At 37.2% G+C, this 72,089-nt stretch overlaps 2 pseudogenes; both read left to right on the top strand.

The window, feature by feature from the left end:
• The first annotated feature begins 21,537 nt into the window (after window positions 1-21,537).
• On the top strand, window positions 21,538-22,016 carry LOC129395552 (testis-specific XK-related protein, Y-linked-like; annotated as a pseudogene).
• Window positions 22,017-33,131: 11,115 nt separating this feature from the next.
• On the top strand, window positions 33,132-34,381 carry LOC129395551 (actin, cytoplasmic 1-like; annotated as a pseudogene).
• The last annotated feature ends 37,708 nt before the right edge of the window (window positions 34,382-72,089 follow it).

The raw sequence follows: 72,089 nt of genomic DNA, 5'->3' as shown, positions 1-72,089 counted from the left end.
TGATACCAAAGCCTGGCAGAGACACAACCAAAAAAGAGAATTTTAGACCAATATCCTTGATGAACATTGATGCAAAAATCCTCAATAAAATACTGGCAAACCGAATCCAGCAGCACATCAAAAAGCTTATCCACCATGATCAAGTGGGCTTCATCCCTGGGATGCAAGGCTGGCTCAACATACGCAAATCAGTAAATGTAATCCAGCATATAAACAAAGCCAAAGACAAAAACCACATGATTATCTCAATAGATGCAGAAAAAGCCTTTGACAAAATTCAACAACCCTTCATGCTAAAAACTCTCAATAAATTAGGTATTGATGGGACATATTTCAAAATAATAAGAGCTATCTATGACAAACCCACAGCCAATATCATACTGAATGGGCAAAAACTGGAAGCATTCCCTTTGAAAACTGGCACAAGACAGGGATGCCCTCTCTCACCACTCCTATTCAACATAGTGTTGGAAGTTCTGGCCAGGGCAATCAGGCAGGAGAAGGAAATAAAGGGTATTCAATTAGGAAAAGAGGAAGTCAAATTGTCCCTGTTTGCAGATGACATGATTGTTTATCTAGAAAACCCCATTGTCTCAGCCCAAAATCTCCTTAAGCGGATAAGCAACTTCAGCAAAGTCTCAGGATACAAAATCAATGTACAAAAATCACAAGCATTCTTATACACCAACAACAGACAAACAGAGAGCCAAATCATGAGTGAACTCCCATTCACAATTGCTTCAAAGAGAATAAAATACCTAGGAATCCAACTTACAAGGGATGTGAAGGACCTCTTCAAGGAGAACTACAAACCACTGCTCAAGGAAATAAAAGAGGATACAAACAAATGGAAGAACATTCCTTGCTCATGGGTAGGAAGAATCAATATCGTGAAAATGGCCATACTGCCCAAGGTAATTTACAGATTCAATGCCATCCCCATCAAGCTACCAATGACTTCCTTCACAGAATTGGAAAAAAACTACTTTAAAGTTCATATGGAACCAAAAGAGAGCCCACATCGCCAAGTCAATCCTAAGCCAAAAGAACAAAGCTGGAGGCATCACACTACCTGACTTCAAACTATACTACAAGGCTACAGTAACCAAAACAGCATGGTACTGGTACCAAAACAAAAATATAGATCAATGGAACAGAACATAGCCCTCAGAAATAACGCCGCTTACCTACAACTATCTGATCTTTGACAAACCTGAGAAAAACAAGCAATGGGGAAAGGATTCCCTATTTAATAAATGGTGCTGGGAAAACTGGCTAGCCATATGTAGAAAGCTGAAACTGGATCCCTTCCTTACACCTTATACAAAAATCAATTCAAGATGGATTAAAGATTTAAACGTTAGACCTAAAACCATAAAAACCCTAGAAGAAAACCTAGGCATTACCATTCAGGACATAGGCGTTGGCAAGGACTTCATGTCCAAAACACCAAAAGCAATGGCAACAAAAGCCAAACTTGACAAATGGGATCTAATTAAACTAAAGAGCTTCTGCACAGCAAAAGAAACTACCATCAGAGTGAATAGGCAACCTACAACATGGGAGAAAATTTTCGCAACCTACTCATCTGACAAAGGGCTAATATCCAGAATCTACAGTGAACTCAAACAAATTTACAAGAAAAAAACAAACAACCCCATCAAAAAGTGGGCGAAGGACATGAACAGGCACTTCTCAAAAGAAGACATTTACGCAGCCAAAAAACACATGAAAAAATGCTCATCATCACTGGCCATCAGAGAAATGCAAATCAAAACCACTATGAGATATCATCTCACACCAGTTAGAATGGCAATCATTCAAAAGTCAGGAAACAACAGGTGCTGGAGAGGATGTGGAGAAATAGGAACACTTTTACACTGTTGGTGGGACTGTAAACTAGTTCAACCATTGTGGAAGTCAGTGTGGCGATTCCTCAGGGATCTAGAACTAGAAATACCATTTGACCCAGCCATCCCATTACTGGGTATATACCCAAAGGACTATAAATCATGCTGCTATAAAGACACATGCACACGTATGTTTATTGCGGCATTATTCGCAATAGCAAAGACTTGGAACCAACCCAAATGTCCAACAATGATAGACTGGATTAAGAAAATGTGGCACATATACACCATGGAATACTATGCAGCCATAAAAAATGATGAGTTCATATCCTTTTTAGGGACATGGATGAAATTGGAAACCATCATTCTCAGTAAACTATCGCAAGAACAAAAAACCAAACACCGCATATTCTCACTCATAGGTGGGAATTGAACAATGAGATCACATGGACACAGGAAGGGGAATACCATACTCTAGGGACTGTGGTGGGGTGGGGGGAGAGGGGAGGGATAGCATTGGGAGATATACCTAATGCTAGATGACGAGTTAGTGGGTGCAGCGCACCAGCATGGCACATGTATACATATGTAAGTAACCTGCACAATGTGCACATGTACCCTAAAACTTAAAATATAAAAAAAAAGAAAAGAAATCAATGTTAGTCTATGGATGACCAACATAGACATCATGTCACACAAATGTCAGGCACCAAAGAGGACATACTATATGATTCCATTTATATGAAGTTAAACCATAGGCAAAACCAATCTATCTGTAGGGATAGAATTCACAATAATGGTTATCTCTCAGGGAAAGGGATTGACTGTCAATATAAGCAAGTCTTCTAGGGTACTGAAAATGATCTATGTCGATGTCTAATATCTTGATTTGGGTCATGGTTACACTTATGTATACACATGTAAAAATTCATATAAATATACAAATATTTAAAAATATGTGTACAGATTTACACATTTGAATGTATATAGGTATAGCTCAATAAAAATTTTAAAAGATTTAAAAAAAAGTTTATTCTTATGAAGAAAATAAAATATAAGATATAAAGTTACTTTTATAATCAAATTTTCAATCTTTTTAAATATTTAGAATTTGGAGCCAGTTGACCACGATGCTTTAGATGGGCATAAGACCTCTCCAACAGAAGATACTCCATTATATCCTCATTCAACAGGCTGTATGTATCAACAGGTTAAATAATAATAATAATAATTTTTCAAAACTCATTTTGATGATTTACTTATATGGTCTTCAATTATTATTTTATCACATATTTTGTAACGTATCAGCTGTGACTGCAAACTAAAAAAAAATTTCTAGGACAGCTTTGGCAAGATGATCAGAAGAAGAATAGTTTAAGTGGGGTCATCTTTTATTTTACGCTTGTGATATTTTCTTTGTAATTAGGTACTACCTCGTCTTAGTTCATAAAAATGTGCAATATTTCAATAGAAGCATAAAGTAATTTATTTAGTCTTTCTCAAAATCCAGTGGCAGTAAAACTTAACAATTTTACCAGCTTTAATACAAAATTTACTACAAAAAGTACTGAACAAAAATGTAAATAAAATCAATGTATGAGCAATTCTAAGTTAAAACAAATATTTGTGTTACAATATTTTGGGAAGATTAGCCACAATGTGAGTAATGCAATTTTCTCTTTTCTTCCCTCTTTTCTCTTTTCTTCCCTTCCCTTTCCATTTCTTTTCCCTCCTTCCTTCCTTCCTTCCTTCCTTCCTTCCTTTCTTCCTTTCTTTCCTTTCTTTGTCTCTTTCTTCTTTTCTTTCATTTGTTCTTTTAATGGAGTTTCACTCCTGTTGCCTGGGCTGGAGTGCAATGGTTGTGATCTTGGCTCACTACAACTTCCACCCCCTGAGTTCAAGCGATTCTCCTGCCTCATCCTCCAAAGTAGCTGGGATTACAGGCATGCATCTGGCTAATTTTGTATTTCTGGTAGAGACAGTGCTTCTCTGTGTTAGTCAGATAGTTCTAGATCTCCTGAACTCACAATCCACCCACCTTGGTCTCTCAAAGTGCTGAGATTACAGGTGGTGAGTCATTGCACTCAGCCAGGTTAATCATTGAAAGCTTGTCTTGTGCTGTAACATTTAGCATGACTTCTCACCAAGTTCATGTAGCCAAGGGATGGAATTACCTAAATCACAGTAGTTGCCCAGAATAGCAGCTGTATTGCTCAGAAACCTTATTTTTTATCACCAGAAAAAATAGAAAACGGGAAAATGTAAAAAACAAGCATATTTTAATTCTAAACGTTCTTCACATTTAATGTTTGATAGTTTAATTTCTTGTTGAGATAAAGAATCTGGACATATTTTTAATAGAAATTATAAAATATTAAAATCAATATGCACAATTTTCATATGTCACAATGTGTGGAGTATAGTAGATTATATTTTTGTGTTGGGGCACTTTTGTGGTAGAATGTATTAAGTGATGCTTCTAAAATTTGGTTTCATCTAACCCCAGTGAAGTGCATATTATCAGAATCCACAGTACCTTGAAGTACCATTGCGCCAAGATTTCTGACAGCTTTGCTAGCCAGTGACAATTTTCCTTGAAAGCAGTAAGTCTTCTAGTTTATTTCTATATTATTTTAAAGCTTTTGTTGTTAGATGTAGGGTTTACTGAAGATATAAGTGCCTTCTGATTTTAAATAATACATGTAATTTTTTATTTGATGTAACATCTCAATGCCCATTGTTGGAAACAATAGGATATGAAGTGTGTTGCATAGCTTGAGGAACAGCAATTTGTTTGTTCAAATTGGTTAAAATATACTGTTTTTATCTTTTTATAGTACATAAGCAGTAGCATCGACCACTATGAATGCAAAATGCAGTCTACGTTAGTCAAGACCTATAAATATACCATCAGGGCTACTGATATTGGTACATTGTAATCCAACTATGTTATGGCCCTTCCTATTTGGCCTATTGTTATTTGCAGTCTACATTTCTCTTCTGGCCTAGACTTAGATTTCGGAATTTCTATTCTTTAGAGAGTGTAAGAGAAATATGTAGATTAATCCTATCTCTGCATTACTGCTGCATCTCTGCAAGTTTGCCACCTCAAGTGAATGCATCATGTTGTCCTGGTTCTAATCACCTCCCAATCATCCTGGAGAGGATTCTTCAAATGGAAATCAACATGTCCTTCTTTAATGGACCCCTTAAATTATTACTATTAAGCAGATGTCAGGATGTGACTCAGCCCACGGAAAGTCCATATGTCACATACTGGTATCTGCTTGAAAGTCCAGTTTTCTATTGATCACATGACCAGAAAATTAACTACTATTTACTACCCATGAATTCAAATATTTGCCTTTATAAAATAATGATTTAATGTTTTTATTCCTTCATTTAAAAAAACAGCATGCAGTTTAATCATTGAGCTAATTTACTCATTCCATCTTAGGTTTGTCCTTTCATTTCTGGTGTCTATGAAAGTCTGCCAAGAAGACATTGTTCATCCACCTTGAAACTGCCATTCATCAACCAGGCATGTTGTTGTTAATCAGGAGTTCTTCAAAGGGCATTGCTCATGTAAGAGTGAGATCCAGTAATTCCTGAGGTGTTTCCAAACTTGACGCTAGAAAATACCAGACTACTTGCTGTTGAACAGGATGAGCATCTCCTTGTACTTCCCTGGTAACATTTTACTCTATAAAGCCATCTTTTATGATATTTTGGAAGCCTTCTGAGCACTTCCTCATTAGATTATTTCCTTAATTTCCCCAACACATTATAGGTGTTGCAAGTTTTGTAATTATTTTATGGTCTTCAGTCAAAGAAGCAGTCTCAACACCAAGGCAAACAAGCTAGTAATTATCTTTCCGATGGCAGCTATTGTTTCATGGCATCCAGGAGTGCCCTGGATCACAATTTCCAGCTAATGCTGAAGGGGGGCATGAGTGGGCTTTCTGCCATGGCCTCAGTCTGCCCGAGAACATGTTGAAAGTACTTCTAAATCAGAATTTGGATCACAAAAGCCCAATGTGTAGACAGAAGGAGCATTTTACCATTCAGAAATGGCCAGATTTAGTGAAATTTCTTATTTAAATAGACCACAATTTATTGTTTTTCAAATTGATGAATTATAATTTTACATATTTACAAAGTAGAACTATTATTTTTATACATGCACACAATGAGTAATGACCAAATTTTTAAATGCCCTATTGGTAATTTCTGTATTAGTAATTTCAGACATGTATGACATAATTGTTTAAACAGCTTTCCACATCTAAACTTCTAGTTATTTTGAAATCCATAATAAATTATTCATACCTATATTCTCCCTCCTATACAATCAAACTTTAGGACCCATTCCTTCTAACTGTATTTTTTACCCATTAACTAACTTACTTATTTGTTCGCTCAATATCTTTCACAGCCTATAATAATCCGTCATTCTATTCTCTACGTCCATGAGATCAACTTTGTTAATTCTCACGTATGAATAAAAACATGCAATCCTTGTCCTTTGTATTTCCTGGCTCATTTCACTTAACATAATGTCCCTTATATGAAGCCCTTTTCTGAGTAATGTTTAGTTAATGTATTGAGGTTTTTATAAAACTGAAATAATCACTTGCTTAAAATTTACCTTAACTGTTACCAAAATTCCTTCAGTACATAGGACTGTAGTTTGGAAACAGCTAAATGAACAAAGATGTCTTGAAGCTGTCTTAGGACATGAATATTGTACTCTTTTCTATCTCCTGTGTTATTTAACTTTGGTTTGTCTTCAAATTAATAAAAATATTCTAGTAAATTATGTTGGGTACCAACATTAAAGACCAAAAGAAATCAGCAATGCACAAATTTAACTTTATAAATACAAAGAAAGAAGTTACAACAAATACCAAAAGTTATTTAATAAAAGGATATACTGTTTATACTCATAATTTTCAAAGTAGTTAATTTCTTTTTAATTTTTGTGATTATTGCTTATTTCAAACATGGGGTATTATAACTGAGTTCACAGAAAAGTTATTATAAAAGAGTAATAAAATAATAATATACACTGGATGTAATACGGTAAAGTTTGGTCAAGTAGGCAGGAGTAAAGACAAGTGAGTCCTCTGCCATGAGTAACTTTAGGGAAATAAGTACATTTTGGGGAATAAGTTACTTAGTCTTTCTAGGATTCAGTATCTTCTTTTGAGAATAATGCATTTTCTGAATTACATAAGATTATTTACGTGATTAAATCAGAATTATTAACACTCAATAAATATACCTATTAACCATAGTTGTGGAAGAAAGAGGAGCATAGACAGAAGCTCCAAAAGTCAAAACATGGTTGTAGCCATAAAGCAAAATACAGTTTGTTTACAAGTATCTAAGACATTTTTGTATGCTTTTAATCGTGTCTTAGGGTTGCGACAAAGAAAGAAAGAATACCCACTTCCTGCCCTGGAGAAGCTGATTGCACAGAAAAAGAAACAAGGCAGATATACATGCCTCAGTACATTGCCGAGACAACATAAAGCACAAGCAACCAAGTACAAACATAAGATACCTAATTTGCAATTTTATATTCTGTCTGTTTCATTTGCTTCTTACTGGTGTGATTAACCATCTCTGTATGTGTTAAATTCAACACCCTAGGGGTCATATGGGCTATAGTGCCAGAACTTACATTACAATATTTCTTCCAATAGTGGCTGTTAACCAAGAATTGGTGAACATCCCATATGAAGACTCTACTAAAAGTCAAGCTACCGTGACCGTGATGTTTGGATGATATAATTTACTGGATCTAGGAAAGAGAAAGAAAGTGTGTGTTTTGTAATCCTATAAATGATAAGTGCTGAGAAACTAGTAGCTGAAAGACAAACTATTTCTGCCCACTGAAAGGAAAAAAATGAAGAAATTCTAGGAGAATCATTTACTACAGTCAAAATATTCTAATTTTTAAATTTAGTTTCTATCAATATCTATACAGAAAAGTAAAAAAAAATAATAACAATAATAAAGAGCTTGAATATAAACATTACCAAAATTTAAGCATCCCATATTCTCTTATTTGGAGGTTTATCCTAAATAGGTGACCTACAAATATGATATAACTTTTTTACCACTTTATTTTCAAATGAATACTTTCCATAGGCAGTTTGATGATAATTCTTAACTAATTTTTTTTACAAGTTCACATAACGTAATTTGAAAAAGAAATTTGTTTCTTTAGCAGAAAAAGCTCTCATTTGAGAAAAATACATAGAGAATTTTAAAAAAAGCACAGCTTATGAAACAGATAACATAAATATGTCAGTCACAGTAACTCAGAGATTTTAGCCATATTATGAAGAAGAACTTCCTAAATAATTCTTTTAAAGTACACTAATTTCTGAGAGAAAAACAGTAGCTGCTATCAGAATCTTCAAAGTAATAATAATTAATAATTAGAATTTACCTAACTGTTCTGCTTCTCATCTTTGAAAAATCATAGTCTATATTTTTACCTATGCATTCAATTGCAGGAATACTGTTTCTGGTGGAAACTATACATATATAAACATTATATATATTATATATATAAACTATACAAATTATATATAATTTATATATATTATATAAAATTATTCTTATATATAATATATTATATAATTTATATATAAATTATAAATATTATATATTTATAAATTATAAATGTATATATTTATAATTTTAATTATATTATATTAAATTTTAAATTTATAATTAAATATTAAAATTAAATTTATATTAAATATTAAATTTTAATTAAATTTTAATTTTTAATTAAAATTAAAAATTTATATTAAATATTAAATATATATATTTATAATTATAATTATATTATAATTATAAATATATAATATTTATATATAATATAATATATAATATTCTTATATTATATATATTATGTTATATATATTCTTACATTATATATTATATATAATATATAATGTATTATATAAATATTTATATTATATAAATATATATTATTTATAATTAAAATAAATATTAAATATAATGTAATACATAATATATAATATAATATAAAATAAATATATAATATATTATTAAAATAATTATTTTAATATATTATTAAAATAATAATAAATAATAAATAATATTAAAATATATAATTTATATAATATAATATATATTATATGTTTTATATTTTATATATTATATAATATATAATAACAATTATATATAATATATTATATAATATATATATGTGGCTGTTGGATCACAGAATTCATGTGACAAGTAGTACCAGTATTTTTGAGTACCACAAGTTTTTCTGGTGGGTGAGAGCTAACAGGTAGCAGATATTCCCACTCAAAAAGTGCTCACAACCTGAGATAAGAAGAAAAAATAATGCTTGTAGTATGAAAATAATTCTGTCCACTTGTCTTTCCATCAAGTGACAAATTAATATTAACAACAACTCATTTATCAATGCAGCCATTTTTGAAGGAGTATTTTAAATTTTGATATTAACAACAAATTGAGTGACTATACAGATTTTTAACTACAGACCCCTTAGGTCCATATTTTAATGACATTATATCTGTTTGTTTTTTTTTAAGTGTGTTTGTTTAAAAAAATCTTTTGATTATATACATTTACTGTGTCAATGCAACTGTAAATAAATTAACAAAAAAGATGTTTTTATAAAGGAAACTCTTCTTTCTACATAGATCCCACAAGACAAATAAAGATCTGACCTTTTAAGTGGTGAGTTTAACTAGAAACTTCTGCAATGCACTAGAAAATACACTCATACAGATAAAAACATAAACAAATATAATTTCACACTTTCCAATTAAAGATCTGTAGAGAATGTGTTGCTAATTGTATTCTTAGCCCTCAGTTTTCTCTTGAAATGAACTAAATTTTGCTATAATTTGTTAATTTACTTACATGACTTCCCACCCTGAGTTTCAGTTCTGTGTAAGATTTGAACATTACTACTTACTTTGTTGGACAGAGGTGGACATTTAGAAGTCATAAAATGCACTCAAAATTTCTCTTCTCACATTATGATTTTTAAAGCCATACCTCTCTTAGAATTTAAATAGAATAACATTAAGCAACTTCAAGGCTTGGTTTATTAAAATATTTCTCATGAATACATTTTAAATATAAACATTTTGTACCATTAAATTTGGCTTCTTTTTACACTAAGGAAACATATGATTCAATAAAACTCAGTTTAGTTACCAACACCAAATATAGGGGAACACTTAAGAAATACATATATTAGGCCGGGCGCGGTGGCTCAAGCCTGTAATCCCAGCACTTTGGGAGGTCGAGGCGGGAAGATCACAAGGTCAGGAGATCAAGACCATCCTGGCTAACACGGTGAAACCCCATCTCTACTAAAAATACAAAAAATTAGCCAGGCGTGGTGGTGGGCGCCTGTAGTCCCAGCTGCTCGGGAGGCTGAGGCAGGAGAATGGCATGAACTGGGAGGCGGAGCTTGCAGTGAGCCGAGATCGCGCCACTGCACTCTAGCCTGGGTGACAGAGCAAGACTCTGTCTCAAAAAAAAAAAAAAAAAAAAAGAAAGAAAGAAAGAAAGAAATGCATATACTTTTAATTTAATATTGTCTGACATAAATGATTTTACATATGTACCTGATAGCTACAAAATTTTAAACTAGTTGATCAAAAACAGACAAAAAAAAAAACATGAGTTAGTTTTTTCTAAATGAAAATAGACTTTCAAAGTAAACTATTATTAATGAACAAAAACAGCTTTATAATTTAAAAACTCACTAGTATTGCCTTGTCTATGTAATATATTGCATTCAAATTCAGGAGTTTGAGACCAGCCGAGCCAACATGGCAAAACTCAGTCTGTACTAAAAATGTAAACAACAACAACAAAAAACTTCCGTTTGGGCTGGCAGGTGCCTGAGGTCCCAGCTACTCGGGAGACTGACTCAGGAGAATTGCTTGAACCTGAGAGGCAGAAGTTGCAGCGAACTGAGATCCTGCCACTCCAGGTTGAGCAACAGAGCAAGATTTAATCACACCCCACTCACGTGCCAAAAAAGAATAAATAAATAAGAAAAGATCAAATTAACTGTGAATACATCAGGTATTGTTTATGCCAGTTCACCTGACCAAAGACAAAAATCCAGGTACTGATGGAACTTACATTTTCACTTTAGTGGAAAGTAGTGACAACGTCTATTGATTTTATTTTTATGTAAGAAGGATAAGGATTTGGGGTTCATTTATAAGCATGTGAATAGTATAAGCTCAAAGGAGATTTGAGCAGAGAAAGAGGATGGTAGAAGAAGTCATGCAAAAGAGAATAAGAAGAAAATAATATATGGTTGGTTGTTACATTGTAAAGACCATGGTTTTAGCTTAGGAAAAGGGGAAGCTGGTATTGAATGCTCATAGGTAGAGTTACTTTTTAAGGTAAGGGCAACGTTCTATATTTAAATAATAGTGATGGTTGCATAATATTGGGAATATCCTGAAAATCACTGAATGTGTACTTTAAAATGGTTAATTTTATAGTATCTGAGATATAATTCACCTAGTTGTAATAGTGGTAATAGTGTAATACTTGTAATAGTGGAAGGTAGGAGATCAGTAAAGAGGCTGAGCTAATCAGATGAGAAATGTGGATAACCTGTATCTGGATGACAGCAGGAAAAATAGGGAAAAGTGGTTAGATTCTGGACCTGTTTTAAAAGGAAAACATGAAGAATTGGAGGATTAATAGAAATGAGGAGATGAAAAGAAAAGCATCAAGGATGACCTTTCAGTTTTAGGCCTTTGCAACAGGATGTAATTACTATCAGGTGAAATGGGAAACACTTGGGGGAAGTTGTTTGGAAGGAACATCAGAATTCAGTGTACAGCCTTGAGATCAAATTGCCTGTTAAACATGAATATGTGCAATAGAGTCATATATGATTTGGGTTTGGTAAGAGACTGGCTGGAGACAACCACGTGGGACTCATAGTACCATTCAGAAATCCATCATACAGGCAGAGATAACTGGGAGATTGGGAGAAAATTCATCAGGAATTGTTCAAGGAAGAGGGTGTCTAAGAAGTGACTTATATTTGGCCGGGCCTGGTGGCTTGCACCTCCAATGCTAGCACTTTGGGAGCCTGAGGCAGGCAGATGGATTGATCCTAGAAACTCAAGTCCAGCCTAGGATACATGGGAGAGACCCTGTTTCTACCAAAATTAGCTAGTCTTGGTGGCCTGTAGTCACAGTCGCCCAGGAGGCTGATGTGCAAAGATCACTTGAGCATGGGAGTTTGAAGCTGCAGTGAGTTCTTGATTGCACCACTGCACTCCAGCTTGGACAACAGAGGCAGACCCTGTCTCAGTAAACAAACAAACAAAAAAAACAAAGACAAGAAATTAAAAACAAAATATATATATATATATATATATATATATATATATATATATATATATAATATTTGGCCAAAAAAAGGTGATTATTTTAAGTATAGTGTATTTGGTAGACTGTTGGGGATGAGCGCCTGACTGGTAAGGTAAGTGGAATTTTCAAATGAGAGCATATTACCAATGGAAAAAATACTCACCTGAAATTCAATGTAACATTTTAAATTTAGCAATTAGGGTGTCACCGATGGCCTTTGAGAAAGGACTGTGACTTCCTTGTTGTGGGATAAAACCTGAGACAGTATATGAACTCATGGAAAGAAAATCACTAATAGAAATTCTCTGTTGATATTAAAAGCAGAGAAAAATGTCAGTACCAAAAGAGACAGTTTCTGTTGTGGATCATAAAACATGGAGTTTTTATATATGTGTGATAAGGAAATCAGGGCAGTGAAGAAGAGAACAAAAGAAATTACAAGAAAGAGGAAAAGATCAATCGCATTGATGGGTTGCGTCCAGGAGGATGTATTTTAAAACGTGATAAAGGTTTTGTCTTTGAATAAATACGTGCATGTAGATAAAGGTGTGATTTAGATCAGAATAACAAACAACAGAAGTTGAGGAATTTAATACTGTACAGTATAAAACTTAACAAATTGGAGGAAAGGATGTTTATGATAAGTTATGAGAATAAAAGCAATGCAAAGGAAGTTCAGGAAATGAACATATTATCAAATAAAAACAAAATAGGTAACTTCTTGATTCTTCCCTCCCACTTTTTTAAACTGCTACTTCTATTTTTCCCATTGATATATTTTAACAAATGACCAATATCTTCTTGGGAAATATTATGTTCTCTCGCTGATAATTCGCATTATATTCTTACACATTTCATGTCTTTTTATTATGTTAACAGAATTTTTATTCAGAAAAGCTGTCTAAATTCCTTTCCAATATTTACTGGATTTAAAAGTACTGTTGCCTTTTATCTTCCTTTTTAGCCATTTTTGTTGAATATTGATTGCTTCCCACCCATAATGACTAATTGACCTTCACAATATATCATTAATTTATCTGATAGTTTGTCTAGAAAGAACCTAATATGAGCTATTTCATACCCCCCAACAAAATAGAATTTACACCTTCTATAAACATGCAAAGTCTGGATTTCCATTCTATTTATATTGAAACTTTACTTGATTAATAACTTCATAGCATCAAGCCAAGAAACAGTATTTTAAATGCAAAATGACCAACATCTAACAATAAGTGGAACTTAAAGGGCTCACTGTTTTGTATTCCTTTCCAAATCAGAAATATCTGCTAGATAGTTTTCTTAGTGTCATCATGGTTGGACTTGGCTTAGACCTTGTGCCATTTTGTTTTAGTCAATGTCAGCAGCAGACATTGACTGCAGAGCACAAAAAGAAAACTTATGAGAAATATATCCCTTTCTTCTTACTACTTGAAGACAGGAGTATCATCTTGGTGTTAAGAGGTAGTTAAGGCATCATAGAAGTTTGATTGTCTATTTCCTTGAAACATTGTTTGCTGAAGAAATAATATGTCAAGTTATTTGACATATTGACTAAATTATGTCAAATGCTTTAATTGACTGCTTATGTCAAGTGGTGGTTCAACATTTCCTAAACCAGATATATACGTTTTATTGTGATTAGTGATCCATACTTACCTTTTTACATTTTCCATGAATAGTGAATTGTACAGAATCTTGTTTTCTTCTGTTTGGATTTGATACAGAACTATACTGGATTCACTGACAAGAAGAGTTTGAATTAGCAGCATGGTGAGAATGGACACAGTGTTTGAAGAGACTGATAAAGAAATTACAGGAGGAGTTTTATCTTTGGAAGAAAAAATGGTCCTTGGGCACAGACCCCATGTGAGCTTTACTTTCAGAATTCTCTGCTCAACTGTTCTCTGTTGTGGTGAGGCCACCTATGCTTTGTATATGTTTGAAATTAATTGAAAAGCTATTGACAGATTCTGATGTCATTTGCCATGAACTTTATTACTGTGTAAGTACTTTTGGATCAAATTACCCTAATGTTTTTCAACAAAGACTTTAGAAGAAATAACGCTACATTACTTTTTTTGGCACGTTCTTCCTTTAGGATCTATGGTGAGGTAAGTGACACAAATATCTCTCATTCTGTTTCCAACAAGTAAATAGAATACAAATAGTTCACTAACAAGATTAAGGATGGGATAATCATTGTTCCTCTAACTGAAATGCATCCCTGTTTAGTTTTATTTAGTTTTCACAATTCTGAAGATTTTCCTATTCAATTTTTATCAGTCATAAGATAATGATAGTTTTTAAAAAATGAAAATGGGATTTAGTTAGTGGTTTTTTCTGATCCTTTTAATATTATTCTCATTCAGCCTAATGGGCATTCTAAATAGCAATGAGGGATATGAATATAACCTTAAATTAAGGAATGAGGGTAGAGTGAGACAGAAGAAAGTATGGCTCAAAAATAATCTCATAAGTTTTATTTGTCAACTCATGTGATTTAACATGTTAGTGGTAGATTTTCTACTCATCCTTAAATTTGGAGCTGTGACTTGGAATATCAAAATGTAGCTAAACAATTCATTTCCATATGACTTGTCTGTTACTATACTGATTTTCGTGAGTACTATAAATTTTGTAAGAACTACTTTCATTCAGATCTGCATTTAGACTTCCAAGATAGTAAAATGTATAAAAAATATACATTTTATAGAATTAGGAGTCACTGGGGATAAGTGTTACCTTTCTTTAAAAGTTAAGTGCAGAAGTTTATAAACACATGCAAAAATGTGCAATCTCACGATTTAATCTTCTATGCAAATAAAAATTAGTAATAGCGAGGGCAATTAGTGACACTAGCAGGGCAATAAATACTCCTGCAAAGCCAAAGAATTAATACCAGTTATAATGCATGAAGTGATTTTGGGCCATACTCTGGAGATAATTTAAGTTTAATTGACTGAATCTCCTGAAAGAAAAGCACTTAGGCAGAAACAACAAAAAATGAACAATACATTAGCCAGAAAACTCAACAAATAAATAAAACACCTGAAAATATTAGAACCAATAAATCTCCGTGTAGTAGAAACACATCTAGTTTTGTTGCTGTAGTTGTTGTTCTTTAGAGACAGTGTCTGTCACCCAGGCTGGAAAGCAGTGGTGTGATCTCACCTCCCTGCAACCTCCAACTCCCAGGTTCAAGGGATTCTCCTGCCTAAGCCTCCCGAATAGCAGGGACTACAGGCACACACCACCAAGTCCAGATAATTTTTGTGTTTTTAGTATAGATGAGGATTCACTATATTGGCCTGGCTGGTCTCAAGCTCCTGACCTCGTGATCCACCCACCTTGGCCTCCCAAAATTTTGGGATTACAGGCATGTGCCATCGTGCATGGCAAAATTTGTCTTTGTTACAAGATTAATTTAAGAAATTTTATACATTTCTTAAATTTCTTACAATAGGCTGAGGATGGTGGCTCACACCTCTAATCCCAGCACTTTTAAAGGCCAAGGCATACAGATCACCTGAAGATGGCAGTTCGAGGCAAGCTTAGAGGACATGGTGAAACCACCCCTACTACAAATACAAAAGTAGCTGGGTGTGCTGGCACACGCCTGTAATCCCAGCTACTTAGGAGGTTGAGGCAGTAGAATCACTTGAACCTGGAAGGTAGAGGTTGCAATTCTGTGATGATGAGAAATGTTGAGATATTTATGTATAGTGTGTGTGTGTGTATATATACACAACCACACACACACACATACACACACACCTGTTAGCTGTGTATATACATTCTTTGGGAAACAGAAGATACTTATTTTTAATTGGGTTATTATTTTCTTGTTCTTTTGAATCTGTTTTTAGTTCCTTGTACATTTTCATTAACCCTTTGTCTGATATACAGTTTGCAAATATTTGCTCTCATTATATTAGTCTGGTGATTTATTTTATTTTATTTTTATTTTTTGCTGTAAGGAATTTTTCTAGTATGATGTAACCTTATTTTTCTGCTTGTGCATTTTTTTGCTTGTGTTTTTGAAGTCTTATCCAAAAAATATTCTTGCCCAGACCAAGGTCATTAAATGCTTTTGTGATTTATTCTACTAGTTTGACAGATTGCTGTTGTCATTACATCTTTCATTTTAAATGTTTTTAAGTATGTATTCTTATAGGTGAGGTCTCACTATATTACCTAGTGTAGAGTGCAGTGGCATAAGTGTTTCACGCTATAGCTTTGAACAGCTAGGCTCAGGTGATCCTCCCTTCTGGGACCCCCGAGTAGCTAAAATTATAGGGGCACATCACTGTACCAGGCTTTTTAATCCATTTGAGTTAATTTTTGTATTCAGTGAGAGATAGGGTTGTAATTATGTCCTTCTGCATGTAGCTCTCTTGTTTTCCCAGCACCACTTATTGAAGAGACTGACATTTCTTCATTTGGTTTTCTTGCCACCTCTGCAGAATATCAGTTGGCTATACAGGTGTAGATTTATTTTTGCTCACTGTGTTCTGTTGTATTGGTTTATAGCATTGTGACATGCCCAGTTCTGTGGATTCAATCCCTAACCCCATTGACATCTTCAGGATAGCTTTGACTATTCATGGTTTTATTTTTGTGGTTTCATATTTATTTAGGATTTTTTTTCAATTTCTGTGAAAAATGCCATTGGTGTTTTGATAGAGACTGCACTCAACTTGTGCACTTCTTTGGATCATATAAACATTTTAACCATATTACTTTTTCCAATCAATGAACATAAATATCTTTCCATTCATTTATGTCATTTTAACATTTTATTAGTGTTTCATAGATTTCAGAATGCAGTTTTTTTAAATCTCCTTGATTAAATTTATTCCCTTTTATCCCCCATACCTATTGTGAATGAGATTGTGTTCTTAATTTTTGTCGTCGTTTTTTTTTTTTTTTGGTATTTTGCTGTTAGTGTATGGAAATGCTATCCAATTTTATATGTTGATTTTGTAAACTGAAACTTTACTGACCTTCTGTATTAGTTCTAACTACTTTTTAGTTGTGTGTTTAAGGATTTCCATAGTATGTCATTAGCATGTATGGACAATTTTATTTCTTCCTCTCTAATTTGGGTAGCTTTTCTTACTTTCTCTTGTCTAATTTTTCTGGCTAAGGACTTTTATTATTACATTAATAGAAGTAGTTAAAATGAACATCTTGGTCTTCCTTCAGATCTTCACAGAAAAGCTTTCAACTTTTAATTCCCTTTGAGTGTGATATTATCTAAGGGCTTGTATATATGGTGTTATCTGGTTATTCGGGTCTGTGTCTTTTGTTGTGTTGAGTTACGGTGGTTCCACGCGTAATTTGTTAAGAGATTTTATTGTGAAACTGTTTAATTTTGTCAAAACTTTTTTCACTTATTGAAATGACTGCATAGATTTTGTTCTTTATTTTGTTGATATAATGTATGACATTTAATGATTCTAGTGTATTAAACCATTCCTGCATCCCTATAATCTCACTTGATCACGGTGAATGATTTTCTAAATGGGCATTATAAGTCATTTTCCCAGTATTTTATTGAGGATTTTTACATTATGTTTATCAGATATTTTGGCCCATAGTTTTCTCTTTTTTCTTGTATCCTTGTCTGGTTTTGTAATCAGAATAATGCCATCCAAATGGACTGAGTTGGAACAGTTCCCATATCTTCCTTTTTGTTTTATGTTTTGACTAGGTTAAAAAAAATTGGCAGCAGTTTATTTTTTGTGGTAGGTAGAAGGCAACAGTGAATACATCAGTTCCTGGGCTTTTCTTTAATAGGTGATCTTTTATTGCTGATTTGATTTCTTACCATTAATTTGTTTCTGGGTATCAGTTATGGTATCTCTTTTATGGCTCTGATTTCCTTTATCAGGGGCTTTGTTTTCTTTGGTTGTTTTTTGTTTTTACTTTTGAGTTTAGATTTATGTTTTTCTAATTCCTTCATTGAAACATCAAGTTGTATATTTGATAGGTTCTCATAGTTGAAGGCATTTATTGTCATAACTTCCCTCTTAAAACTGCTTTGGTTGAATCTCATAGGTTTTGGTGTGTTGTGTTTCTATTTTTGTCTCAAGAAATATGGTGTTTTCTCTTTAATGTCCTCACTGACTCATTGGTTATTCAGGAGCATGTTGTTTAATTTTGATGTACTTATGAATTAGTGATTTCAGAAGAGATACTTTATGTGAGTTTGATCTTTCCAAATTCATTAAGATGTGATTTTTTACCTAATGTATGACATATCCTGAAAGATATCTCATGTATGCAGTGGAGAAGAATATTTATTCTATAGCTCTTGGATGGATAGTTCAGTAACTGTTTTTAGCATTTTCACTACATGGCATTTTCATCCAATGTTTACTTATTAAATTCTGTCTGTATTATCTATTCATTGCTGAAAGTAAGATGCTGAATTTTTCTAATATTATCTTGCATTTTTTTCTTCCTTTGGATCTATTAACACTTGTATTATATATATGCATATATTACTTGTATGGATATATTCCCATTATAATATGTTATTTTTTTTCTGCTGCTTAATTCTGTATCCTCTCTTTGTTTTCGATGTTTGCTGGTTTGATTATATTAAGTCACAGGGATATGTTTATTGAATTCGAATGTGATTGTAAGCCTTCAAGATTCCTATAGCAGAATATTTATATTTTATTTAAGTTTGAAAAGGCTTCTGTTATTATTTCTCCAAATAAGCTTTCTACTCTTTTCTTACACTCTTTTTTTTGAGATGGAGGTTTGCTCTTGTCTCGCAGGTTGGAGTGCAGTGGTGTGATTGTGGCTCACTGCAACATCCACTTCCTGGGTTCCAGTGATTCTCCTGAGTTCCAGTGATTCTCCTGACTCAGGTTTCTGAGTAGCTGGGATCGCAGATGTCCACCAATACACCCGGCTAATTTTTGTATTATAATAGATAAACCATTTCACCATATTGTCCAGGCTACTTTCAAGCTCCTGACAACATATGATCCGCCCGCCTTGGCCCCGCAAAGTGCTGAAGATACAGGCATGGGCCATCACACCCGGCTCTACCACACTCTTGAATGCCAGTGTCTGACACATTTTCTCTTTGGATGTTATCCCATTAATCTCATGAATCTTATTTATGTTTTCTCCTCTAACTGTATATTTTGAATTGACCTCGCTTTGAGTTTTGCTGCTTGACCACTTCTATTGTCACTGCTGTCAATTGCATTTTTTATTTTGTTGTGTTTTATTCTTCAAGATTTCTGTTTGTTTTTTCCTCCCGTATTTTAATCTCTTCTGTAAGCTTCTCTGATAAATTTCAGAATTCTTTGTGTTTTGCTGAAGTCCACTGCATTGTCTTGAAACAAGTATTTTGAATTCCTTGTCAGGCCTTGTGTCCATGCCCATCTCTTTTGGGTCAGTCACCACCAGCACTTTATTTTGACCACTTGATGCCATCATGTTTCTCTTGTTGATCCTAATGCTTGTGACTATGCATCAGTGTCTGTGCAGTGATGTAGGTGCCTAATGCAGTGTTTGTAGTTTGCCTTTGTTTGGAAGCTTTCTTCCACAGTAAGGCTGTCCAGAGATTCAGGGCAAGGAGAAGGAAATTAAGGTATTTTAGCCTATGATAGCTTCAGCCCTGGTAGCACGAGGGGAAACATTAATGAGCAGACTTTCATGGCTGGAGTAATTTGACTGACAAAGTCGACTCAGTGCCAGGTTGCACCTGTATCACACAGTTGAGCACTGGGTGCACTCAAGGCCTGTAGCTTCCATGGTCTGCCCTCTGATCTTTATTCAGTGTCTGAGGTTACTGTAGTCAATCAGTGGGAATATTGACTGGAACTCAGCTCCATTCTGCGGAGATCATAGTTTCTAATCTGTTGCCGGGGTTGGTCTACATGATCACCCCTGGGTATCAACCTCCCAAAGTGCTGGGGTAAGGGGACAGGCAAATAAATGTCCCAAAGCAAAATGTACTATGCCTACTTCCTTTGCCCAAGTGAGCCTCCCACCTCCACCTCCTGAATAGTTGAGACTACAGGAATGTGCCACCATGCCTGGCTAACATTTTTGGTGTTTTCTTGTTGTTATTGTTGGGCTCAAGTGATCTACTCACCTCAGCCTGCTAAAGTGCTAGGGTTACAGGTATGAGTCACTACACCCAGCTAAAATTTACTTTCTAAAATTTAACTTTTAGATCATTTCTTTTTATTCAGTCTTATTTCTCATAAATGCAGTTAAGAATGTTATTGCTTTAGAGTTTCTCTTTGGGTATCCCTGAAGGAATAAATGGACTCTTGATATTCATTTTCTAAATGGTGTTAGAAAATGAATAGTTACTTTAGATGAGTAAAGACTATTTGGCCTCTTTTTGTTTTCTGGCTTCATTTCATTGTGTATGAAGACTGTATTATTTTAACCCTTCTGTATATGTGAAATGAATTTTTACTCTTTCAACTGAATGTAGTAGAAGATTGTTTAAACTGATTATACAACTACTACATAATTTTGTTTTTCTTCCTTGTGCATATTAGTCTAATTATTGGGATAACAATGTCAAAATTAAATTAATTTTCATATAAAAAGCTTTCTGATAAAATTACCTAAGTACACACAAACAAAAACATGCCCACACAAATCACTTAATTTCTAAAACTTTTCATTTTTCTGCTTCTCTAGTACCTTGTATTCCATCACACAGCAAAATCTGGCAGCTCCACTTCCAGAATTTACTTGAACTCCACAGCTTATTTCCGATTTCCTGTTATCACCATAGTCTAAAACACAGTTTATATTGCATTCACCTCCTATTTTACACTGTAATTTCCTACTTTACACTCTAACTTTGTATAAAAAAGAAACTACCTTTTCAAGATCTAATTCACCCAATTTTATTTGTTCTTCATTGAGACTTCTTTCTAGGTGCTGTCACACCTTATAACGTCAGATACGAATGTCTCTATCCAATTTCATGAGTTCCAGTTATTTTATTCTAAGGGAATGTGTATATACATTTATAAATTTGGGTATGTGTGTATTCACTTATTCTTTGTTTTATATGTTTTGCATGCATATATTCACTAAATCCCTGATAATGGAAAGATAACAAATCTTTTTTTTCTTTCTTTTTTGTATGTAAATTATTTTCCGAAGGAGGTGGGTTGGGAGAAATATATCTTAACTTGGCAAGTTTAAAAGAGAAAGTGGCCATTACTAATGAAAATTATTCTCTAACATTTTCATGTTTATCTTTAATAGCATTGCTGATGACATATTCCCTCTTATCAGTTGTGTAGCTGCCATTCACTGCAATATACTGGCCATCCACACTGGCAACGACTTTGCGCCATTAAGCTACAGGTGATAAAATTGATCTATGTCATGATATGGCATTCGTTGGTGATTATCTCACCTGTAGTGACTCTGGCATTCTTCCCTGCATCTCTGAAACAGGGGAGTTTACACTTTCTATTAATCATATATTTTGTATTATTGTTGACACCATGGCTGGAGTTTTGGAAAAGTGGAACTCATCTTCCTAGCAACACAGAAAATAATTCCAGCATGGTGGGTAAGTATGGATGCTTATCTTAATCATGCTAGTATATGCTGCCATCAATTCTCCTGCTGGTCAGCAGTGAAACTGCAGCTGTCAAATGAGGAATTGATAAGAGACAGAGGTGGGACATACAATCCTACACTACGGATTTCAGTTTTTAGAAAATGTGATAATAATATTGATATTTAGGTTCTTTGGAGGGAACGTTTTACCAAAGTCTTGTGACTCAATAATTGCCATGTAGTTCATCAAAACCTACATATTAGCCTTTGGCTTTAAGCTCCTCTTCTGTCAGTATTTGCAACCAAGGTGGTCAGGCAAAGTATTGCCAGGAGATACTGAAAATCATCCAGAAGCACTGTGATATTGTGTAAGCATCTGGAGAAAATTCAGTTAAAAGAATAAAAGTAAGCAGCTGAGGAATTACTATCACTCATGGAGAAGGGTAGGATATTTTCAATAAATGAGTATGCAATATCCATATATACTTTCACAGAACAAAGAGTAAAGAGGCTGAGTGTGACTTTATAAAGATACTCATAAAAAATATAAACAACAAAATCTTGGAAGTAGTTTCTAATAAAATTGATTTTTCTAATGTGACTATGCATTAATAATTTTTGTTTTCTTAAATATAATTGTACAGCTTATTAAACAAAACAAAATGAAAAATCCATCTGGCTACAAAAACTAAGCAGAAAAAATCACCATAATACATTTTTCACCTAGTACATTTTGGAACCTATACCTTTAATTTAATAAGTGCTTGTAATATAGCATATACACTATCAGTGAACATTTGCTTTTCACCCTTTTCCCTCTGTGGTACAGAAATATTTTAGTTTGATGTAATGCGATCCAATTGTTTTTTGTTGTGCTTTTGTAGTCTGTGCTTTTGGGGTCATAGAATTGAGTGTTCAAAAATACAGTTAAATTAAAAATAAGAATTACCACATAATCCAGCTACTCTACTTCCAAATATGTACTCAAAGGATATAAAATTAGCATGGCAATGAGATATCTGCACTTCTATATTCATCTCAGCATTATTCATAACAGCCAAGATACAGTAACAACCTAAGTGCACATCAAGAGATAAAGTGTGGCACATATACACAATGAGATATACTATACAGCCTTAAAAAAGGAGGAAGATCTTTTATTTGTGACAAAATGAATGGAATTGGAAGATATTATGCTCAGCGTAATAAGAGAGGCACAGAAAGACAAGTATAGAATGATCACAATTATATGTAAAATCTAAAAAAGTTGAACTCATTCAAACTGTGAATATGCCAGGTGTGGTGGCTCAATACTGTCACTCCAGCACTAAGGGAGGATGAGGTGGTTGGATCACTTGAGGTCAGAAGTTTGAAGCCACCGTGAGCCATAGTTGTGTCACTACTCCAGCCTGGGCAATGCAGCAAGGCCCTGACTCTTTCTAGAAACACACAAAAAGTAGTCAGAGATTGGAGTGTGGGGTGGTGATGGGAGTGGATAGAGAAAGGGGAGGTGTTCATCAAAGGGTAACAAATTTCAATGAGACAGGAAGAAGTTCTGGTGATCCTTTGCACAGAATGGTGATCACAGTTAATAAACGTCAACTTAAAAATTGTTTAATAAAAAAAAGGACAGGCATGGTGACTCATGTCTGAAATCCCTGCACTTTGGGTGGCCATGGAGGGAGGATCAGTAGAGGTCAGGAGTTCAAGACCAGCCTGGCCAACATGATGAAACACTGTCTCTACTGAAAATATAAGAATTAGCCAGGTTTGGTGGCATGCACATCTCACCCCAGCTACTCGAGTGGCTGAGGCAAGAGAAAAACTTGAACTCGGGAGGTGGCAGTTGAAATGAGCTGAGTTTGCACCAGTGCACTCAAGTCTGGGCAAGAGGAGCAAAACTCTATCTCAAAAATAAGGATTGTTTAAAATGTAGAATTTATATATTCTTACCACAAAGAAAGAAATGGTATGTGTGTGAGGTAATGGATATGGTAACTAGCCCAATATAATTCTTTTGCAATATATACATGAATTATAAAATCACTTTGTGTCCCATAAATATTTATATTTGTTAATTTAAAATACAAATTTTAAAATAATGAATTGCAGTTAAAACAAACTTGACTTAATATATGTAGACAGTAATATATGCTAATGTTTCCTTCTATTTTGAATATTTGGCTTCTGTTATTTCTTGAGGAAACAAACACCATGGGAAGAGATGAAGAACACTAGAGCTTAACATTGTGTAATTTACATTATTTTGTTGGTGGTGATTTTTCTCCCTTTTTTTCTACCAAGGCAATGGTGACAACTTTCTTATTCACACTTTCTTTTGTGTTTCTTTCTCCTGAGAAATCACCACCAAAAATAAAACTTGTGTAGATTTTTGTATATTTTTTACTGCTCCTTGTTATGACCCTCTTCGCCTTTGCTTTGGATTTCCCAGTTTCTTAAAACACTGATTTGCTTATTATTTGCTGTCTCCTTGTACCATTACGTCTTCACTCTACCTGCAGGATCATTTCTTTTTATTTTAGTTTAGTTTAATTTTTTTGAGAGAGAGTCTCTGGCACAATCTTGGCTCAATGCAACCTTGGCCTCTTGGATTCAGGTGATTCTCCTGCCTCAGTCTCCTGAGTATCTGATATTACAGGTATGCACTACCACGCTTGGCTAGTTTTAGAATTTATAATTGTGATGGGGTTTCACCGTGTTGTTAAGGCTGGTCTCAAACTGACCTTAAATGATCTGCCCCCTCATCCTCCCAAAGTGCTGCAATTACAGGAGTAAGATGCCACACCCCCTTTGATCATTTTCTTTACTAGATCTACATACTGCTTGTCTTAGTCCTAGATATGCCACTGTCAACTCATTTATTTATTTTCTATGATAGGAAGACTCATGGAAAGAGTTGCCTGTGACAAGGTTTAATTTTATTTTTCTTAACTCTCCTTTCTTCAGGCATTTACCCTGTTTTTGGAATCATATCTTATACTTGTCACTAAATCCCATGTATCACTTGTCTATTGCATATTACTCAAACCGTCATGTGTATCTGTAAAACTGATTCACACCCTCATTCTTGAAATACTATTTTGCTTTGGATTACATGACTCAACTTTTGTCTGATTTCTCTATTTAATTGTCAGTGTGTTTTGTTTCATTTTATCTCGTAGATGTCTGTTTGTTAGACCACTAATGTAACTACACAGAATACCTCTTTCTCCTTCCCTTTCTCCTTTCCCTTTTCCCTTCCCTTTTTCTTTTCTTTCCTTTCTTTTTTTTAAGAAAGTGTTCTGAAACGCAGTCTGCAGTGCAGTAGTGAGACCTTGACTGACTACAGCCTCAAATTGCTGGGCTTAAGCAATTTTCCTGCATTGGTCTCCTCAGTAGCTGAGACTACAGATGCACACTACCACACCTGGCTTTTTGTTGATGTTGTTTTGAGACAAAAGCCTCTTAAGTTTTAAACCTGTAGTACTAAGGAATTCAACCGGTGATATGATCTCTGAATTTCTAAACATTGTGCTTTCCTTTTTCTGATGAGTGACCCAAGATTAAGACAGCTAAATTTAAAACTTCCCCTGAACTTCTTTACACTTTCTACATGCCTCTCTCTTCCATCATTTTTTGTCCAAAACTACATCACCTATATAACATAAAAACTGGGGATATTCCAAGTCCAATTATTTTCCCTCATCTCTTTCATATTTTATCTATAACAACTTTTTTATTATCTACCACCTACAAAAGTTTTTTTTTTCTTGTTGCTGTTTATGCATTAAAGGTGAGGTCATCATTTATTGTTCCCTAAATGATAGTATCAACATCTTAATTTACTTCCTTCTTCTGTGTTACGTTGTTCAATTCATTTTTCATTGAGGGTCTAGAATTATTCTACTTTTCAATGAATAAAACACATCTCTTGTCTTTTCCTTTCTATTCTTGATCCTTTCTGCTTTACTATTAACTGTTACTTTATGAAGTGAGGAGCCATTTCAGTGTTATTTACTATTATATCCACCATTTTAAGCTAAAATTCTGAGATATAATAACCTCTCTCTAAGTGTTTAATATTATAATAAATAATACAACTTTATAATTTCAGTATTGTTTTTGAATACTTAGTCTACATAGTATTTATGAAACAATATTTTAGTTGACTTGCAGATAAGCTTATGTTATTTTTTCACTCACTCCTTCCATTTGTATCCATCCAAGCTGTAAGACATTTAGAGGTGTGAACTTGACATATTCTTCTCTATACTTGAGAGCCTGTTGAAGTTATATGAATAAAGAAATGTACATTGACCATTTAATTCATATAAATAAATATAAATGTTTAATAGTTAAAATTTATTTAAACGTTTTTATTACTTAAATGTATTATTACAGTTATTATTTACATTTTTAATTATTCAAAACTCAATACAGGAAACAAACATGGAAAAATCTCAAGTAATTTATTATTTATCATTCCTTTTATTGTAGAGATCACAAGCTTTCTCCTTACTGGTTAGGGCCATATTTCCAGAACAGTCGTAACATTTCACTTCTCATTTCCTAGTGAAATCTGAGGAGTGTCTTTTGAACTCTACGGTGATATGCCTACAACTACCTAGTGTAACTCTGTCTTCTCAGGAGGGTATGACTCTACAAGATGAATATGATAATGTCCTAAAATACCACCCTTACATTTAATTATATAAAACACCACTAATGTAATAGCTGCACATTATGTAGTCTATTTAGAGAGTTAATTTTTACGCTCAAATACTTTGGTTAGAGACTGTGAGATTAAACTGGCTCAAGATGGAACTTAATTTTTTGTAACAACTACCATGCTATGGTGAAATGAAAACTGAACTCTTAATAATTTGGAAAACAATAAAGTCATATCACTTATAAGTTGCTAACAAAAACATGTATTTCTTAACTATTACTTATTACACAAAAGACAGAATGGCTTTCATGATAATGATGGAAGCAGTGTCAAATAAAATCTTACAGAACAGTCTGGACACGATGGCTCATGACTGTAATCCCAGCACTTTGGGAGGCTGAGGCAGGTGGATGACTTGAGGTCAAGAGTTTGAGACAAGCCTGGCCATCATGGTGAAACGCCCTCTCTACTAAAAATAAGAACATTAGCTAGGCATGGGGGTGCATGCCTGTAATCCCAGCTACTCAGGAAGCTGAGACAAGAGAATCCCTTGAACGTGGAAGGCAGAGGCTGCAGGGAGCCAAGATCGCACCACTGCACTCTGGCCTGGGTGAGAGAGTGAGACTCCATCTCAAAAAAAACCTCTCCGAACATTAAAAAGCAAGGTAGATTTAATCAACTTTCTATTTTATGCTGTAATTAAAGTTAATTGGGTTAAAAGTGAAGAGATATAAGGAAGAGAAAACAACCTCAGACTTGATTTTTGGAGCTCTGGAATCTAATAACATCACTCAAGGGTGCGTTTAATGAAGAAAGACCTGACCTCTAAGTTTGGGCAAGACAGTATGTGGCATTTTAACTTCCCATCATCACCCACTCCATGGCTTCATGGAAACCGTGAAGAAGATTAAATTCTAGATGCAGATTGTGATGCATGTGTGGAAATACAGAGCTTATTTCAAATAATTGCGGTTGTGTGATTTAAAATGTCTGAGGTTCCCTTGGAGATTTTCAGTTCAGAGTCTTTTCTTTAGCCCACCTCAGAGCTTTCTTGGGTGCAGAAGTTAACTCCCAGGAGGCATTTGGGGAAAGGAAATACACTAGTCAGAGCCACCTATAGCAAGGAATAAGAGTCAGGTCAAGTAGTACACAAACAAAATGCCTGGAAAGAAGTGGCTGGTGAAGAAAAGTGATGTGGAAAATCAGCTTTGAAAAACTCTCACAGTTTGTTGCTGTTTATATTGGACTGGGTTTTCAATAGAGACAGAACTTGCCCTGTGGCCCACAGTGGAGTCCTGTGGCAGGATCATGGCCTACTGCAGCGGCAACCTCCTTGGGTTCAAATGATCTTGCCACCTCAGCCTCCTGAGCATCTCACCTCTCTGGACTCCACCAATCCTCCCCGCTCAGCATTTCACAATACAGGCATGGGCCTCCAAAACTAGCTTATTTTTGTATTTTTTTATACAGAAGAGTCTTTCCATGTTGTCAAGGCTGGTCTCGTACTTCTGGGCTCAAGTGATTTGTTCTCCAAGACTTCCAAATTGGTGGGATTACAGATATGAACCACCACACCCAGACTCCTACTGGTATATTTAGAAGGATATAAATATGTCCATTTTTGGATGCATGCATGGCGAAGACCCCAAAACTTTTCACTTTTCCCTGACTTTTGACTAAACACTAGAGTTCCTGAAAAGTCCATATTCAAATTCTGAATAGTTTTTCTTTTCTTTCTTTTCCTTTTTTTCTTCTTTCCTATGATTTTTTTTAATGTGTCAAAGATAGTAGATGACCAAAAGGATGACAGAACACAGGTTAAGTGGCTATACAAGACAAAGAATACAGACTACAAAACTAGCTTTAAGGAGTTGTTAAACAAGTACACAACCCACAAGCTAAGCAATTGTGGAGGTCAAGACTTTGTTATCTGAATATGCTGAATAATATGCAAAGTGTTCAGCATTCAACAATAAAATAAAAGGCATTCAAAGATAAATGCAAAAAAAGCACATTCAGAGAAAACATAATTAAAAGAAACTATTTCAGAAAGCCCAGGCGTGGTACTAACTAGGGAAAGATTTCAATTCTCTTCAAAGAGAAGAGAATTAAGACCTCCAAAGGTCTGTTCTCAAAGACCTAAGGGAACCCAGTAGAACAGTGATTCAAAATTGAAAATACCAATAAAGACATACACATTATTTAAAAAATGAAATCAATAATCTGTAACTAGAAAGATTGAATAGCTTGTGTGAGCATGCAAAAAGCGTAATGAGGCAACTTGAAGATGGATTGTTTGATATTATTCAGTGTATGAAACAAAAACAGAAACAAGAATAATGAACAAAACTAAGGTTGCCATGGGATTCTATCAAGAATATCAACATATTCATAATGGGAGTTTCACTGAAAAAAGAGAAATACAGGGGAAAAAAAGAATATTTGAATGAACAGTGGCTGAAACTTCACAAATGTGTTGATAGATGGAAATCTACTGATCCAAATATCTCCAAGGAAAAAAAAAATACTCCAGGAAGAATAAAATCAAAGATATCCACACTGAAACACATGCACTGAAACTGACAGAAGACAAATAAATAGAGAACTTTAAAAGAAGCAAGACAGAAGTAACCGATCACATGCAAGTTATCATCTATGACATTAACAGCCAATTTCTCATTAAAAATTATGGAGGAAATAAGTCACTGTGTTGAGATCTTCAAAGTGCTGAAATAAAAAAAAATTAAGTCAATCATAAACTCAATATCTGTCCAAACCAAAATTTAAATTTATGAGCAAGTAAGTCATTTCCAAGCAAACAGAATTAAAGAGAGTACGTTACTACTAGATCAGCCTTACAAAACATGATGAAAACATGTAAGGAATGAAAGTAAAATAGCACCTCGTGCAAATAAAGAAATAAAGAACATCAATGAAGTAATTACACCAAGAAATAGGAAAGCCAATATTATTGTATATGGGGTTTCTGTGACTTTATTTTTCTACTAGATTTAAATGACAAGAGGAAAGATACAGTATCTCACAACTGTAATCCCAACCAAGGATCGGGATTTCCTTGAGCTGAGGAGTATGAGACCAGTCAAGGCAACAAAGTGTGACCCTGTCTCTACAGAAAATGAACAAAATTATCCAGCTGTGGTGGCATACACTTCTGTCCTAGGTACATGAGGGGCTGAGGTGGAAGGATCCCTTGAGCCCAGGAGCTCGAGGCTGTAGTGAACCATATTTAGCCTATGTGACTGAAACCCTGTCTCAATGAAGTAAAATAAAATTCAATAATAAAATAAAGAAATGACAAAGAATAAAACAATAATTACATATCTGGGTTGTTAGTACATATTGTATAAAAAACAAATTTTGACAAAAAAACATAAAAAGGTAGGGAGAGCAATATGGGAAAATGATTTTTGTATAATGTCAATACTAAGTTATTGTAATTCACACTATATTATTATGAATTTAAGATATTAATTATAATACCATTAATAGCCAATATGAAAATAACTGTTCAAATATACTGAAGAGAAATGAAGGAGTCTAAATTGTACCCTAGAAAAACAAATGCAAAGATGAGCAGTTTTGGAGGAATGATATATAACAACAACAATAACAAAACTTGTAGAAAAAAAGAACAAAAATAGGAAAATAAATTCTTGTCAGCAATTAATTTCAGTCCAAGTAAACTCCAGTTAAATGTCAAAGACTAGCAGAATAACTTTTTAAATGTTTTAAAAGTGGGGAAAAAATAACGCAAACGGTAACCAAAATAGAGTTAGAATTATTAGACAAATATCAAAATTGTTTAATTGATCAAGAAGATGTAACACTTACATATATACCTAATAAAAGATCCTCAGGATATATGAAGCAAAAAATGAATAGATTTGAGGAGCTACACAGTTCTGCAATAATAATAATAGTTGGAGATTTCAACACCCCACTTTCAACAATGTGTGAAATGACCAAATCCAAGTTCAATAAGAAAACAAAGGTCTTGAAAAGCAGTATAAACCAAATAAATCTCTCAGACATATACAAAACACTCCACAAGCTGACTACACATTCTTCTAAAGTGTATATGTGTTATTGTCTGTGCTATCTTCAGAATAGACTCTATGGTAGGCCACAAAGCAAGTTCTAATTATATCTAACATTATTGAAATCACATATAATGCTTTCTTCAACCACAATGGAATAAAACTAGAGGCCCGTTTTCTTTTTTTTTCTTTATTTCTTTTTTCTTTATTTAGTTAAAGAAAAATAGATAAATAAGTTGGAGTCTCACTCTGTCACCCAGACTGGAATTCAGTGGTGTGATCTCAACTCGCCACAACCTTTCATGGTCAAGCAATTCTCCTGCCTCATACTCCTGAGTAGCTGGGACTACAGGCACACACCACCGTGCTAGGCTAATTTTTGTAGTTTCAGTGGAGAAAGTTTCACTGTATTGATGAGGCTAGTCTCAAACTACTGACCTCAGGTGATACACCCACTTCGGCCTCTCAAAGTGCTCGGATTATACGCATGACCACCATGCCTGACTGAGATTCATTTTCTAAGGACTGAAAAACGTATATTGTTTGGAAAATAATAAATACACTCTTCAACAACCTATGGTTAACTGAAGAATCTGCAAGGAATTAAATAATTTTTACAAATAAAAGAAAAACTAAAACATACTAAAGCTTCTGAAATGCGCTAAATCAATGTTGAGAAATATATATGTGTAAACATACAGATAAAAAAGAAGAAATATAAAATTTGTAACATAAATGTACACACAAGGAAGCAGAAAAAGTGTAAATTAGAGGAGAGTACTTTTGTAAAAAATATGGCAAAGTAAAGGAAGCTGCCATCAATTGCCCCCAACCCTAACCCCCCAAGAACACCCACAGGAAAACCAAAACTGAGTATACAGTGCTGAGATTATCACCATCAATAACACAGAGCTCAGAAGTGAGAATGAGGCTGCTCCTAGGGTGACAGAGAACTGAAGAAACCAGGCAGAGGGTAAAAAAGTTGGCCTTTTATATTCATGACACTTGTCCCCTAGTCTGCTGACAACCAAGTGTGAACAAAACAAACAAACAAAAAAACTCCTCTGACTCTTGGTTACTACACTTACTAAAATAAAGTTGAAAGTGGATGGCCAGCTTCCCCATGATTTTGGATTCCCTGGCAGGAGAACTATTCCTGTCTTTACCCAAGGAAGTCTTGTGAGTGCCTGAAAAGAGAAAAAAAAACCTGAGGAAAACCAGGGATGAAGTAGAAAGGAAGGACTACCATCTCCAGCCTGCATAGCTCAGTCACAGGAGATGCCAAACCTGAGTGCCTGCACAGCATTACCATAAGGTAGGAGGTCTATTGCATAATTTCCTTAATCACAAACCTATAGAGAGCCTTCCCACACAGGATATCCCCTTCAAAATGTCTCAGATAGGAGACTGGCAGTGTTTCAAAGTTTGTTTGTTAGAGCTGAAATAAACCTGGGCTTAAGGCACCATCTACTGCCAAAACAGAGGCACTGACCTAGCCAAAATCAAGCAAACAATACCCCACAATACTTATGTCTTAAAGAAAACTCAAAGCAATTATATACAACAAAATGTAAAATAAGACAGAGAAAATAATAAACTAAATAACTAGTCCTTCAATGAAAAGATACAGATGTATAACCACCAGCAATAATACCAAACAGGAAATTATAACCTCCCTTAATGGACGAAGCATAAACCATTGACCAATGCTAATTAATGAGATGGCTATCAGTGATTATTGGATCAAAAATTCAAAATATCAGTTTTCAGGAAACTCAGATCTCTAAAACAACACAGAAAAGGAACTGATACGCTTCTGAAAGAAACTTTAAAAAATGTACTGAAATTATTTAACAATAAAAAAAAGTCCTGGAACTGAGAAATATACTGGTTAAAGTGAAAAATTCAGAAGGCTTTCAATAGAAGAATATATCAAACAGAATAAACAATCAGAGAGCTCTAAAATGAGTTATCAGGACCAGGTGTGCAGGCTCAGGCCTGTAATCACAGCACTTTGGGAGGCTGCGATGGGTTGATCACTTGAGTTTGGCAGTTTAAGACCAGTCTGGACATCATGGTGAAACCCTGTCTCTACTAAGAGTACAAAAAATTACCTGGGCATAGTGGTGCACACCTGTAATCCCAGCTATTCAGGAGGCTAAGAGAGGAGAATCACCCAAACCTCGGAGGCAGAGGTTGCAGTGAGTCAGTGTCGTGCCATTGAAGTCCAGCCTGGGCAACACAGAGAGACTTTGTCTAAACAAAACAAAACAAAAAAGTAAAAGAAACAAAGAAAAGAAAAGAAAATTAACATAGGTTATTCAGAAATGCACAAAGAACAAAACAGAAAAACAATCAAAAAGAATAAAGAACATTTACCAGATATACAAAATTACCTTAAATAAGCAAATCTAAGATTTAGCAATATTCATGAAAGAGTTCAGCAAAAGGAAGGTATATACAGCATATTCAAATGAATAATAACAACTTTCAAAAATTTGAGAGGGAGATAAATATACAGGTTCAGAAAAATCGGCAACTACAAAAAAGATTAATACCCCATAAAACTACCCCTCAACAAACAAGAATCAAACTCTGGCTCTCAGTCGCCACTGCCAGCTCGCCTACCTTGTTCTTCTGCCGCTCCTCTGTCCCACTCCTCTGTCCATCGCAGTAGAAGAAGAGATTGCTGTGCTCGTCATTGACAATGGCTCTTGCATGTGCAAAGCTGGCTTTGCAGGGGACGATGCTCCCCAAGCCATGTTTCCCTCCACCGTTGGGTTCCCCTGACACCAGGGCGTGATGGTGGACATGGGCCAGAAGGAGTCCTACGTGGGCAATGAAGCCCAGAGCAAGCGCAGCATTCTGGCGCTGAAGTACCCCATCAAGCATGGCATCATCACCAACTGGAACAACATGGAGAAGATCTGGCACCACTTCTACAATGAGCTGCATGGGGCCCCGGAGTAGCAGCCAGTGCTGCTGACCGAGGACCCACTGAACCCCAAGGACAACAGAGAGAAGATGACTCAGATTATGTTTGAGACCTTCAATACCCCGGCCACGTACGTGGCCATCCGGGATGTGTTGTCCCTCTATGCCTTTGGGCGCACCACTGGCATTGTCATGGACTCTGGACACAGGGTCACCCACACGGTGCCCATCTACGAGGGCTACTCCCTTCCCCATGCCATCCTGCATCTGGACCTGACTGGCTGGGACTTGACCGAGTACCTCAAGAAGATCCTCAAGGAGAGAGGCTACAGCTTCACCCACACAGCCCAGCGGGAAATCATGCGCGATATCAAGGAGAAGCTGTGCTAGGTCTCCCTGGACTTCAAGCAGGAGATGGCCACCCCTGCATCCTCCTCTTCTCTGGAGAAGAGCTATGAACTGCCCGATGGCCAGGTCACCACCATTGGCAATGAGTGGTTCCGGTGTCCGGAGGTGCTGTTCCAGCCTTCCTTCCCGTGCATGGAATCTTGCGGCATCCACCAGACCACCATCAACTACATCAAGAAGTGTGACGTGGACATCTGCAAAGACCTATACACCAATACGGTACTATCCGGTGGCACCACCATGTACCCAGGCTTGCTGACAGGATGCAGAAGGAGATCACTGTGTTGGCGCCCAGCACCATGAAGATTAAGATCATTGCACCCCCAGAGCGCAAGTTCTCAGTGTGGATCGGTTGTTCCATCCTGAACTCACTGTCCACCTTCCAGCAGATGTGGATTAGCAAGCAGGAGTATGATGAGTCAGGCCCCTACATCATCCACCACAAATGCTTCTAAATGGAATGAGCAGATGTGTAGCATTTGCTGCATGGGTTAATTCAGAAGCATAAATTTGCCCTTGGCAAATGCATACACCTCATGCTAGCCTCATGAAACTGGAATAAACCTTTGAAAAGAAATTGTCCTTGAAGCTTATATCTGACATCAGCACTGGATTGTAGAACTTGTTGCTGATTTTGACCTTGTATTCAAGTTAACTGTTCCCCTCGGTATTCATTTAATACTGTGTACATATCTTTGAGTTCAATCTTTAGTGCACGTGGCTTGGTCACTTCGTGACTGAGGTAAGAACGTGCTTGTGGAAGACAAGTCTGTGGCTTGGTGAGTGTGCATGGCCAGCAGTCTCTGATCTGTGCAGGGTATTAATGTATCAGGGCTGACTGTGCTGGGATTTCTCTAGAGGCTGGCAAGTGCTCCTGAACCGGTTGCGTCTGCCCTGCCTCTCTGTTAGGGCTGGAAAGTCCAAGCCACAGGACACAGTTTCCTTTCTTAGCTGATGTTTTTTGCCAGAACACCATAGGCTGTCACTTGCCTTGAGTTGGAAGCAGTTTGCATTTACACCTGTAAATGTATTCATCCTTTTAATTTATGTGAGGTTTTTTGTATGAAATTCTTGATTCTTTAAAGAAATGACAACAAATTTTTGTTTTCTACTGTTATGTGAGAACATTAGGCCTCAGCAACATATCATTGTGTAAGGAAAAATAAAAGTGCTCCCAAAAAACAAAAAAAAAAGAATCAAACTCTCAAAGGTTGAGAAATAAAGAAAATTCTAAAAGCACTAAGGGAAAATAAACAAAAAATGGAGGAGCTTGAAATCATTTGGCAAAAGACTTGTCAACAATAGGTTTTTAAGGAAGACACAGTATTAGAAGATATAAATTGTGACGTCAAAAACGTAATTGGAACAGAGGGTAAATGTCTAGAGTTTTTATGTGACAAATGTTGTCAGCTTAAACTAGTTGATTATTAACTATAAGATGTTTTCTCTGAGCCTTTGATGACCATCAAAAACTACAGCAGCAACACTAATGATAAAAACAAATGAATCAAAGCTTATCACTACTGAAAATATTTAAATGCTAAACATTTAAAAGCATTCATGGGAGGAAGAAAGGAAAAAATGATGTATGACTCAATCAGAAACAACTAACAAGATAACAGTAGTAAGAACTTATCAATAATTATCTTGAATGTAAATGAATTAAATTATGCAATTAAAAGATGTGGAGTGACCAAATGGATTTTAAAAATGGGATTCAACTACATGTTACCTATGAGACCCACCTAATCTTTAAGGACAAACAGGCTGAAAGTGAAGGAATAGAAGAAGATACTTCTATGCAAATGGTAATAAAAAATTAGGAGTGGCTATACTCCTATCTATAAAAGAGATTTCAATTCAAAACCTGTCATAAGACCAAGAAGGTCATCATTTAATAATAAAGCAATCAATTCATCAACAGGATATAACAATTATATATATACATCTGCACTCAACATTGGAGCACCTAAATATTTAAAGCAAATATAAATAGAAATGAAGAAAAAAATGGCAATAAAATACTTGTAGGAAATTTCAGTACCTCAATTACAACAAGGAATAGATAAACTCGACAGAAACTTAATAAGAAAATGCCAGACTTGAATTCTAGTTTTAACTAAATGAACCCAACAGACATATACAGAACTTTTCATAGTGTACAGCCGAATATATATTTTGCTGTAACACACATGGAAGATTCTCTAAAATAGACCACATACTAGGCCATAAACAAGTCTTAACAAAGTAAGATTGCTAAAAGCATATTTAATATTTTTTCAGACCATCATGGTAGCAAACCAAAAATCAGTAAGAGGAGAAATCTTGAAAAAAAAGTCACAAATACTGAACTTTTTTTTTTTTTTTTTTTGAGACAGAGTCTCGCTCTGTTGCCCAGGATGCAGCACAGTGGCACAATCTCGGCTCACCGCAAGCTCCGCCTCCCAGGTTCATGACATTCTCCTCCCCCAGCCTCCTAAGTAGCTGGCACTGGAGGTGCCCATCACCACGCCTAGCTAAGTTTTCATATTTTTAGTAGAGACGGGTTTTCACCGTGTTAGTCACGATGGTCTCGATCTCCTGACCTCATGATCCGCCCGCCTCGGCCTCCCAAAGTGCTGAGATTACAGGCGTGAGCCACCGCCCCTCAGCCTATATGAACATTTTTAAAACACTGCTCTTAAGTAATGAATTGATGAAACGAAATATAAAAAGAAAAATTCATAAGTATCTTCAGATAAATAATAGTGGAAACACAACACACCTAAACCTATAGTGTGCAGTGAAGCAGCATTATGATGCAAGATTACAGCAATAAATCCACACATTAAAAAAAAAAAGATACCAAATAAGCAACATCTCATTGTATCTAAGAAACTGGAAGGAAAAACAATTAAATTCAAAGTTAGCACAATGAATAAAATAAGAATTAAAACAGAAACAAATCAAATAGGGAACATAAACATCCGATGACAAAACATAAAAAATAAAAGGCAGCCAAATTTTATAGCAATAAGTAAAGTATTCTCTCTTTGCAGATGAAAATCTCCTATATGTAAAAACAGCTCAAATATTCTATTCAAGTGTTAGAACCAATGAACAAATTTGGTAATGTCATTGTACAAATAATTACCTAACTGAAAAAGAATTCAAGAAACTCGTCTGACTTATAAGCATATCAAAGAAATTAAATACTTAAAAAAAAGGTAACCAGAAAGTAACAGATCTCTCCATTGAAAACTATGAGACATTGATAAAATCAATTTAAGAAGACAAAAATAATTGGAAAGATTGTCTATGCTTATGGATTGGGAGAATTAATATTGTTAAAGTATTTATAGCATCAAAAGCAATACACAGATTCAATGCTATCCAATCAAAATTTCAATAGCATTCTTCACAGAAATAGAAAACAAAATATAAAACGTGTATAGCTATATAGAGAGCCATAAATTGTGAAAACATTCTTGAGAAAGAAAAAAGAAGTAGGAAGAACCACACCACCTTATTTGAAATTGGCATGAACACAGAAACATAGCCAAATGAACAGAACAGAGAATCGAGAAATACATCTAAGCATATATAGTCAATTAGTTTTTGAAATCTGCAGCAAAATGATAACATGAGAAGAAGATCATCTTTACTATGAGTAGTGCTGGGAAAACTAGATTTCCACATGCAAAAGAACAAAATTGGATTCACATTTTACATCATACACAAAAATCAACTGAAGATGAGTTGAAAAATCCTAAATGTAAGACTGCAACCTCTAAAACATCTAGAAGAGAACATAGAAAAAAGCTCATGAGTGATGGCCTTGGTAATAATTATTTTGAATATCGTATTAAAAACTCAGTCCACATAAACAAAAACAAATGAGCAAGACTACATCAAATGAAAAACTTTTGCACAGTAAAGGAAGCAATCGACCAAATACATTAGCCAAAATATTGGGGAAAGTATTTTCAAGCTATGTATCTGATGATGGGTTAAGATCTAAAATTTATGAAGGACTTGTATGTGGGAAAGAAAGTTTCTGGGGTGCCAGTTGATTTTGTCTCCCCCGTGTGAGACACCCATGGGGAGCCATGGGCGGCTTCTGAGGAGCAAATCTCCTTATTGCCTTCATGTCTTTATTGCTGAGAGCACAACGGCGCAGTGCATTCCACTGGTTGCTCAGGGAGATAAAACTCCCTTGAAGCAGTGGAGTATAATCAAACTTCTTGGCTTTTCATGAAACCTGCTCCCACCCGTTTCAGTCCTAATAAATTAGAGATCTTAAGTAGTTTAGACACACGCCTTTGCTCAAGGGAATTCACAGAAACCGCCAGTGCCATAAGAATTCAATGACTCACGAGTTCTCCTTCACTGATTAATCCTTTTCCTCATTCCTTCCTCCCCCTCCCATCTACCCTAAGAACAAAGAGCTTGTAAACCCTTTAATTAGGTGGAGCCTGACAACTGTGGGCCGTGAGCAACCCTCCGATGCTCGGGCCCCCTGGACCCGCCTTTTAAATGCTTATTCTCTCTCTTTGTAACTCCTTTGTCTCCCCCAGACTCAAAGTACCTGCCGGGTGTTGTGCGACTGTTTTCCCCAACATTGTACAACTCAACGGCAGCAAAACAGATAAACATATTAAAAGCTGAGCAAAAGCTCTGAATTGACATTTCTCCAAGGAACATATAAAAATGGGCAACAGGTATTTGAAACATTCAAAATCATTAATCATCAGAAAAAATTTAAATCAAAGGTACTTTGAGACGTTACATAACTCACATCAGGAAAGCTATTATTAAAAACTCAAAAGATCACAAAGGTTGGCTAGGATGTACAGAAAATGAAACTCATGTAGAGTGTTGCTGGTAATGTGTAGCAATTATAAAAATTGGTATGGAGGTTTCTGCAAAATTAAAAATAAAACTACCTTATGTCTCAACAACTCTTCCTTTCGACATATAACCAAAGGAAATCCCTAACTCATGGAGATATTTGCACTCTCATGTTCATCGCAGCATTATTAATAATAGATGAAATATGGAAAAAGCCTTATTGTCCAGTACAAAGAAATATTACTTAGCCCTAAACAAGAATGAGATCTTGCCATTTGCCAAACCATGGAGGAGCTTGGAGGAAACTATGCTAAGTGAAATAAACCAGACACGGAAAGAAAAATATTTATAATCACATATATGCAACAGAAGGGAGGGTGGTGCCAGGCTTTTTTTTTTTTAATGAGTTCTCAAAAGCTAATAATAAAAAAAAAAAGATCTCCCTCCTTATCACAAGAATGACACCAAGCTTTTCACAAAGTATCCACCCCCATGACCCGAGCATCTCCCACTCAACCTCACCTCCAACACTGGGGATCAAATTTCAGCATAAAGTTTGTAAAGGCAAATATCCAAACTATAGCAGTAACTATGTGAGATTAGAAATATGTTAATTTGTTCCAGTACAGTAGCCTTGAAATATCAATATGTATCCCATAGCATATGTCGTACACATGAAATGAACATAATAGGATGCATTTTTATTTATTTATTTTAAAATTTTTATTATATTTAAAGTTCTAGGGTACATGTGTACAGTGTACAGTTTTGATACATACGTATTCATGTGCCATGTTGGTTTGCTGTACCCATCAACTCATCATTTACAGTAGGTATTTTTCCTAATGCTACCCACCCCCCCAAATCCCTACCCCCCACTCCCTGACAGGCCCTGGTGTGTGATTTTCTTTGCTCTGTGTCCAGCTGATCTCATTGTTCAATTCCCACCTATGAGTGCGAACATGTGGTGTTTGGTTTTATGTCCTTGTGATAGTTTGCTGAGAATGATGGTTTCTAGCTCATCCATGTCCCTGCAAAGGACACAAACTCATCCTTTTTTATGGCTGCATAGTATTCCATGGTGTATATTTGCCACATTTTCTTAATCCAGTCTCTCATTGATGGACATTTGGGTTGTTTCCAACTCTTTGCTATTGTAAATAGTGCCATAATAAACAAACGTATGCATGTGTCTTTACAGTAGCATGATTTATAATCCTTTGGGTATATATCCAGTAATGGGTTTGCTGGGTCAAATGGTAATTCTAGTTTTAGATCCTTGAGGAATTACCACACTGTCTCCTACAGTGGTTGAACTAATTTACACTCCCACCAACAGTCTAAAAGCATTCCTATTTCTCCACATCCACTATAGCATCTGACTTTTTAATGATCACCATTCTAAGTGGCATGAGATGGTATCTCATTTTGGTTTTCATTTGCATTTCTGTGATGACCAATGATGATGAGCATATTTCCCTGCATCTGTTGGCAGCATAGATGTCTTCTTTTGAGAAGTGTCTGTTCTTATCCTTTGCCCACCTTTCGATGACTTTTTTTCATGTAAATTTGTTTGTGTTCTTTGTTGATTCTGGACATTAGTTCTTTGTCAGATGGGTAGATTGCAAAAATTTTCTCCCATTCTGTAGTTTGCCTATTTACTCTGATGGTAGTTTCTTTCACTGTGCAGAAGCTCTTCAGTTTCATTAGATCCTGCTTGTCTATTTTCACTTTTATTGCCGTTGCTTTTGGTGTTTTAGTCATAAAGTGCTTGCCCAAGCCTATGTTCTGAATGGCATTGCCTAGGTTTTCTTGTAGGGTTTTTATGGTTTTAAGTTTAATATTTAAGTGTTTAATCCATTTTGAATTAATTTTTATGCCACATGTAAGAAAGGGATCCAGTTTCAGCTTTCTACAAATGGCTAGCCACTTTTCCCAGCACCATTTGCTAAATAGGGAATCCTTTCCCCATTTCTTCTTTTTGTCAGTTTTGTCAAAAATGAGATGATTGCAGATGCATGGTGTTATTTCTGAGGCTTGTCTTCTGTTCCATTGGTCAATATATCTGTTTTGGTACCAGTACCAGGCTGTTTTGTTTACTATAGCCTTGTAGTATAGTTTCAAGTCAGGTAGCATGATGCCTCCAGGTTTGTTGTTTTTGCTTAGGATTGTATCGGCAATGCGGCCTCTTTTTTGGTTCCATATAAACTTTAAAGTAGTTTTTTTCCAATTCTCTGAAGAAAGCCATTGGTAGCTTGATCGGAATGGCATTGCGTGTATAAATTACTTTGGGCACTATGGCCATTTTCAAGATATTGATTCTTCCTATCCATGATCATAGAATATTCTCCCATTTGTTTGCGTCCTTTTTTATTTGTTGAGCAGTGTTTTTTAGTTGTCCCTGAAGAGGTCTCTCACATCCCCTGTAAGTTGGATTCCTAGGTATTTTATTCTCTTTGAAGCAATTCTGAATGGGAATTCACTCATGATTTGGCTCTCTGTTATTTGTGTATAGGAATGCTTGTGATTTTTTGCACACTGATTTTCTATGCTGAGATTTTGCTGAAGTTTCTTATCAGGTTAAGTAGATTTTGGGCTGAGACAATGGGGGTTTTCTCAATATACAATCATGTCATCAGAAAACAGGGACAATTTGACTTCCTCATTTCCTAATTGAATACTCTTTATTTCTTTCTCTTCCCTGATTGCCCTGGGTAGAACTTCCAACACTATGTTGAATAAGAGTGGTGAGAGAGGGCATCCTTGTTTTGTGCTGGTTTTCAAAGGGAATGCTTCCAGTATTTGCCCACTCAGTATGATACTGGCTGCGCGTTTGTCATAAGTAGCTTTTATTATTTTGAGATACATTCCATGAATGCCTAGTTTATTGAGAGTTTCTCACATGAAGGACTATTGAATTTTGTCAGAGGACATTTTGTATCTATTGAGATAATCATGTGGCTTTTGTCATTGCTTCTGTTTATGTGATTGATTAAATTTATTGACTTGCATAAGTTGAACCACATTTGCATCTCAGGGATGAAGATGATGTGATAGTGGTGGATAAGCTTTTTGATGTGCTGCTTGATTCAGTTTACCAGTATTGTACTCAGGATTTTCACCTCGATGTTCATCAGGGCTATTGGTCTAAAATTATCTTTTTTTGTTGTGTCTTTGCCAGGCCTTAGTATCAGGATGATGGTGGCCTTAGAAAATGAGTTAGGGAAGATTATTTCTTTTTTATATTGATTGGAATAATTTCAGAAGGAATGATACCAGCTCCTCTTTGTACCTCCAGTAGAATTCAGCTGTGAATCCTTCTGGTCCTGGACTTTTTTTGATTGGTAGGCTATTAATTATTATCTCAATTTCAGAGCCAGTTTTTGGTCTATTCAGAAAACCAAATCCTTTCTGGTTTAGCTTTTGTAGGGTGTACATGTCCAGGAATTTATCCATTTATTCTATATTTGCTAGTTTATTTGCATAGAGGTGTTTATGGTATTCTCTGATGGTAGTTTGTATGTCTGTGGGGCTGGTGGTGATATCCCCTTTATCATTTTTATTGCTTCTACTTGATTCTTCTCTCTTTTCTTCCTTATTAGTCTTGCTAGGGATCTATCAATTTTGTTGATCTTTAAAAAAAAAAAAAAAAACCCAGTTCCTGGAATCATTGATTTTTTTTGAAAGGTTTTTTTGTGTCTCTATCTCTTTCAGTTCTGTTCTGATCTTTGTTATTTTTTGCCTTCTGCGAGCTTTTGAATTTGTTTACTCTTGCTTCTCTATTTCTTTTCATTGTGATGTTAGGGTGTCAATTTTAGATCTTTCCTGCTTTCTCTTGTGGGCTTTTAGTACTATAAATATCCCTCTACACACTGCTTTAAATGAGTCCAGAGATTATGGTATGTTGTGTCTTTGTTCTCATTGGCCTCAAAGAACATCTGTTTTTCTGCGTTGGTTTTGTTATTTATCCAGCAGTCATTCAGGAACAAGTTGTTCAGTTTCCATGTAGTTGTCTACTTTTGAGTGAGTTTCTTACTGCTGGGTTGTAATTTGATTGCAGTGTGGTCTGCGAGACAGTTTGTTGTGATTTCTGTTCTTTTACATTGGCTGAGTAGTGCCTTATTTCCAATTATGTGGTCAATTTTAGAATAAGTGTGATGTGATGCTGAGAAGAATGCATATTGATTCATAATGCATAATGCTGTTGATTTGGGGTAGAGAGTTCCATAGATGTCTATTAGGCCTGTTTGTTGCTGAGCTGAGTTCAGGTCCTGGATATCCCTGTTAACTTTCTGCCTCATTGATCTGTCTAATATTGACAGTGCAGTGTTAGTGTCTCCCATTATTATTGTGTGGCAGTGTAAGTCTCTTTGCAGGTCTATAAGGACTTGCTTTATGAATCTGGGTGCTCCTGTATTGGGTGCATATATATTTAGAATACTTGGCTCTTCTTCGTGAATTGATCCCTTTACCATATGTAATGGCCTTCTTTTTCTCTTTTGATCTTTATTGGTTTAAAGTCTGTTTTATCACAGACTAGGATAGAAACCCCTGCTTTTTTTTTTCTTTCCATTTGCTTGATAGATCTTTTTCCATCCCTTTATTTTGAGCCTATGTGGGTCTTTGAATGAGAGATGGGTCTCCTGAATACAGAACACTGATAGGTCTCAACTCTTTATCCAATTTGCCAGTCTGTGTCCTTTAAATGGGGCATTAGCCCATTTACATTTAAGGTTAATATTGTTATGTGTGAATATGATTCTGTCATTGTGATGTTCGCTGGACAGTTTGCCCATTAATTGATGCAGTCTCTTCATAGCATTGAAGGTCTTTACAATTTTTCATGTTTTTGCAGTGGCTGGTACTGGTTGTTTCTTTCCATGTATAGTGCTTCCTTCAGGAGCTCTTTAAAGGCAGGCCTGGTGGTGACAAAATCTCTCAGCATTTGTTTGACTCTAAAGGATTTTATTTCTCCTTCACTTATAAAGATTAGTTTGGCTGGATATGAAACTCTAGGTTGAAATTCTTTTCTTAAAGAATGTTGAATATTGTCCCCACTCTCTTCTGGCTTGTATGGTTTATGCTAAGAGATCCACTGTTGGTCTGATAGGCTTCCCTTTGTGGGTAATTCAACCTTTCTGGCTGCCCTTAACACTTTTTTCTTCATTTCAACCTTGGTGAACCTGACAGTTATGTGTCTTGGGGTTGCTCTTCTCCAAGAGTATCTTTGCAATGTTATCTATATTTCCTGAATTTGAATGTTGGTCTGCCTTGCTAAGTTGGGGAAGTTATCCTGGATAATATCCCAAAGAATGTTTTCCAACTTGGTTCCATTCTTTCCATCACTTTCAGGTACTCCAGTCAAATGTAGATTTGGTCTTTTCACTTAGTCCCATATTTCTCAGAGGGCTTGTTTGTTTCTTTTTACTCTTTTTTTCTCTAACCCTGTCTTCTCACTTTATTTTATTAATACGACCTTCAATCACTGACACCCTTACTTCCATTTGATCATATCGTCTATTGAAGCTTGTGCATGTGTCACAAAGTTCTCGTGCCATGGTTTTCAGCTCCATCAGGTCATTTAAGGTCTTCTCTACACTGTTTATTCTAGTTAGCCATTCATTTAATCACTTTTTGAGGTTTTTAGCTTCCATGTGATGGGTTCGAACATGTGATTTTAGCTCAAAGAGATTTGTTATCATCGACCTTCTGAAGCCTACCTCTGTCAACTCATCAAAGTCATTCTCTATCCAGTTTTGTTCCATTGATTGTGAGGAGTTGTGATAATGTGAAGGAGTAGATGTGCTCAATTTTCAGAATTTTCAGCTTTTCTACTCTGGTTTCTCCCCACCTTTGTGCTTTTATCTACCTTGAGTCTTTGATGCTGTTGACCTACACATAGGGTTTTGGTGTAAATGAACTTTTTTTTGATGTTGAAGCTATTCCTTCCTGTTTGTTAGTTTTCCTTCTAACAGTGAGGTCCCTCAGCTGCAGGTCTTTTGTAATTTGGTGGAGTTCCACTCCAGGTTCTCTCTGTCTGGTTGTCATGAGCAGAGGATGCAGATGCAGAAGAGTAAATATTGCAGAACAGCAAATATTGCTGCCTCATCCTTCCTCTGGAAGCTTCGTCCCAGAGGGGCAGTTGCCTATATAAGGTCAGCCCCTATTGGGAGGTATCTCCCAGATAGGCTACACAAGGGTCAGGGACCCATGTGAGGAGGGAGTCTGTCCATTCTCAGAGCTCAAATGGCATGCTAGTATAACCACTACTCTCTTCAGAGCTGTCAGACAGGGATGTTTAAGTCTGCCAAAGTTGTCTGCTGCCTTTTGTTCAGCTATGCCCTGCCCACAGTGGTGGAGTCTAGAGGCAGTAGGCCTTGTTGAGCTGTGGTGGGCTTTGCCAAGTTTTAGCTTCCTGGGTGCTTTGTTTACCTACTCAAGACTTAGCAACGGGGGACACCCCTCTACCAGCCAGGCTGCCACCTTTGGGGTTGAATTCAAACTGCTGCATTAGCAGTGAGCAAGGCTCTGGGGGCATGGGACCCACCAAACCAGGCATGGGAGAGAATGACTTGTTCTGCCAGATGCCGTGACCTTGGGAAAAGTGCAGTATTTGCACAGGAGTACCCCCATTTTTTCCAGGTAGTCTGTCATGGCTTCCCTTGGCTAGGAAAGGGAAATCAACCAACGCCTTGCACTTCCCAGTAGAGGTGATGCCCAGCCCTACTTCAGCTCACCCTCTGTGGGCTGCACCTACTGTCCAACCAGTCCGAAAGGGATGAATCAGGTACCTCTGTGGGAAATGCCAAAATCACTGATCTGCCTTGATCATGCTGGGAGCTGCAGACCAGAGCTGTTCCTATTTGGCCATCTTGGAACACCTCCAGGAAAAAATAGGATGCATTTTTAAAGGTAATTTTTTTTTTTTTTTTGAGACGGAGACTCATTCTGTCACCCGGGCTGGAGTGCAGTCGTGTGGAGAGTGCTTCCTCCACACCCTTCCCTGTCCCTTTCAATCAGCTGGCTGTGAGATCATTGAAACCAGAGATCTGAGGCTCAGGACAGGCCCAAGCAGGGTTGTGTCTGCCTGTCTGCATTTCAGGCTCACTGTATGGTAGGGTCAGTTCTTTGGCTAGAGAAAAGGCTATTGTGTTACCAGAGGAGGGCTTGTTGAGTTGATTCGAGAGACAATACAAGCATCAATATTGGGAATGTCCGAGGTTAGTGTTGGGGAAACCAGTCCCACACCATCCAGTGGGTACCCTGAGTCTGGAGGAGACAAAGGAATTAGAAAGAGAGAGAATAAACATTTAAAAGGTGCATCTAGAGGACCAGAGCATTGAAGGCTTGCTCATGGCCCATTGCTCTTGGGCTTCACCCAATTTATTGGTTTACAAGCTCTTTGTTCTCAGGGCAGCTGGGAGGGGGAGAAATGGATGAGAAAAAGGATTAATCAGAGAAGGAGAACTCCTGAGCCATTCAATAAGATGTTTGGCACTGGCGGTTTCTGTGAATTTCCTTGAGCAAAGGTGTGTGTCTAACCTACTTAAGATCTGTAACTTATCGGGACTGAAACGGGTGGGAGCTGGTTTCAGGAGGAGCCAAGATGTTTGATTATACTCCATTGCTTCAAGGGAGTGTTGTCTCCCTGAGCAACCTGTGGAATACTGCTGAGCAGTTATGCACTCGGGGCATAAATACGTGAAGGCAATAAGGAGACTTTTCTACTCAGAGGCTGCCCATGGCTACCCATGGGTTTCTCACACAGGGGAGACCAACTCAACTGGCACCCCAGAAACTCTCTTTTCCAGTTAGTAATTATGGGTATTTGGTTTGGACCAAAGACAGGATAAGAGATAAACAAAGAATATTGGGGTGGCCCTGTGGTGACAGCATTTTCCAGCCAGCAGGCCTGCTTTACCTGCTGGGAAGAAGGCTGGGCCACAAAACTTCTTCATCCATCTGATCTCTTTAGAGGGACATGAATAAAATGGGCCTCCACAGTCCCAAGACAACACTCAAGGACTTGGGCTTGGACTTTCCTGGAGACAAGACAATTTGAATGGCACTGACTGCCAGGTACTGTCATCCCATGGGCCATGAGACCATTTCGCCTGTTCAGTTCCCCTCTACTCTTTATGGGTGACTAGGGCATGGAATGGGTGTCGAGATGACAGGGCTCTGTCTCTGGGATAAGGACAGACCCCAGGGAAGGGGAAGCCACCAGCCAGGAGCCCAGGTCAGGGGCCAGGTTTGGGGAACAGTTTTCTCTGATCGTATGCTTACTCCTGCAGCCTGACTCATCACCTGAATTTATGTCTATTTTGGAGAATGGAGAAAACAGACTTAGAAAAAGACACTTGTGGGCCTGTCACCTAAAGATAAACCCAGCTGTAATTCTGGTGTGTTTATTTTTAGCTTTTTTTTTGGTTTCTCTTTTCTCATGTTTCTGCTTCATATCAGTACTTTTTTTGAGCACACTCCCTGCACTCTGTGATCTTCCTTTGATGAGGAGGATCCTTTAAGATAAGAAAAGTGAAGGCTGGCCAGCTGTGGATCTGGTCTACATTTGGGGCTGGCCTATGTCTTGTCTGGCCTTCACATCGTGTGTACTTTTTCTCCTCCTTTCCACCTACCATTAGGATATTATCATCTTTCTTGGCACCTCTTTTGCCTCCTTATATTTAGATCCTGCACTGCCCAAGTGTGTGACCCTTGGTGGGTTCACGTGACTTCTCACCTCTAAAATAGGGATGGTGCCAGGACATGCCATGGGGATTGTTGCAAAGATTAAGTGGGGGTGGTTATCAAAAGCCTAAGAGTACCATTGAGACACAGTGAGCATACATGAAATACCAACTGTTTATTATCAAGTGCTGCCTAATTGTTCTTTAGGATCAACCATTGTTTATTCACATAACTATCAAGCTCCTGTTAATCGTTTTCCTATTTTCAATACTGGAGAACAATACTTCATTGAAAGTCATAGTAAATAAAGTGCTAACGTATTATCAGTTTCAAGTAATAGGCTTTATTAAGTGCCTCAAGGGCGCCGGGTCAATCAGAGCCTGACCCAAGTGTTTGCAGCCACAGAGAAAATGGGAAAGGCATTGCAATTTGTGATATCCTGGGATCCACAGCCATGAGTGGTCAAATTGAAACAGGAAACCTCATTCCTCAGCTTGGCTTCAGTTTCTTTCCAAGTCCTACTGCTCTGGCTGAGAGAGCCTCTGCCCATCAAAATATCGTGTCCTTTGTGTCCCCCAGGCCACTGTAGGGTAGTGAGATATACCAGTAGGGGCCCAACCATGATGTTGCCACCCTCCCTCTCATCTTTCTTGCTCCTTTCCTCTGCCCTCTGGCTGCTTACAGTAACATGCTGGACCACTCCATGGCTGCACCTGAGTCGTGGCTGATGCCACTAGCACTGGCATCCTCTAAGGAAATTTCCTTCCAGACTGGGAAGTTGGTCTAAAGTTAGGGGCTGGACTTCATGATGCACACTGCAGGCACCTCTGTGGTTGTGTCTATTGATACCCTTGGTGATGTCTACATGTGGATCTGCTTTGGACAGATCTTGAGTTTTTCAGCTGTATCTGGTGATTACTTGGGTCTCATTTGAGGGAGTGGAAGTGTGGGTAGAGCCAGGATTTTCTGCTGGCATCTGTGGTGCTTCATTAGACTTGGAACCAGGACAGCTGGAACAGAGACTCTTCCTAGAGTCTCTGATACCATATATTATTTCTCATATATTGTATTTTGAAAATAAAAAATATATGCACATGACTGAAAAATACAGAGGTGAGGCAAGAGTTACACAGAAGGAGCTGCCACCATGTGCACCTCACCCTAGTCCCCTGAACTACCTGTTAACAACCAGGTACAACAGAGGAAGACTGAGTTTCTTAGACTCCCACTTTTCCTCCACCCTCAGCCAATGGTAGGAATATGATGATTTTAGTTTCTTTCTTAGTTATCATTGAAGTTGTAAGTAACTGTAGAGTATAAATATTTAGATATACATCTTGTTGATCCAATACAATAGAATCTTGTGACTTTCCTCTTGTAGGAGGTATATTAGTACTGTGAATTCCCATACATGTCTTGGTATTCTATGGGTATATACATACTTTTTTTTTAGCTTTCTATTTTCTTGGAGTTTCTATTGCCTTTTCTTCTTTCTATTTAAAATTAAATTGTCTCCTTTTATCACATCCTTAATATCTTCCCTCATTTCTAACCTCCCATCTGAAAAGTCACTGCTGGATGCCTTCCTTTTTCCTGTTCCCACCCAACCAATGTCTCTCTAGGCCTGGGATTGAGCTGTCATTCCAAGGGCTTTCATAACTGCCTCCCTGGGTTTTTACATGTCAAATGCTATTTCACTACTGCAAATCTGGGACTAATCTCCCAGAGAGCTAACCACTTTTCTTATGGTTTCTTTTTTTAATTGTGTGTGGTTTTGAAATAATTTTTAGATTCTGTCTTCCATTTTTTTCAGACTTACACATTTTAAGAGAATTTCAAACTGTTTTTCCTAATCTCTAAATTTTCTTATTATCTTCATAAATTTTGTTACTTTCTATGGATGCAATATTTTCTACTTCTCCGAGACTATAGGGAGCATGCATTCTGAACTCTGCTTGAGCAGAGGTCATGGGGCCAGAAGGAAAAAGGAACTTAAAGACTCATTTCTCTGGAGGTGAGTTGTCTGTTTTACCTTACTCGTCTTTTTTTTTTTTTTTTTTGCATTTTTTAAAACTGTCGAACACTCATGTTTGCCTGTGCAATTAGTAATAAGGCTGAAATGAGGATGGTCACAGGTTCATTTCACATTGGGACAAGAGGAACTGGCCTTCAAATCAGGGTTCTACACATGGGAAGAAAGATTTCCACTGGGAATCCCTAAGCTTCCTTGTTTCCTCTGCAGAAACTTTCACCTTCAGTTGTCCTTCTGCTGCCTTGGCATGGTGATGCTCTTCCTCCACTTGCCACCTGAACACGCAACTTTGGACATTGTGCTCATGGCTTTTCCCTTCTCTTTGTCTTGAAGAGAGACAATGCAACCCATTTCTCTACTGTGATGGAACCAGAATGTTCATATTAGAACTGGAAGATGATGTCGTCTACAGCAGAGGGCACATAAGCTTCTGCATGAAAGAGGAAATACCAGAAAATAGACACAAGGACAGGAAGGTCACTTTGAACTATAAAGGTCCTCAGGGGCAGCTGGGTATTGTGTCAGGTGGTCACTCTTCTGTGCAGAAAGAAGGGCTGTGTGAGCCTTTCCCTCAGGCCTGTTCTGTGTCTGAGCTCGGGGCCAACTTAATTCTCATTATACAGCCTCATAGATTAGGAAAAGAAAAGAATCTGCCTTCTCAGGCCTCCTGCCCATTCATATTCTGAGCTGCGGATCGTGATTCCTTATTTAAAAACAGCTTCATTGAAGTGTGATCAGCATTTGGTAAACTGCACATGTGCAGAAAGAAGAACTGATGGTTTTCTCCATGTGAGTATTTCATTCACCACAAGGCCAGATATGCTATGAAGGTCATGAAAACGTACTTTCCTCCTGACAATAATGATCTCTCCCTGGCCAATCTAGTACCACAGATCTGCTTCTTTCACTAAAATTTAGTGGTATTTTATAGAATTACATGTAAATACAGTATGTATTTGGATCTTTGTGCATCGTTCTGATCTGGGTTCTTTTATTCAGCAGAACTACTTTCAGATCACTCTGGTCTGATTGCATCAACAGTCCATTCCTTTTTATGCTGAGCCATACACCATGGTGTGGATGTGCCACAGCTTGTTCACCCTTCTTTTGTGTATGGGCCTTTGGGGTTCCTGGTTTGGGAACATTGTGTATAAGGATGTCATGAATATTTATTTATGTATATAGCCTGTAAACTTGCCTTCATTTCTCATCATTCATTCCTAGGAGGGCAGTGGCCACCTCATGTCATGGTAGGTCTGCATCGACCTTGCTAAGGAACCACTGTGCCTTGTGCTAAGTGTTTTGTCCATTCCCCGCTTTCTGTCTTGCTCCGTCTGATTTAGTCATACTAACCTCTTGTCTCCTTCATCCTCAAGGGCAATAACTTCTTAGCATACCACCCTTCCTTTGCACTTGGAATCACCAGCTCCTTCTCTATGTGCTGGCTTTGATTCCCTCACTAAAGTTGCCTTCTGTGACCCATGTGTAACACATTGCCCTCAAAACATCCTATGTATGAGAAGGTTTTGGGATAAGAGACTGTTCCTGATGAGTATCAAGTACCTACAATGGCTCTGAATGGAAGAAAGATGACTGGTTGTGTCTTGTCACCCATTGTCCCTGGAGCTCATCTTGGTTGATAGAAAGAAGACTGGGTGTGGCCTGGACATACATTCAAGTGACTCACAAACTATTTCTAAATGACAACTGGAGACCTGGCCGGTGGCTGGAACCTGAAGTTACTTGGAAGTGATGTGATTGAAAGTGAGTCACTCAATCACCTGATCTTGGCCCTTTTCTCTACATGTGGGATTACCCATACCTGGCAGAGTCACTGTGAGTTCACCTGAGCAAGTCACCTGCACGTGGTGGTGCTCAGAAAATGTTAATTTCCCTTTACTTAAGTGGAATGACACATGGATATTATATGCTGAGGTCTGGATTACAATAGAGCAAGATGCAGAAGACCTTGTAAACCCTGAGGAGACATCACTGATCACTGGGTGTCTGGATAGGCAGCATAGAAAAAGTGACCTGGAGCTGGAAATGGCCAGACGGTGTCTTACAGTTATCTGAACAGGCATGAGTGGGGCAGGAGAGGGATTACCACTTTATACCCACTAGAATGTCTTTTTTGTTTTTTGTTTTTGAAAAATGGAAAGTTGGAGAGTTTCTGCAGCAAATGGAGCACTTGTGCATTGCTGGTGAGAATGTGAAGTGGTGGTGAGGGTTGCACAATAACATAAACATACTTACAAATATTTAGATACATACACAAATGTTTAGATTGGTAAATTTTATGTTATATTACTTTTTTTTTTTTTTTTTTTTTGAGACGGAGTCTCGCCTGTCGCCCAGGCTGGAGTGCAGTGGCGCGATCTCGGCTCACCGCAAGCTCCGCCTCCCAGGTTCACGCCATTCTCCTGCCTCAGCCTCCCGAGTAGCTGGGACTACAGGCGCCCGCTACCACGCCCGGCTAATTTTTTGTATTTTTAGTAGAGACGGGGTTTCACCGTGTTAGCCAGGATGGTCTCGATCTCCTGACCTCGTGATCCGCCCGCCTCGGCCTCCCAAAGTGCTGGGATTACAGGCGTGAGCCACTGCGCCCGGCCTATGTTATATTACTTTTACCACATACAATAAAGGCTTCCTGAGAACTGATCCTGAAATAGTTCCACGTGGAACAAAACAAGATCCTTCTTTCCCAGAGTGAGTAGGAGCCTTTTATTTTCTTGAAATGGAGTCTTCCTCTGTGGCACAGGCTGGAGTGCAGTGGTGTGGTCTCTGCTCACTGCAGAGCTTTGACTGTGGCCCCAACCAGCTAGTGAGACTCGCATGTATTTGGTAAAGAATAATTGACCAAGGCTCAAGTCAACACCACTAAAGGGTAATTGACAGTGTGGAATTCCCAATTAGAAAGCAATTTAGCACTGTACTAAGTCAAACATTAATCTTAGGACCGTATGAGTAAGCAAGCTAGTTAGATAAACACCCCACTTTAGTTTGTTTCTACTCTAACTTACTTAACTAAAGGGAAAAGGCCATTTTCAGCCAAGTTTATTACTGGAGCTTATGTCAGCTCCCTAGGCCTTGCAAGAAGGTTTGTATCTGCTAATTTTCCCCACCATCTTGACTGAACCCCAACAGATATCAAAGCAATAACAGGAATTTCTAGAGTACAAATTAGTTTCTGTGAAAATTGAAAAAATCATTGATTTCAATTTCAGTACATACTTTGCAATGCTTAATACTTGATACAGATTAGAAATCTGGAGGTTTACCTTCTTAAACCTGCTTTTTCAAAAGTGAATCAAAATGTCAATTCACTTGTTTTTGGTCTGTTCATTTTTCTTCACCTTTTGCAACATGGCACTGCTTTTGATTGACATTTGAATACAGAGATTAATTTATTAAAACATTTCTCACTGTTCTTTTCCTTTTTGCTTTTAGACATTACAAGTGAAACTTCTGGTAATTTCAACAGTGCACACTGTAAATAAGAATAAAAACTGGTCGGCATCTGGCAATATGGTAGAAAAGTAACAACTCTGATCTGCAGCTCCCAGTGAGACAAACACAAAGGACAGTTGATTTCTGCATTTCCACCTGAATTACCCATTTCATCTCACTGGACATGGTTAGACATTGAGTGCAGCCCACAAAAGGCAAGCAGAAGTAGGGTGAGTGTTGCCTCACTCAGGAAGTGGAAGTGGCTGAAAACTTCCTCCTTTAACCATGGAAAGCAATCGGAGGCTGTGCTATCAAGCCCATAACCTGCAGTTTTCCCATGGTTCTTAGGATGCACAGACCAGGAGATTCCCTAGTGTGCCTGTACAACCACAGAACTGGGTTTCAAGCACAAAACTGGGTGGCTGCTTTCACAGAGGCTGAGCTAGCTGCAAAATAATTTTCGTACCCTAGTGGCACCTGGAACACCAGTGAGACATAACCATTCACCCCCCTGGAAAGGGGCTGAAGCCAGGGAGCCAAGTGGTCCCACTGAGCAGGCCCCACTCCCATGGAGCACAGCAAGCTGAGATCCACTGGCTTCAAGTTCTCACTACCTACATAGAAGCCTGAAGTCAACCTAGAATGATAAAGCTTGGTGGGGAGAGGTTCGACCACCATTACTGAGACTTGAGTGTAAGGTTTTCCCCTCAGAGTGTTAAGAAAACTGCCAGGAAATTTGGGCTGCATGGAACTCACAGAAGCATGCAAAGCAGCTGTGGCCACATTGGCTCTCTAGATTCCTCCTCACTGGGTAGGGCATCTCTAAAAGAAAGGCAGCAGCCTGAGTCAGAGACTTATATGTAAAACTCCCAACTCCCTGGGACAGAACACCTGGGAAAAGGGATGGCTGTGACTGCAACTTCAGCAAACTTAAAGACTCCTGCCTGCTTGCACTGAAGAGAGCAGTGTATCTCCCAGGACAGTGCTCAAGCTCTGCTCAGGGCAGACTGGCTTTTCAAGTTTGCCCCTGACACCTGTGCTTCCTGACTAGGAGACCTTTTCCAGCAGGGGTCAACAGACACTTCATAGAGAAAAGCTCTGGCTGGCACCAGCCAGGTATCACTCTGAGTCAAAACTTCCAATCATTGCTGTTGTGCAACTTCATATGGTGATACCCAGGCAAACAGCAACTGAAGTAGACCAGCAAACTGTAGCAGACCTGCAGAAGAGATGCCTGACTGTTAGAAGAAAAACTAACAAACAGGAAACAGTGACATCAACATCAACATCAACAAAAAGGACTCTCACACAAAATCCCAGTCCAAAGACATTCAGTATCAAAGATCCCAGGTAGATAAATCCATGAAAAATGAGGAATAGCCAGCACAAAACAGCTGAAAATTCAAAAAATTAGAATGCCTCTTCAACTCCAAATGATCGCAATTCCTCTCCAGCAAGGGCACAAAGGTGGATGGAGAATGAGGTTGATGAGTTGGCAGAAGTAGGCTTCAGAAGGTCAGTAATAACAAAATTCTCTAAGCTAAAGGAGTATGTTCTAAACCAATGCAAGTAAGGTAAAAGCCTTGATAAAACGTTACAGGAGCTGCTAACTAAAATAACCAGTTTACAGAAGAACGTATATGACCGCATAGAGCTGAAAAACACAGTGCAAGAAACATTGTGAAGCAAAAACAAGTATTAATAGCTGAATCAATGAAGAGGAAGAAAGATTATCAAAGATGGAAGATCGACTTAATGAGATAAAGCATGAAGACAAGATTAGAGAAAAATGAATGAAAAGCAACAAACAAAGCCTCCAAGAAATATGGGAGTATGTCAAAAGACCAAACCTATAACTGATTGGTGTACCTGAAAGAGATGGGGAAAAATGGAACCAAGTTTGAAAACACACTTCAAGACATCATCCAGGAGAACTTCCCAATGGAACAAGACAGGCCAACATTCAAATTCAGGAAGTACAGATAACACCACTAAGATACTCGCTGAGAAGAGCAACAGACATATGACTGTCAGATTCTCCAAGGTTGAACAAAAAGAAAAAATGTTAAGGACAGCCAGAGAGACAGGTCAGGTTACCTACAAAGGGAAGCCCATCAGACTAACAGAGGATCTCTCTGCAGAAACCCTACAAGCCAGAAGAGAGTGGAGTCAATATAAAACAAACCTAAAGAAAACAATTTCAACCTAGAATTTTATATTAAGCCAAACTAAGCTTTATAAGCAAAATAAAAATAAAATTGTTACAGATAACAAAATGTAGATGGTTTTGTCAACACCATGCCTGCCTTAGAAGAGCTCCTAAAGAAAGCACTAAATATGGAAAGAAAATACCGGTACTCACCTGGTGCAGTGGCTCACGCATGTAATCTCAGCACTTCGGGAGGCGTAGGTGGGCAGATCATGAGGTCAGAAGATGGAGACCATCCTGGCTAGCACAGTGAAACCCTGTCACTACTAAAAATACAAAAAAAATTGGCCGGCTGTGTTGGTGAGTGCCTGTAGTCCCAGCTACTCAGACTCACGGGAGGCTGAGGCAGAATGGCAGAAACACAGGAGGCGGAGCTTGCAGTGAGCCAAGGTCATGCTACTGCACTCCAGCCTGGCCAACAGAGTGAGACTCTGTCTCAAAAAACAAAAAACAAAACAAAAAAAATCGGTACTCACCACTGAAAAAAATAGCAAAATATAAAGACCAACAACTCTATGAAGAAAGTGGATCAACTAATGTCCAAAACAACCACCTAACATTCCCATGCCAGGATCAAATTGACACATAAGAATATTAACCCTAAATGTAAATGAAATAAATTTGCCAATTAAAGTACACAGATTGGCAAATTGGATAAAGAGTCAAGACCCTTCGGTGTGCTATATTGAGGAGAACCATCTCATGGGTGAAGACACACATAGGCTCAAAATAAAAGGATGGAGGAATATTTACCAAGCAAATGGAAAGTTACCAAAAAAAAAAAAAAAAAAAAACCAGCAGGGCTTGAAATCGTAGTCTATCCTAAGGCAAACTTTAAGCCATCATACATCATAAAAGACAAAGTAGGGAGTTGCATAATGGTAAGGAATCAGTGCAACCAGCACAGCTAACAATCCTAAATGTATATGAACCTAATACAGGAGCATTCAGATTAAAAAGCAAGTTCTTAGAGACTTACACAGACTTAGACTCACACACAATTATAACAGGAGACTTTAACACCCTACTATCGATATTACGCTGACAAATGAGACAGAACTTTAACAAGAATACTCAGGACGTGAACTCAGCCCTTGACCAAGCAGAGCTAATAGACATCTACAGACGTCTCCACCCCAAATCAACAGAATATACATTCTTCTCATCACCACGTAGCACTTATTGTAAAATTGACCACATAACTGGAGGCAAAACACTCCTCAGCAAATGCAAAAGAATGGAAATCAAAACAAACAGTCTCTCGCACCAGAGTGGAATAAAATTAGAACTCAGGATTAAGAAACTTATTCAAAACTGCAAAATTACATGCGAACTGTAAAACCTGCTCCTGATTGACCACTGGGTAAATAACAAAATTAAGAAAGAAAGAAAGAAGCTGTTTAAAATCAATGAGAACAAAGACACAACCTACCACAATCTCTAGGACACAGCTAACGCAGTGTTAAGAGAGAAATTTATAGCACTAAATGCCCACATCAAAAGTGGGAAAGATCTAAAATCAACACCATAAAATCACAATGAAAAAAACTAGAGGGACAGACATAGTGGCTCATGCCTGATATTTCAGCACTTTGGGAAGTTGTGCCAGGCAGGTCACCTGAGTTCAAGAGTTCAAGACTAGCCTAGCCAACAAACATGATGAAACTCCATCTCCACAGAAAATACAAATAAAAAAGAAAGCCTGGCATGGGGGCTCACACCTGTAATCCAGGATACTCAGGAAGCTGAGTTGAGATAATCTCTTGAACAGAAAAGATAAAAACCACAGTGAGCTGAGGTAGCACCACTCCACTCCAGTGTGCACGACAGAGCAAGACACCTTCTCAAAAAAAAAAAATTTTAAAAAGGAAGAAAGAAAGCAAAAGAGCTGGAGAAGCAAGAACAAACATATCCAAAAACTGAGACAAAAAAAGAAATAACTGAGATAAGAATGTAACTGAAGGTGATAGAGTCAGGAAAATCCCTCATGAATCCAGGAGCATTTTTGTTTGTTTGTTTGTTTTTTGTAAAGATTAACAAAATAGATACACTGCTAGCCAGACTAATAAAGAAAAAAAAAAAGAAAATAATCAATTAGACATATTAAAAAAGGATAATGGGGATGTAAAAACTGATCCCACATAAATACAAACTACCATCAGAGAATACTGTAAACACCTCTATGTAAATAAAGCAAAAAATCTATAAGAAATAAATAAATTCCTGGACACATACACTTCTGCAAGACTAAACCAGGAAAAAGTAGAATCCCTGAAGAGACCAACAAATTCTAAAGTTGAGGCAGTAATAGCCTACCAACCAAAAAATGCCCAGACCAGACAGATTCACAGACTACTTCTACCACAGGTACAAAGAAAAGCTGGTGTCATTTCCTTCTAATACCAAAACCTGTCAGAAACCAAAAAAAAAAAAAAAAAAAAAAAAAATTGGCCAGTATTCCCGATGACCATCAATGTGAATATTCACAATAAAATACTGGCAAACTGAATCCAGCAACACATCAAAAAGCTTATCCATCACGATCAGATCAGCTCCAACCAGCAAGGCTGGTTTTAACATATACAAATCAACAAACGTAATTCATCACATAAAGAGAACCAAAGACAAAAACCACATAATTTTCTCTATTGATGCAGAAAAGGCCTTTGATAAAATTCAACATCCCTTCCCACTAAAAACACTCAATATACCAGGTATCGATGGAATGTATCAGAAACTAACGAGAATTATTTGTGACAAACCCATAGGCAATATTATACTGAATGGGCAAAAGCTGGAAACATTTTCTTTGAAAACACAGAACACAAGGCACAAGAAAAGGGTGGCTTCTCTCACCACTCGTATTCAACATAGAGTGGAAAGTTCCACCCAGGGCAATCAGACAAGAGAAACAAATAAAGGGTATTCAAATAAAAATAAAGGAAATCAAATTTTCCCTGTTTTTAGAGGACATAGTTGTATATTTAGAATACCCCAGTATCTCACCTCTAAAACTACTTAACAGTAGACAAGAAACTTGTCTTTTGTATGAGTTTGCTTAAGCTTATCAGCAACTCCAGCAATCTCAGGCTACAAAATCAATGTGCAAAAATCACAAGTATTTCTATACACCAATAATAGAAAAACAGGGAATCAAATCATGACTGAACTCAAATTCACAATTTCTCCAAAGGAAAAAATAACTAACAATAAAAATTACAAGAAATATGAAGGACTTCTTTATGGAGAACTACAAACCACTGCTCAAAGAGAGGACACAAAAATATCATGTTCATGAATAAGAAGAATCAATATCATGAAAATGACCATGCTGCTTAGAGTAATTCACACATCTACAATGATCTGATCTTTGACAAGCCTGAAAAAACAAGCAACTGGGGAAGAATTCCCTGGTATGGGAAAACTGGCTAGCCATATGGAGAAACCTGAAACTAGATCCCTTTCTCACACCACATAATTAACTCAAGATGAACTAAAAGACTTAAACGTAAAACCTAAAACCCTAAACACCCTAGAAGAAAATCTACACAATAGCATTCAGGATATAGGCATGGACAAAAACTTCATGGCAAAAAGACCAAAAAACAATTGCAACACCATCCAAAATTGACAAATGGGACCTAATTAATCTAAAGAGCTTCTCCACAGCAAAAGAAAATATCATCAGAGTGAACAGGCAACATACAAAATGTGAGAACATTTTTTCAACCTATCTATCTGAAAAAAGTCTAATATCAAAAACCTACAAGAAATTTAAAAAAACTTACAACAAAATAAAAAACAAATCCCATCAAAAAGTGGGCAAAGGATACGAAGAGACACTTCCCAAAGGAAGATATTTAATCAGCAAACAAACATATATAAAAAAAAAGCTTAGCATCACTGGTCATTAGAGAAATGCACATCAAAACCACAATGAGATACAATCTCACACCGGTCAGAATGGTGACCATTAAAAAGTCAGGAAACAACAGGTTCTGGTGAAGATGTGGAGAAAGAGGAATGCTCTATACTGCTGGTGTTAGTACAAATTAGTTAAATCATTGTGGAAGACGGTATGGTGATTCTTCAGAGATCTATAACCAGAAATACCATTTGACCCAGCAATTCCATTATGTGGTGTGCCTCCAGAGGATTATAAATCATTCTACATAAGGAAACATGCACATTTACATTTACCGCAGCACTATTGAGACACAAAAAAGACATGGAACAAACCCAAATGCCCATCAATTATGGATTGGATAAAGAAAATGTGGAACATATACACCATGGGATACTATGCAGCCATGAAAAAGAATAATTTCATGTCCTTTTCAGGGACATGAATGGAGCTGGAAACAATTATTCTCAGCAAGCTAACACAGGAACAGAAAAGCAAACACTACCTATTCTCATGCATAAGTGGGAATGGAACAATGAGGACACAATGGGGCCTGTCAGGGAGTAGGGGGTAAGTGGAAGGAGATCATCAGGACAAATACCTAATGCATGCAGGGCTTAAAACTTAGATGATGGGTTGATGGGTGCAGCAAACCACGGTGGCACATGTACACCAATGTAACAAATCTGCCTGTTCTGCACATGTATCCCAGAAGTTAAATTATGATAAAAAATAGTCAAGTTAAATGACCAACTAAATAGTATCCATGAATTTATGATTATTCCATATTTGGTTTTTACTTAATACTTTGTCTGTGCTTTGTGTCTCTAGGAAAGCAAAATAAAAATATGTTGTACCAAACATTTTAAAAGAATTTACTAGAAAGCAATTGGAGCCTTTTTTTTTTATCTGTTGATGAAGACAAATGTAGATTAAAAACCAACTCTCCTAATGCTTGTCAGTACCACAAGGTGCTTAGGATCAAAATAAAACTTTCAACCTAAGGATATCTGGCAGCCTCCAGAACTTTAAGGAAAGTCAAAAAACAAAGTATCCAGCTTCAGGCTCTTTCTGGGAGAGCATGCCCAGTGCCTTGGGGATCCTTGGACCCTGGAAGAAGGGCGGAAGTGGGGTAGGTGGGGGCGGTATTTGGAGCCACTGCCCCTCTGGCAGCCACTGCTGCTCCCTATGGATGGCTTGGAGTCTCAGCCTTCAGCAGAATCAGCAGGCTTTCCGCAAACAGTGTTTGGTGTGCCTGCCTGTTTTCCATCTCTGTATCTTCCTTAGTGATGTATCTACTCAGGTTTTCACCTTGAAATTGGGTTGCTTATCTTTTTGAGTTTTAGGGTATCCTCGTATATTGTACATACAAGTCACTTTTCAGATTAGTTTGCTAAATTTTTCTATCTGTGGCTGGCTTTTTGGTTCTCTTTACCGGATTTCAGTTATTTTTTTTGAGGTGATGTCTCATTTTGTCACCCAGCCTGGAGTGCAATGACCCGAACCAGCCTCACCGCAATCCCCACCTCCCAAGTTCAAAGGATTCTCCTTGCTCAGACTCCTAAGCATCTAGGATTACCGGCACACACCAGAAATTCCAGTTAAATTTTTTTATTTTTAGTACAGACGTGACTTCACCATGTATACGATGCTGACCTGCAACTCCTATCCTCAGGTGATCTGTCCGCTTTGACCTTCAAAAGTAACAGGGTGTTTTACAGAGAAGACATTTCATCATTTAATAAAGTTCATATTATCCATTTTTTTCTTTCATGGACTTGCTAATAAATAATTACCAAAACCAGGCCCATGAAGATATTTTCCAATTACAACTTTGCAGTGAAAAGATTTAAAGTATGGGTATTTTTGACCAATTTTTTAACTATAAAATTTTTGTCTATGTTCATTTGTTTCCATATAGTTTCCAGCAGTTTTCTTGCCACTTGTGAAACAGCTTTATCTTTTCCAAAGAATATTCTTCGCATTTTTGACAAAATCAGTTGACTTGGGACAGTTTGGGGGCTATTCTCTTCCACTTATCTGCTTGTCTATTAAATTATGAATGCCGCACTCTTCTTTATTACATTAGCTTTAGTGTAAATATTCATATCCAGATGTGTAATTCCTTTAGCTTTGTTCTTCTTTAGTCTTATTTCATCTATTCTAGGTTTAGGAAGAGTTTGTTGATATATTTACCTGGAATTTGATTGGGATATGTCTGAAATAACCATAAATGTACTTCTCCAGAACAAGAAACGTCTCTTTATTTATTTATTTATGTATTTATTGAAAAAGAGTTGTGTCACCCATGTTGGAGTGCAGTAGCACCATCTCAACTCACTGAGATTCTCCCACTTCAATGACCCAGGTAGCTGGGAACACAGGCGTGCCCACCAAGCTCAGCTTATTTATTTATTTTTTTTTTGTATTTTTGGTAGAGTTGGAGTTTCACCCTGTTCCCCAGGCTGGTCTCCGACTCATTGGCTCAAGTGATCTGCCTGTGGCAGCCTCCCAAAGCGCTGGGATTACAGGCGTCTGCCAACATGCCAGGACTCTCTGCATTTACCAATATTTCTGTTGATTTCTCTCAAAGGTGACTCATTGTTTACTGAATGAATTTTGCATATTTTGTTACATTTATACTTAAAGGATTCAATTTTTGGGGTAGTATTGCAAGTGGTGTTTTGATATTTCAAATTCCAATGGTTTCTATTCATGATTGCTGATATACAAAAAATCAGTTGAGTTTTATCTATTGATCGTCTCCTTTGCTTCTTTTTAATCCCCATTCAAGGTTTGGGAAGGTTGGCCCTATTTCACTTCCGCTTCCTGAGATTGTCGCCTGGATTAACCCACCCCGAATTTCAGAAATTTTCCCAGGCTACCACCAGAGGGTGCACGGAGCCTACGCACTGAGCACGCAGAGCCCGCAAACAAACTCTCTGAGGAGCAGGGTGTCCTCACAGTGCCTCGGATAGCACTTCCTTCTCCTCGAGACACACCGGAGAGAGGCCGTGGTTTCAGGGTGCCCGGGGACACCTGAGGCACGTTCGTAGTGAAGACTAAGCCTACTTCATCTCAGGACCCGCCCAAGAGTGGCCGCAGCTTTGGCCCACCTGGGGTCGCGTCCACCATGAAGATGAAGCCTCTTTCTCTTCTGGACATGTCCAGGAGTGGCCGTTGCTATAAGACATCTGGTGCCACGACCAGGTGAGAATAAAGACGTCTCCTCAGGACCCTCCCAGGAGAGGACATGGCATTCAGACATCTGGTGGACAGGTGAGGAAAAGACCCCCTGTCTGCAGCACCCAGAACTGAGGAGGGTCACTGCTCTGAGCCTTACTTCCCAGCCCTGGCCTCCAATTCTGACTTTACGTAAGTGTCCCTTGAGCGAGGCAGTGACCATGCATTGTCACAGCTACCAAAGTGTGGTTTGCAGATGATCTGAGCTTGTTTCTGGCGGAGATACTGGTACAGAGAAAGGAGAGGTGCTGAGTGGAACTACTATGACAGGCTGAGGTCAGGGGAGACATCACAACCTCCAACAACACTTTTTTCATGCTTTAATGACTCATTTTTCTTAGAGAACTAAAGTAGTTGAAACAGTATTGAAAAAATTTTAAGTAGGCATATTAGAAGTTGAATTATTATTTAAGTTTAAATATATGGTATATGCCCGGTTAACAACATTTTTTCTTTTCCTGAGACAATCACAGTTTAATTGAGAGTGGATTTGTAATGGTGATGAAAATGTCTACTTTATAAAGGTTGACATCCTACATTAGCTGAGATATACTAACAGTATCAGACTTTGATATTAAAACATAAAATTAATTGAAGAATTCTGAGCCAAATATCAGTGACAAATGGTCCATGACACAGCCATACTCAGGAGATCTTGAGAACATGTGCCCCAGGTGGTGTGTGCACAGTCTATATTTATGCATTTTCAGGAGACATGAGACATCAGTTAAACACATGTAAGATGTACATTAGTTTGGTCAAGAAAGGATGGACAACTTGAAAATAGCGATGGGGCTGCACTTTCAAGTTACAGGTAGATTTAAATATGTTTTCATTGGCAGTTGGCTGAAAGAGTTAAGTTATTATCTAAAAACATAAAATCAACAGATAGGGATGACTGGGTTACAATAAATAGTAAGGACTGTAGAGACCAAAGTTTTATCATGATGATGAAGCCTCCATGTAGCAGGCTTGAGAGAATAGAAGGTAAATATTCCTTATCAGACTTAAGGTATGCATTGCTGTTAGTGATGGTCAGCTTTTTCTAAAGTTCAAAAGGGAGGAGCGTGTAATGAATCTTGCGTGTCCCTCTTTCTTGTCGGGAACTGAACCACTTTTGGAATGCCTTTGGTCAAAAGGAGGGGTCCATTCAGATGACTGCGGTGGGTGGGGGGACGTGAGAGTTATTTTTTTTTACAAGTGTTTCACTTCTATTTAAAAAACTATAACCTATTAAATCATTATAAATTATAATTAGCCTAAGAGTAAAAAGGGATTTCTTAAATTAAAAAAAAAAAATTGAACACTAAAAATCCTAAGCCACCACACTTTGCCAGATTTTTTATTCTTTCTCTTTTTAAAGTTGTCAGGGATGCTTTGCTTGTAAGTCATATAGTTGACTCATTGACCATCGGGGTATAGTTCTGTTGCTTCTTCAAATATTGTACCTAGTAACCTTCCCAAATTGTTTTTAAGTAAACTTCTTAAATTGTAGCAGTAAACAAAATGAAAAGACAATGTTACACAATACTGAGGTTTATCACAGGACATAAAAAAATTCAACTCTTATTCCTTTTCTTCTTCTTCTTCTTCTTCTTTTTTTTTTTTTTTTTCGAGACAGTGTCTTATTCTTTTTCCCAGCCTGAAGTGCAGAATTGCCATCCTGGCTCACTGTAGCCTCTAACTGCCAAGCTCAACTGATCCTCCACCTTAGACTCAGCTATCATCTCTGGCTAACTTTTTGTATTTTTTGGTAGAGACAAAGGTTTGCCATGTTGCCTGGACATGTCTCAAATGTCTGAACTCAAGTGGTCTGCCTGCCTTGGCCTCAAGAAGTGCTGAGATTATAGGCATCAATAAAACATTTATGTTAGGGTTAGAAAAAAATCAATCTTTAGGCTAAGTTGTGAACATGTATATAATGCAATTTTTTATTTGTGCCTAATTTTCATCATTTTCTGTGTTGACATTACTCATTTTAAAGTCACATTCAAGGGATAAGGCAAAATCACCTATGAATTGTCATATTTGTTTATTTCTCTGTTTGTGAAAATGTCCTTAGTTTTTTCACGATGCAAAAAAATTTCAATTCTGTTATGCAAAAAACAGAAGAGAATCTTCTTTGCAATTAATTTTATAGGCCCCTTCAAACAGGGAATGTGCTATTTATAAAAAAAAACTAACTGAACTACAGATCTTAAACACTGAAAAAAATTAACAGTTTATTATAATTTATTTTATCCTATCAATTAATTGTATTTATATACAATCTTGAAAGTTTACAGTCATCAACAGTTCTACTGCAGTTTCAGGTGAAATGGGAATTTAGAAATTTCTATGGAGCTGTAGGCGTAGTGAAACATTTTGTTAAAATATGTCCGTGCTTTTGGCAGCACTTGTGAAGGGATGCCTCCAAATTAACCTCAATGCTTTTCTTCTCAGCAAAATGACCTGGGCCACTCAGTATGACTTTCTTTGTTGCTGATGTTCATGCATGTTCTCTTTTTACCATAAATTTATGACTCTGAAGATATCCATTTGACATGGTGGCATTAGGGCTTTCAAAATGACTAGATTTTCTACTCGTCATCCATTAGGTACTTACATGTTTCTACTTCGACTCCCCCAGAACATGAGTAGTTTCTGGTTAGCCCCATGGAGAGTGCAGCACAGGTCCCAATATAGCAATGCAGACTCCACCCCAAGGCCACCCTTCACCCCTAGCTGCATGATGCTGTGCATTCCAGGGAAGTTGGATGACACACAGCTTGTTGTTTTTACAAACAAAATTATTGTGTTAATTTCATTTTCATATGGTTTATTGCTAGTGTGTAGAAATAGATTTTAGTGTATCGATATTTTATACGGTATGTTTGTTTAATTTGTTTACTAGATTTTATTATTTCTTGCTGTTTTCCTATTTTCTGTATATGAGATCATGAGATCCATGAGTAGGTAGTTTTACTTTTATTTTTCCACATACCAATAGCTTCGTATATATTTTTCTTTTCCAATTATTTTGGATGGAACTTCTAGTACTGTATCAAATACAATGATGAAAGTGTGCATCAGTGCTGTGCTCCTCATCTTAAAGTTTTTGTTCCCAACAATTCAGATGCTGATTGTTACAGGTTTTGCATAAAGATGTTTTATCATATGAAAGAAATTTGAAACACGGTTTATTGGATGTTGTTAACATTAAATATGTTGACTAATTTAAGTATTTTCTGTAACAGTTGAGATAAACATGTACTGTTTTCCCATCATTTAGTTTACATGGTAGATTGAAAAACGATGGCTTCAGAATGTTAAAGACAAACAAACAAACCCTAAATTTTCTAAAAAATGAACATAATTATTGAGGTGCATAATGTCTTCCCCATGTAGCAAATTTCATGTACTATTATTTGGTTAAACATTATAATGTATCTAATTATCATATTTATTAACATTTAGAGTTTTGTCCTAGTTATATCATCTGCTTAATTCAATTTTCAATTGGAGTTAATAATAGTTAAGGTTTAGTATACTCTTATGGGCATTAGGGGTTAGAGATGAGAGTCACAGACAATATATTTAAAATTATTTTGAAGGGTGATAGGATGACATTAAGAATGGGATAGAAGTTTGGGATTAGGGATAGGGGTTTACAATTGCAGAAATAAGTTTAGATTGAGGGTTAGGTCTGGGGTTGGATTAGAGGTTAATGTTGTGGTAGGATTAGGGTTATGGTTAGGATTAGGATTAGGGACAGGGGTAAAAGTTAGTGTTATGTTTAAGGCTAGGGTTAGAATCAGAATTAGATGTTAATTTTAAGGTCAGGTTATGTTTAGGTTTAGGGTAAGAAATAGGCTTACAGTTAGAGATTGGGGTTAGTGTAGGGTTAGGTTCTGGGTTAACATCATGGTGAGGATTAGGATTAGTGCCAAAGGTGAAAGTTGAGGTGACAGTGAGGGTTAAGGTAAGAGGGTTAGTGCATTAGTGTTAGGGTTTGGGTTTAGGGTTAGTGTTAGGATAAGAATAAAGATTTGGTTTAGCATTTAGGGTTCATGTCCTGGTTAGGGTTTCAGTTTAGCCTTACAGTTAGTGTTTAAGGTTCAGTTTTATTTTTAGGGTTATTGTTTAGCAATTAGGCTTAGGGTCAGCTTAGCGTTAGGAGAAGGGGTTAGGGTTTGGCCTGGTGTCAGGGTTTAGATTTAGTGTTACAGTGGGGTTAGGTTTAGGGTTAAATTTGGGATTGGGCTTATTGTATAGGATTATAGTTAGAGTTTAGGTTTCAGTGTTAGAGCTATGGTTGCAGTTGCATTTGAGGTTGTGGGTTAGAGTTAGGAGTAGTGTTAGTGTCAGGGTTTTAAGGTTAGGGGTATGGTCAATGTATGGTTAGAATTAGGGTTAGGGTAGATTTGATTAGGGATATTGGTTAGGTGTTAGCTTACATTTTTAAGGTTCAAGTTTTCGTATTATGGTTACAGTCAAGGTTGCATTTAGGATGAGGTACGAAGTTAGCTTTAGGGATTAGAGTTAGAGTTAGGGGTTAGGGTTCATTGTCTAAAATTAGTGTTAGAGTTAGGTTTGGTTTAGTATTTAGGTTAGGGTTTTGGTGAGTGTTAGGGTTTAGGGTAGATTTAGGGTTAGGGGTAGGTTTAGGGTTAGGGGTTGGTGTAGGGATATGTACAGCGTTATGGGTTGGGGTAGGGTTACATTTATGGCTAGGGATATGTTTTGTTAATGGTTCAGGTTGAGTTTATATGAGGATTTGGGTTAGGGCTTCAGGGTTATTGTTAGTGTTTCAGCATTAGTATTAGGGGATATATTTAGGGTTAGATGTCTTTTTCACCCATCTGAACCCATGGAAGAATCAGCACACTCTTTCTGCCTTCTGAAGCTCATATGTACTCCATACGAATTTAGATTATTTATTTATTTATTTGTTTATTCATTTTATGTATGTATTTATTTATTTTTGGAGACAGCGTTTCGCTCTTGTTGCCATGACTGGAGTACTATGGTGTGAACTCGCCTTACCACAACCTCCACTTCCCACTTTCAAGTGATTGTCTTGCCTCAGCTCCTGAGTAGCTGGGATTAAAGGCATACACCATCACACTTAACTAATTTTGTATTTTTATTAGAGATGGGGTTTCTCTATGTTTGTCAGGCTGGCCTTGAATTTGAACCTCAAGTGATTCATCGGCCTTGGCCTCCCGAAGTGCTGGGAACACACAAGTGAGCCACCATGCCCAGCATCAGATTGTGAAATAACTTGACTTAAAGTGGAGCTACCAACTATATGCCACTTCTCTGCTGTGGGTTGTACACTTCTTGGGATTGCACGGCTGCAAATAGATAAGTCTCCTCCAAACTTAAAGCTGCAGATACATCTCAACAAACTTCCTGCAGATAGAAGCTACCCACTCTGAAGCTTCTCTCCACTGAGGCCTTCAGAGATGTTTTAAAAACCTGCTTTTCCACTGAAACTGTTCACTCTCGGTCCTGTCTTCACTGAGTCTTGCACAGATGTAGATATGTCCTGTTTTTGAAATGCAGTTACCCATTTTCTCTCTTGAGAGCTGTACCTTCATCCAATAAAGCATCTATTTACCTTGATTATTCTCCTGTTGTCCAAATACCTCATTCTCCCTGGATATGCATCAAGAACTCACGACCCACTTAATGGTGCACAAGGCTGAAACACAGAAACCCAGACTTACAACATTGTTGGTTACAGGAAAAAAAAAAAGATAGAAGAGGTTCAGCCCTTAAAGAACCCAGGCTGAAACCTTTTCTAAGCCAGGTCTGTAACACAATCTTTGGGTCTTTGCAGTTTCTGGAATTTCTAAGCTTCTGGATGCCACGGCATTCCTGAGTGCCTCTGGAGGAAACAGGTTATAGTATGCCTGATCCAGCCAAAAATAAGTAGGGACCTGGCTCCTGATCTGGCACCTGGAACTTCTCACCTTATCACAGCTGACATGCTTAGAGGTGGCAAGTGGCTGGACTCAACAGTTGCTCATTCAAAGATCTCTCTCTACTCTGTGCCTGGCTCACCCATAGCAGGAATGAGTGATATTGTTTAGGGCTATTAAAATAAATTAATCAATCTTGCAGCTAATGATGTATTTTGCTCAGCTCAGTTTTTGTGTCCTGAGCAGACAGACTGACTATTAAAACTTATCAATTTTCCTTTGCATATACTTGAACATAGATTCTTTTCCTAGTGCTCAGATTCAGATTTGTTTGGCACATCACTCTCTCTCATTGGCCTGTTTCAAGTTCATCTTAATGTTACAGTAAATAAGGGCATTATTTTTCTCTATCACAACTGAATTATATGAAGCAAATCCCTTAATTTGTATCATAACCACTTGGGGGAAAAGTTGAAGTCCAAGACACCTGAGAGACCAGGTCTTTGGCACATGCCTCGCATGCTTTCAGCTTTCTCCCACCAATCAACATTACCTTGGCCGATGCTTCATCCATCATCTTGTGAAATTTAATGGTAAACAAGCCACCTGGGGTCGGTCCAAAAGTCACAGAAGGGGTTTAAAACCAAGCCTTTTAACCAAATCACAAAGAGGCAGTATGGATGCAGCTAGTCAAATGGCTGGTCTATTGGCTGATACAATTGGCTTCTCAAACTGAATGAAATTATTCACAGTGTTCTTTATGGTATCCACTATTTCAATGCTTGCTCTGTTTCTGTCATTTCTTAAATACACATAAAATCAAGACCTCAGCAAAGGACACAACCAGCTGCAGTGGGCAGCATAAACTTCCTGTCATCTGCAGCAGCCCTATGCAGAACATTCTCGATTTTTTTCATTACTTCTATATTTAGTGAGTTATTCTCTGTCAATCTTGTTGATAGTTTCTGGGTAAAGCCATCATTTTCCCTCACCAAAATGTCTCCGAGTCTACTGGCATTTTCTGTTAGCCTTATGGTAAAATACATGCTTTTGACAAAAGGCTGGTCTTTTTCATCATCAATAATCTTTCTTTGCCCCCCTCTCACACTTGGAACAAATATATGCAAGTTTTTTGTTCTGTTGGCTGTTCATAGAATTGCTTATACCAATGTACCTTCTTTGCTGGCTAGGCCTGTAACCATGGAAGCAGTAACCAAGCCAGACCCCTGAGACATTAGTGGGTGTATCTTGCACCTGTTTTCTCCTCCAGTCTGTTCTGCACCAGGACATAATACAGCCCTGAAGGGGTTCTCAGCTGCCACCTTGAGCACCATGGTGTCCTGCTGATCCAGCAAAATAGGATCCAGTTTCCCGAGTTATTGAAATCCACTATGTTCTTGCTGTTAAAAGTGCAAGTGTCTTGATAGTTTAATTTCCTAGCTCCATATTCCTTGGGTCAAAGAGAGGTGAAGCTGTGTTTCTCCTAGCGTTGTGGTTGGTAGCAAACAACTGGCAGTTTTTGGATGTGTGTTTGCAAGTCACTAGTGTTTTAGGAAGGTTCTTAAAAAAGTTGGAGTTGGTAGATCTGGAAGTTCCTTTTATGGCCTTGCTTGACAATGTTCTGCTTGTTTCCAGTCCGTGTCCTTCTTTTTCTGTTTTTTAATCTGTCATCTGTTAAAGTCATAAATACATTTTTCACAGTTTATGAAGTGCCGCTCCACTCCCCAAGTGTTATTCTGTTTGTCACAGCCTTTCCACTGAATGAAATACTCTGCCTTCCCATTTTTGTCTTGTCTTTTGTCAACAACAGTTTCAATCTCAAACTCCTGGGATGCCATGAAGGAAGAGATAGAATTGGAGCCATTATTGTGTCATTTTTCTTTCTGTTGAGTCTCCACATAGTCACTGCTTTCTGCCTCCATTTCTGCACCAGCCCTGGGTGTGGATGAGCCTGTTCCACTTTGTGGCCACTGGTGTAGTAAAAGTTGTGTGAAGAAGAGCTATGCTATTTGCCTTAGTATCTCCTCACTTATTCCATGTTGGGAGAGCTCAGGGTACTGTTTATCATGCCAAGGTGTCTGACAAGGTAGCCTCAGGTACTCCTACTTTCTGGTGTAGTGCAGAGAGCTTTCTACCTGGCTATAACTCTTTGCTTTGTAGTTGCTCCAGTGATTATATTGAATATTCTAAAAGTAAAACACTGAAATCACATTAGTTTATTCTCAGTTAACATAAAAAACCCTTACTCCTTTATAGCATGGCCTGCTTTATTTCAATTACTGAGTTCTCAAAATGATAACAATATGCATTCTATCTCAAAAACACAAGCTAGTGAGTTTTTTAAAATAAAATAGTGTATTAAATTATGTGGAGAACATATTGTGAAGGTACACTATTTTTTTATCTTTTGTAATTGTTCATATATTTATCTGTACTTTATTCTTTGTTTATTAATATTTCTGTTCAGTGTCCTTTCATTTTACCCCGGAATAATCCATAAGGCATTTCTTAAATGGTTGTCTACTGGCAAAAGAATGTGGCTTTTATTTGGGAATTTCATAACTTCTCACTCACTTTTGATGGACACTTTGTTTAAACATAACATTTCTCTTTGAAAGTTTTTTCTTACTGCACTTGGAATATATGAGGCTACTCTGAATTTTCAGATAAGAAATTCCCCTATTATTTATGAGGGTTTTTTGTACAATACTAGTCAAGATTTCTCTTGCTGCTTTCAAGATTCTCTTTGTCTTTATTTTAGACAGTTTAACTATCATGTATGTTTGAGTGTGTTTCTTTGAGTTTATTTTACTTGGAGTTTGTGGAGTTTCTTAGATATTTATTACCTTAAATTTGTGACATTTTTGACCACTTTTTTTTAGTCTCCCTATTTCTTTGTCTCTTCTCCTTGAATTTCTAAGAGACATAAGTAGGTCTGCTTGATGGTGTCACACTGGTTTCTAGATGTTTTCATATTTCTTTATTTTTTTCTCCTCTTGAATTAATAATTTCAATTGCCTCTTTTATTCAATTTGCTGACATTTTGTTCTATATGCTCAAGTCTCCTTTTAAATGTCTGTAGTAATTATTTATTTATTTATTTATTTGGGATGGAGTCTTGCTCTGTCATCAGGCTGGAGTGCAGTGGCACAAACTTGGCTCACTCCAACCTCTGCATCCTGGGTTCAAATGATTCTCCTGCCTCAGCCTCTTGAGTAGCTGGGACTACAGATATGTGTCACCATGCCCAGCTAATTTGTGTATTTTTAGTACAGATGGGGTTTCATCATGTTCCTCAGCATAGTCATGACTTCTTGACCTTATGATCTGCCACCTAGGCCTCCCGAAGTGCTGGGATTGCAGGCCTCTAGTGAATTTGTGTGTGTGTGTGTGTGTGTGTGTGTGTGTGTTTAGTAGAGTTGGGGTTTCACCATGTTAGCCAGGATGGTTTCAATCTCCTGACCTCTTGATTCACCCAACTCAGCCTCCCAAAGTGCTGGGATTACAGGAGTGAGGCACCATGCCCGGCCATGAATTTTAATGTCAGTTGTTTTATTTTCATCTCCAATTTTTTTTTTTTCCTGAGAGACACTGAACCTGGCTCAGAATTTTTTTTCTAAGTTTGAAAATAATTTGTCATGCTTTCCCAAGAACCTGTATTATTTCAGTTTCAATCTCTGTTTCTTTGAACCTAAAGTAAGACGTGCATAGACATCACGTTTGTGAATTTTTTTAAAGGTGCATTTGTGCCAGTCTGTGTGTTTTTATGTAAGAGCTCACATTTACAGTTATTACAAGCAAAAAAATTACTTACTGTGACATTTATTTACTTTTTTTATGTTCTTTTTCTTATTTGATCCTCAATCCTTTGTCCATGAAAAAAAGTTAACTTTTTAAAACT

The sequence above is a fragment of the Pan paniscus genome, chromosome Y (genome assembly GCF_029289425.2).
Source record: "Pan paniscus chromosome Y, NHGRI_mPanPan1-v2.0_pri, whole genome shotgun sequence".
In the NCBI taxonomy this organism is placed as follows: domain Eukaryota; kingdom Metazoa; phylum Chordata; class Mammalia; order Primates; family Hominidae; genus Pan; species Pan paniscus.
Note: the sequence above shows the minus strand (reverse complement) of the source record. Positions and strands in the feature narration are given on the sequence as shown.